Source organism: Primulina tabacum, chromosome 1, assembly GCF_025594145.1.
Source record: "Primulina tabacum isolate GXHZ01 chromosome 1, ASM2559414v2, whole genome shotgun sequence".
Taxonomy (NCBI): domain Eukaryota; kingdom Viridiplantae; phylum Streptophyta; class Magnoliopsida; order Lamiales; family Gesneriaceae; genus Primulina; species Primulina tabacum.
The window spans coordinates 34034153-34106241 of record NC_134550.1 but is presented as its reverse complement, the minus strand read 5'-3'; the positions used below and the strand labels follow the sequence as shown (position 1 = coordinate 34106241).

General features: G+C 36.1%; 1 non-coding gene across 1 annotated transcript; it reads right to left on the bottom strand.

Moving 5' to 3' along the window:
- Positions 1 to 37885: 37885 nt before the first annotated feature.
- Positions 37886 to 37991, bottom strand: LOC142521414 (small nucleolar RNA R71). The gene has a single exon (XR_012814169.1). It is a non-coding gene; the product is annotated as a small nucleolar RNA R71 (small nucleolar RNA).
- Between the last annotated feature and the right edge of the window lie 34098 nt (positions 37992 to 72089).

Here is a 72089-nt window from a genome sequence, read left to right as displayed (position 1 = left end):
AATTCTTTTGTAAAAGTATAATATATACTCACACATCTTTTGTGAGTGGGTGGTGAGAAATGAGAAAACAATTAATAAACTTTTATTGATTATTAAAAAATGGTTAATTACAAGAATATAACTTCCCTTAAAAAAAATATTTATTGAAAAAAAAAAGAAGTAAATATATAACGGACTTCAAAATACTTTATTCATTGTAATTTTTTTAGATTTGATTGATGTACTATCAATGTGTTCTAAAAACATCAATATTGTGTTAAAAAAAAAAAAAACAAAAAACAAAACAAAAAACAAACAAACAAACAAACAAAAAGATTTATTTGTGCTAGATAAGTTTCAAAGGTAGTCGGATGTATCCGTTATATAAATGTTTATATATATACATATATATATATATATTTATGGTAGAATGTTTGGATAAAAAATTTTATGTTATTGTAAAATTTTGCAGTCACGTTATTTAAAAAAAAACAATAAAAAAAAGAAAAAAATGGGGATTTTATTCTTTGTAAATTTTCCTATTTTGTTTTCAATATTAGTTTAATTAATTGTCTGCTTTAATACTTAGCCTTTTTCAATGAGAGTTAATATTCATTCCAACTCCATGAGTGAAAACTAGCTATTCCTTAAACATTTTGACCTGAAAGAATATATATGGAGTTGAGGCTTTTACAATAATATTCTTGATATTATACATGTTATGGTGGGTGGTGTGAATTATCTTTTTGACTATATTATTATAAAAAATTTAGAAATTAAAAAAAATTATATATATATATTGTTACTTTATATATTATGTGAAAATAAGAATAATAATAAAAACACATTTAATTATATATTATTATATTAAATGAAATATATATATATATATATAAATCGGTATATGATTTTGTTTTTAATAAATATGTTTGTATTTTAATATATAAAAGGAATAAAGAATTTATGTTGTTATTTTTTCGATAAAGTTTGTTACTAAGGGACTAGTAATAAGATAGTATGGGGATGTGATGAAACTTAAAATTAATAATTTATTATATGTTAAAACCTGTATTTTAAAATTTAAGTTTTATTAAAATTATAAAATTATGTTATTTTAGTATTGTTTGTTTATATTTAATTGTCTTACTAAATATGTTTTATTTTCAGGTTTTCTACGTGTTGGTAAAATAATGATAACTCAAACTAGAAAATTCATATGGAGGTGACTCAAACATGTTTGGAATCCTTGAGAAATTATCTATAACTTTGCAGAAGACATGATTGCCTAAAAAGTTCATTAAGATGATCAAATTGTGCAAATATCAAAAAGAGGACAAATTTACTTTTACTATGACCAGCATATAGTAAAAAAATCATAATTATTTCAATATTTAACCAAATGAGGTGAACCAAGTGGCCAAATTCATCTACAGACAATTCCCCGCATGTTTGCCGTTTTGAGCAGAGTCAAGTTCGGTGATTAAAGTTGTGGAACAAAGCATTGAAAGAAGGGACATGGAATTGAACTTGGAGGAGACAAAGAATACTATTGCAACTACATGACATTAATAAAAATTTTGACCATTTCTCTCATTTGGCCTATAAATAGAGGCCTTGTGCTAGCTTGAGAATCATTCTATCTCATTTTAAAATATAGTGTGAGTGTGTATCAAAGTTCTAAGTTCCAATATATTTTCTTTCATGTTCTCAACTATGAGTGATATTTTAGTGTTGATCAAAAGTAAGCTTATGGCAAGCAAAATCTATTATGTCAAGGTGAAGAGGATGCATTCTTGTTGAAGTAAGATTGTTTATATTTTGTATATTCTTTATTTATTTCTTTTCATTTAGCTAACTTATTTTTATTGTAGGTATAAAAATGAATTATTTGTTGTTATCAATTTACATCAAATGCTTGATACGATTAAAGTGGTTATCTTGATTTGTTGTTTAATTTTGATACAATAAATATTTCATCATTTATCATTATATATATATATAGATATATATATATATAATAATAATAATATCATAATATTTCATTTAGACGATAGCGTGGCTCTGCCGATTGTTCTAAATGAAATATTATGATTTAATACTAACATCTAACAATCTAACATTTACTTTATCGCAACTAACTTTTATTTTTCGCATCTAACTTTTACTTTCTCGTAACTAACTTTTACTTTTCCGCAACTAACATTTACTTTATCGCAACTAACTTTTACTTTACCGCAACTAACTTATTAAATCAATATATTTCATTTAGGCAATAGCGTGACTCTGCCGGTTGTTCAAAATGAAATATAATGATTTAATTTAACATTTATTTTATGCAATTATTTATTTATTTAGTTATAATTATAATCATAGGTACCATATATAAAATATCGGTTAATTCGGTATTTTCTATAGTGGGAACTATATTATAATATGTGTGTGTTTAATTTTCTTGGAACCATTATTTATGGTGGTTTCTTTTGTTTTACTTTTAGTTAAACAATATTACATAAACCAAGAATAAATCCTCAAGCCTTGACAAAATTTATAATTTGTAAACTTCATTCTTGCATTTGGTAATCTATAAATTAATAAATTTAAACTCAAAATAACCTCTCTGAGGATCGATCTCGTACTTACGAAATATATTACTTGCAGACAACCTATACTTGGGTGAATTATTATTTAAGTAGTAGCAATAATCAAGGTAAGAAAGCTTATTTACTTGGTTTAGTGATTGAAGGGAAAAAAATTTGTTGTTTGGTTTGAGTGTTGAGGTAAAGTTGTTAATATAATGATTGATGATGTTATTATTGTATGTATTGATATTTTGAAAAGAAATGGAATTGAAGGTAAGGGCAAAGTAAAAGAGCTAACTCTTTAGCACGCATGTCATTTGTTTGATAAAATGATTCAATAAATGTTTTTATGGCATATTACGGTTAAAAAATTTACGGATCTTGATTCGAAGCAGTATTGAATTAGTTATGAATTTTGAACATAAACTACTTTGTTTTGATAGATGATCAAAGTTCTTGACTTATAGTAGAATTCAAAGGTTCAAGACTTCTCACCTACACATTTTGATCTTCTTTTGGTAATATTTTAAAGGTATGTTACGGTCGGTAACATACGAGGTAAAAGTATTATTTTTATTTTAAATTGAAAACTCTATGGCTCGATGAACTATTTGTGATTTGATGATGATTGTTGTATTGAGATGAGTTGATTATGATATCGAAATGATGATATTGATTTGCATCATTACATTGCATATTGAGCCACTTTTTGATTCAGATTTGATATGGCTGAGGTCGCCTTGATTTATTGATTTGTTGGACGTATGGGGCTATAGTTGAGTTGGCAGAGTGTATGTGGAGGTCGCTGCTATGGCCTGAACACTCTCTATAGGCGCACCATAGTCCTGGGATTGTAGAACACAGCACCCCACCCCGAGCGGATGAGTCGGTGGATGTTGCTGGGTGATTCTATTCCCTTGGGTACCCTATGACCAGATGATTCACTTGATCTTGAGATTTATTGATAGCCCACAGTTTCTGATCATGCATTGCATTATATTTCATCTTTATGAATTTTATATGAGATATTTGAAATGTTAATTCTCATATGTTATTGGTTGTATCATACTGGGTTTATACTCACCGGCACGTCGGCTTACTCTTGTTTTCATGTGCTTGACGGTAGGTGAGGCGAGGTTTGGGATGCCAGAGTCCAGCTCCAGGCGAGGAGATACGAGTTAGAGTAGGATTCTCGGGTCTTCGGAGCTATGTGATGATGTTTGGATTTCTTTGGTTCACTACTTTTTGTTGGCATGTTGAAAATTATGTTTCAAACATTTGAGACCATTAAATTATTTTGACGATGTTTATGTGAATTTGTGAATCACAAATTATGTATTTACTAAATCATTTGGTTTGTTACAATTATAATTATTAATATTAGATATCAGACCCGGGGCCCCACATAAGATGATGATAAATCAAATCCAAAGGGTAAGGAAGTGGAACCCATAACTTGCGAAGAGGAGGATCAACAGACAGTGTCACCACCATTCCCTCATGCATTGAAAATACAAAAAATTCAAATTTGAATTCTGATATATATGATATTTTTAAACAAGTAAAAGTTAATATTCTTTTATTAGATGCAATAAAGCAGGTATCATCATATGCCAAATTTTTGAAAGACTTGTGCACTGTGAAAAGAAAATTGAATGGGAAAAAGAAAGCATTTTTAACCGAACAAGTAAGTGCAATCATTGAAAATAATAATACATTGAAATACAAAGACCCTGGTTGGCCTACTATTTAATGATTAAAAAAGCCTTGCTTGATCTTGGCGCTAGTGTGAATTTACTTCCATTTTCAATTTATCAAGAACTCAATCTAGGCGTGTTAAAACCTACTTCGGTAACACTTTTACTTGCCGATAAATATATTAAAGTGCCAAGAGGTTTGGTAGAAGACGTGTTGGTCCAAGTTGATAACTTTGTATATCCTGTAGATTTAATAGTTTTAGATACACAACTTATTGAAGCTTGTAATGCAATTCATGTAATTTTGGGTCATCCATTTTTAGAAACTTCTAATGCTCTAATAAATTGCAGGAATGTAATAATGAAGTTTTCATTTGGTAACATGACCTTGGAGCTTAATATTTTTAATATTTGTACGCAACCACATGACAAAGGAGATGAAAGTAAAGATGAAAATCTTATTGAAACTCTTGTGGAAGAAAACATTCAAGAATGGAGTACTCGTGACCAATTAGATATTTTTTCAATTGATACTGGTAAAGAAATATCAGGTTTCACTCGTTACTAGGATCGGAGAAAGAATTTGAGGCAAAATATGAGAACAAAGATGAACCACCCATATTGGATATGAAACCCTTGCCAGAAGAATTGAAGTATGCATTCCTCGGAGAAGATGAAACATATCCGGTGGTAATTTCTTCCAAACTTGCAAGTGATCAAGAAGGTAAATTAGTTGATATGTTTAAAAGACAAAAAAAATGAAATTGGTTGGACACTAAAAAATCTCAAGGGCATTAATCCACTAATTTGCACTCACAAAATTCATTTAGAAGAAAATGTTAAAATATCTCAACAACCACAAAGGAGATTAAATCCACACATGAAAGATGTTGTTAAAACTGAAGTTATCAAATTACTCGATGTTGGAATCATCTATCATTTTTCTGATAGTAAGTGGGTAAGCCCAACACAAGTAGTTCTTAAAAAATCTGGCATCACAGTGATAAAAAATGAAAAAGGTGAATTGTTAACAAGTCGAGTCCCATCTAGTTGGCAGATGTGTATTGATTATAGAAAATTAAATGACGCCACTAAAAAAGATCATTTTTCATTACCATTTTTGGATCAAATTTTATAAAGAGTAGCAGGTCATCCCTACAACTGTTTTCTTGATGAATATTCAGGCTATTATCAAATTCCCATTGTACTTGAAGATCAAGATAAAACTACATTCACATGTCCTTTTGGAACATTTACATTCAGAAGGATGCCAATTGGTTTATGCAATGCCCAGTAACATTTCAAAAATGCATGCTAAGCATTTTTAACGACATGGTTGAAAATGTTTAGAGATTTTCATGGATCATTTAACTGTTTTGGGAATACATTTGATAATTGTCTTGAAAATTTGGAAAAAATTTTAAAAATATGTGAGGAAAAAGGTCTTATTTTAAACTGGGAAACATGTAATTACATGATTACTTTTGAGATTGTTTTGGGACATGTTGTGTCATCATATCGAATTGAAGTTGATAAAGCAAAAGTTGATGTCATTGCCAATTTACCCCCTCCAAAAACCATTAAAAAATTCGCTCATTTTTTAGACATGCTGGATTTTATTGGAGGTTTATAAAGGACTTTAGTTTAATCACTAAACCCATTTGTAACCTCTTAACAAAAGACATTGCATTTGAGTATAGTCAAGAATGTCAAAATGCTTTTAATAAAATCATTCGACATTTAACATCAGCTCCTATCAGGCAACCTCCTGATTGGTCTTTACCATTTGAAATAATGTGTGATGCGAGTGATTATGCAGTCGGTGCAGTATTGGGTCAAAGAAGAAACGGTAAGCCTTATGTGATATATTATGCAAATAGAACTTTAAACAATGCTCAAATGAATTATTCCACAACTGAAAAAGAATTACTTGCTGTAATATTTGCATTAGATAAATTTCGTTGTTATTTGATTGGATCAACGACTATTGTGTTTACTGATCATTCTGCTATTAGAAATTTATTGACCAAATAAGATGCAAAGCCACGACTGATACGATGGATTTTGTTGCTCTAAGAATTTGACATTGTAATCAAAGATAAAAAAGGAACCGAGAATATCATAGCAGATCATTTATCAAGACTAGTAACAAGATCATCTTGTGAAATGGCACCAATTGATGATAATTTTCCCGATGAACATTTATTTTTAGTTAGTGCTATACCTTGGTTTGCTAACATAGTAAATTTTCTTGTGACAGGAAAAATGTCACTGCAATGGAGTTCCTAAGATAAAAGAAAATTTTTGAATGAGGTAAAAAACTTTTATTGGGATGATCCGTATCTGTTCAAGTATTGTCCAGATCAAAATTTTTGACATTGTATACCCGACAATGAGGTAAGTATTGTCATTAAATGTTGTCATTCACAAGCATGTGGACGATATTTTTCTTCAAAGAAAACGAATGCAAAAATCTTGCAGTATGGATTTTATTGGCCCACTTTATTTAAAGATACCCACGAAATATGCAAGATCTGTGAAAATTATAAAAAATTGGGTGCGATTCAAAAAAACACATGATGCCTTTGAATCCTATCATTGAAATTGAAATCTTTGACTGTTGAGGAATTGATTTTATGGGACATTTTCCACCGTCGTTTGGATACTTGTATATTTTCGTTGCAATTGATTATATTTTGAAATTGATAGAGGCAATTCCATGTCAAACAAATGATAATAAAATCGTCATCAAATTTTTTTAAAAAAAATATTTTTAGTAGATTTGGAATTACTCGAGCCATGATAAGTGATGGGGGAAGTTACTTTGTTAATAAACCATTTGCTTATTAATGAAAAATATGATATTACTCACAAAGTAACTACTCCTTATCATCCTCAAATAAATGGACAAGTTGAATTAGCTAATATGGAGATAATGCAAATTTTGGAAAAAAACTGTTAATCCAAATAGAAAAGATTGGTCTCTGCGACTTAATGATGCACTTTGGGCATATCGAACAACTTTTATAATATCATTGAATATGTCTCCCTATAGGTTGGTTTAAGAAAAACATTGTCATTTGCCTGTAGAATTGGAACATAAAACTTATTGGGCAATCAAAATTTTAAATTCATCCATGGATGATGCAACAAAATTGCGCAAATTGCAACTTAATGAACTTAGAAATGATGCGTATGAGAATTCAAGGATTTATAAAGCAAAAATCAAATCATTTCATGATAGAAAATTCTTAGAAAATTATTTGAGATTTGTAAAAAAGTTTTTCTTTATAATTCTCGACTTCACATATTCCCATGAAAATTACGATCAAGATAGACATGCCCATATGTTGTAAAATATGTGTATCCTTATGGAGCTGTGGACATTGAAAATCCTAAAAATTGTGATGTTTTAAAGTAAATGGACAAAGGCTAAATTTTTTTTTTGAAAATGAAATCTTTCAAGAAGAGTTTATTTCCCTTTCCGATCCTTGATTTTTTGTGTTGCATTTAGTTTTGTTGGTTTTTATTTGAGGTTTCCTTAATCTCTTTATTTTCTTAGTTAAATGACGGATGACGGTACTCCGTGATTCTCATAGTCGGTTAAATCAGTTTCTCACAATTGTTGATACAAAAAAATAATTAATTTCTTTTCTTTTCAAAATGGATGAAATTCTCTCAAAAATTTGTAAATATTTTCCCTCTGTTTCTAAAAATGTTCTAAGAAGCATTTATGCAGGTAGGTGTGAAAGACTGAGATTGCTAATGCGAAAAAAAATTCCAGAAGATATTCGTCTTGTAATAGAAGCTAATGTCCAATTAGGAGGAGAAGTTCCACTGTTATTGCTCATTCGGTATATGCCTGGATTAGGAAAAAAAATTTATGCAAAAGAACAAAGGGCCAAAAGGTTAGGGGTTTGTCATAAGTGTGTAAGATGGACTTGTAACAAACAATGCAGATCTTTGGGATGTGTTTCCAATAATATAGAAGAAAAAATTGGTTTCCTTAAGAATGGGCTGAGTATGGAGCCTTTAGATAACATCTTATTGACTCTTGAAACGCATTCTACTGGGCACGTCATATTGAACTTCTCCGTTTATGGAAACAATTCCAAGATGAGCGTCATCGTAATAGTCTTGGAATCAGACTAAAAAAGAACATGTTTGTTAATTTATAAGAAAATTGGATGGGAAGCATATCCTCGACTCATAGAAGGCGTTCAAGCCGTTTCTGGACGTAAAACCAGAGGAAAATTGTGAGCCACAATCACATTACAGTCTATATGCATGTGTGTCATTATAGTTTTTACTTTTTATTTTGCTTACAGCTGTGACCCATAGTTTTGTCATGATAACATATTAACCCTATAAAATCTCTCATCTTTCTTTCTATTTTCGCAGATGAAAAAGAAAGTTAAAACATGACTGGATCCTCTGCACAAAACATTGAAAATATTTTGTGTATTTTGTGGGTCGAGTCCTGGAAAAATGAAGTGTTTGAAGAAGCAGCGAATAATCTTGGAAAGATATTGGCTGAGATAAAAATTCACTTGGTATATAGGGGAGGTAATATTGGGTTAATGTGATATGTTTCAACATCTGCTCATCTTGGATGTAGTCATGTTTTCGGTATTATTCCAACAGCTTTAGCTGAAAGAAATATTACAGGTGTAACGATTGGGGATGAATTAAAAGTTTTTCTATGTAATGAAAGAATCACCAAAATGATTGAAAATTCTGATGTTTTTATCGCACTACCAGGTGGTTTGGTACATTATAAGAAATTTTTCACACTGTTTCTTGGAAACAACTTAATATCCATAATAAATCTGTGGGATTTTTAATATCAATAATTATTATGACAGTTTGTTGACATTTTTGATAAAGCTGTGGAACAGAATTTCATTTCAGGAAATTCACGACGGATGCTAATTTTTGCTTCGACGGCTGACCAATTAATTGATGATTTGAAAGCTTTTGTTCATAAGTCTGATCCAATGATAACAAAGATCAATTTGTCGCAATCAAGCAGTAAAAAAAAAAGTTGGATCATTGATTCAAAAGTCGTGAATTAGTCTCTGTTTGTTATCTTCAATAAAATTCCTGGTGATATCTCTTTCATTATGTACTCTTTATTAATAGTTATTTTGATATTAAGGACACTGTCATATTCTGATTGGGGGAGAATAAACTTATAAAAAAATACAATTAAAAAAACATTATATATATATAAAAAATAATTATTTTAAAATAAAACCATGTTTATTGTTTGTATTTTAGTAATTTTTGCAAAAATTTTACACATTAAATGTTTGAAATGTTTAAATTAAAAAATGTATTTATCTATCTAAGGATGTTTAAATTTTTATTTTAAAAAAAATCAATTTTAATATTCTGATCCTTATAAAAATATAATTTATGAAATCTTTTTGAGTGATTAATAATTATGATAAGATCAGTTATTAAAGTATGTGGCCCTAGTTATACCTGATAAGAGTGCCTAAAATTTTAGACTCAAACATACTTTGTGAGTGAGTGGAGATGATTGAGAAAACATCTTTGAGTCTTTATTGATCATGAGAGATGCTATCTATTGTTTAGATCTTGAGTTCCTATTTTGAAAAAAAAAAATAGATATTTCCTGATGAAAAAAGAGAAAAAAATGTTGAAGATCTATGTAATTTTAAAGTTATATGCTACGACCCAATTATCTCTCATAAAAAAAAAGAAAAAAATAGAAAGAAAAAAATAGAAAGAGAGAAATATATTGTACACATTAAATAAATATGTGGTCATGGAGCATATACTTAGTTTGATTCTATGGTGTTATTAAAAAAAAGATCAGGAAAAAAATATCTATATATAATAAGAATAACTATATTTTGAATCAGTGGATTTCCTATCTTTTGATTAATATGGCTCGTTTGTCTGTCTGCATTTTCTAATCCATTTTCCTAAACATTTATCTGTATTCCAAGTCAAGGAGAGAAATTGTTCCCATGAATTGAAAATTTTATTAACCTATGAGGATATGGAGTTGTGGCTCTTATTAGGAATTTCTGAAGGCCATGTACATTTAATTAACTGAAAATAAGCTTTGAATTGATTAGCTCGGATTATTTCATAAATTATAATTAAGATGATCTTGATATAACTTTGACAGTCTTCAACTTTAATTTAAACAATTGGATAGTTCCGATTACATTTCTATTTAAATTAATCAATATATTTTGTGTTGCTATTAACACTTAAATTGCTAGGGACTAGCAATAAGCTGGTTGGAGGTGTGATAAACATAAAAAATTGTATATTAATTAAATATATTATAATATAAATTTATAGTTTGTTTTATTAAATGTTTAAGTATTATATGTTTTATAATAAATTGTATAAAATATAAGTTATTGTGTAATTATAAGTTTTTACTATTTTTACAGGTTCGATAAAACAAGAATAACATTGCCGTTGCAAATGGGATTAAGATGATTCTTGAACCTGTAGAAAGTTGATGTTAATATCTACAATATTGGTGGCAAGCATGAAATAAAAATCCTCTTACAATTGGAATCAAATTAAGCAAATGAGATAAAAATCCTCTTATAAGGAGTGGCAGTTTTACCATGCTCTAGTATTTTGACCATATCTCTCAAATTACTTCGTCAAATGGTTAAAAAAAATACCACAATTCAAACAACTCAATTATTTACATGTTTTGTTTTATGAGGAAAAGAAAATTTGCATGGGAACATTTTCAAAAGTGATGTGTATGAATGACATAATTTCTTGGAACACCAATGAAGACTTATGTGTAAAAAAGTAATATTTTATTTGTGGTTGTCTCCAAAAATTTGGCTACAAATAGGGGTGCATTGTAATGTATTAAGATATCCGTCATTCTATGAACAAAACTTTGAGATCGTAATATTTCTCTCTTTATTTTCCTTTATTTTCTCTCTTAAATATAATTAGCATCTTAATTTCATATTCAAATTTTTATACTTTGAATAATTAGTAGCTAACTTTCCAAAGTTGAGATGAAATGGTGAAACTCTTGGTATGATAATAATGTTATTAAAAGGTAATAATCTATGTTTTAAATTATTTAATCATTATTTATTGTTTATGTTCTATTTATTTTTTTAAGCATTATTATACCCTACTTATAAGTGTGAATTTTGATTTATTGTTGCTACATGTTACACTGAATTCTTGGAAACATTTAAATATTAGTTTGGTATCATCAACCATTTAAAGTGGATGTCTTGATTTATTATATATGAATATATCATAATATTAATTTCTTAGTACCATTTAAATGTTAGTTTGATATTACCAATCATTCAAATTGAGAACCTCGATATATATATATAGCACAATAAATACTTGAAAACATTTATAAGTTTTGGTAAATATTATATGCTTATAAGATAATAATATATAATATAATATAAAAATGATTATTTAATATATTGGAACCATTTTATTAAGTGAATTTCAATGATGTTCATTAATCCTTTAATCTCAAATACTTAAATTAAATTTTGAACAATTAAAAATTACCAATTAAAGATTCAAACAATTAAAAAAGAAAAAAAACAAAACAAAATGACATTGTAGTAGATTTGTAATTACCTTAGCTTCCCTGTGAATACGATATTCGGATTCACCGAATTATACTACTTGTGGATAACCTACTCTTGGGAGTGCAACAATCAAAGTCGCATCAATCTTTGATCTGGTTAACATAAACTGAAGGTGAGAGAGACTGACGTGCATAAGACAGCCTTCTGGACGCGTTACGGGCACTATGAGTTTATGGTGATGCCCTTCGGTCTGACGAACGTGCCAGCGATCTTCATGGATCTCATGAATCGCGTGTTTCAGCCATATTTGGAAAAGTTCGTCATAGTTTTCATTGACGATATCCTGATCTATTCGAAGAGTAGGGAGGAGCATAGTCAGCACATGAGGACAATGTTACGTACTCTACAGGACAAACAAATGTATGTCAAGTTCAGCAAATGAAGTTCTGGCTTGACAGGGTGTCATTCTTTGGCCACATTGTATCTCTGGATGGCATAGAGGTCGACCCCAGCAAAGTGGAAGCAGTCAGAGATTGGCCAGTTCCTAAGAGCGTGACAGAGATCCGTAGTTTCTTGGGATTGGCAGACTATTACAAGAAGTTCATCCAAGGCTTCTCTTCTATTGTGGTGCCTATGACCGCCTTGACGAAGAAGAATGCCAAGTTTATCTGGGGATCTGAGTGACTGGAGAGCTTTGACAGACTGAAGCATGCTTTGACCACTGCACAAGTTCTAGCTATGCCATCAGGGAAAGGAGAGTTTGTGCTATATACAAATGCATCAAAGCTAGGTTTGGGCTCGGTTCTGATGCAGCAGGACATAGTGATAGTCTACGCGTCCAGACAGGTGAAGGTCCATGAGAAGAATTATCCGACTCATGACCTCGAGCTAGCAGCAGTGGTATTTGCCCTGAAAATCTTGAGACACTATCTGTATGGGGAGAAGTGCAGGATTTTCACAGATCATAAGAGCATGAAGTACTTTTTCACACTAAAAGAGCTGAATATGCGAAAGAGGAGGTGACTTGAGCAAGTGAAGGATTATGATTGTGATATTAGCTACCATCCGGGTAAGGCTAATGTGGTAGCGGACGTTTTGAGCAGGAAGCATGCAGTGATTGGCCATTTGTCAGTTCAGAGACCACTACAAGCTGAGATTCAGAGATTTAAGCTTGTAGTCTTAGCTAGGGGTGAGGCCTCGAATCTTGCTACTCTGACAGTACATCGGACTTTGAGAGACAAAATTCGAGAAGGGCAGATTTCTTACGAGCAGTTATAGAACTGGAGACAGAGGGACGAGGCTAAGGGCCAGAGACTGTATACAGTCGTAGATGGCATAGTCAGATATAGGGACCACCATCTATGGGTTCCTGACAGTGATTCCCTTCGAGCAGATAACTTGAGTGAGGCCCACACCACCCCGTATTCCATCCATCCAGGGAGTACGAAGATGTATAAGGATCTACAAACTCTTTATTGATGGTCAGGCATGAAGCGAGATATTTTGCGTTTCATCTCCGAGGGTTTGACCTGCCAGCAGGTCAAGGCAGAGCATCAGAGATCTGCAGGGAAGCTGAGACCACTACATATTCCCGAGTGGAAATGGGAGAATATCACCATGGATTTTGTTACATGGTTTCTGAGGACTACTATGGGATTCAATGCCATCTGGGTGATTGTTGACCGACACACTAAATCAGCTCATTTCTTACCGATCAGGAAGACTTTAACCATGACTCAGTACGCAGAGCTGTACATCAGAGAGATAGTCAGACTTCATGGGAATCCACTGTCCATCGTTTCAGAGAGAGATCCGAGGTTCACGTCTGAATTCTGGAAGAGTCTTCATCAGGCGTTGGGTATGAATCTACTGTTCAGTACTGCTTTCCATCCTCAGACAGACGATCAGTCGGAGAGGGTGATTCAGATTCTGGAGGACCTACTCCGAGCTTGCATGATCGACTTTCAGGGCAGCTGGGAGCCGAAGTTACATCTTGTGGAATTCACATACAACAATAGTTTTTAAGCATCGATAGGTGTGACTCCATAGGAAGCACGGTACGGGAGTGAGTGTAGGTCGCCAGTTTATTGGGACGAGGTAGAAGAGCGAGCCGAGTTGGGTCCGGATATTGTCAGACAGACAACAGAGTTAGCGGCCAGGATCCGGGATAGGATGAAGACTGCACAGAGCCGCTAGAAAAGTTATGTAGATTAGAGGCGACGATATCTTGAGTTCGCAGTAGGGGATCATGTCTTCGTGAAGGTCGCACCGATGAAGGGTGTGATGATGTTTGGGAAGAAGGGCAAGCTCAGCCCTAGATTCATCGGACCATTCGAGATCCTAGAGAGAGTTGGGACACTTTCGTACAGAGTTGCATTACCCGAATCTAGCGGGAGTTCATAATGTGTTCCACATATCCATGCTGTTGAAGTACATGTCGAATCCTTCGCATGTTCTTCATATGAGCCACTTAAGCTGACACCACACCTATCAATCGAGGAGAAACCCACTCAGATATTGGATATGCAGGAGAAGAGGCTCCGGAATAAGGTGATCCAGATAGTCAAGCTCAAGTGGTTGAATAATTCTGAGGAGGAGGCTACTTGGGAGACTGAGACCGATATGAGGAGTCGCTACCCGGAATTATTCGGTACGTTCTAAATTTCGAGGACGAAATTTTTATTTAAGGGGAGGAGAGTTGTAAAGTCCAGGAATTTAATTCGCGTAACCTGAATTCATGTAATCTATGATTTTATTTAAATTATGTCTTTAATTATTTTTATGCATTTTATGCATAATTATTTCATGATAGAATTTATTTCATGAAATTTTAAAGGTTCATGCATTAAAGATTTTTAAGTTGCATTTCGTATTCGAACAAGGAACGGAGGCCGGAGAATTATCAAGAAAATTATTTTTATTACATGATTATTTTTTATTAATTATTATGATTTTTTAAATTTGTTTTTCAAGAAATGAGCTTTTTTGGATATTTTTACCCGTCATGACATATTTTTCAGCGGTACGTAAATTGTATTGAATTAGGGGACTTTTTGAGGGTTCGACTAATATTTTCAAAACTTACCAAAATGAAATATTTCTCGGGAGTATGTTTGGACTTAATGGGCATACTTTCAAATTTATTGGGCTTGAAACTCTTTGTAAACATTTTAAACATTAATTAATGGCCCATTAGAGCTTAATATATTATTTAATTATTCCCCTAAACTCCAATAAACCTAATATCATTTTACATCAGCCGCCCACCTTCCTTCTCCCTCAGCATTTCACATAAATTTCAGCAATAAGGGCAGTAAGCTTTCGGGGATGACTCTCCCTTCAAGAAAACTTCTCCCCGCCTCCCCGTTTCACGTCCCACGCGCGTTCCTTAAAGATTTTGGTCATAAACTCGATAAGTCACGCTTGTATTTTAATTTTCTCATCTCACACACCATATATATGCTGATTTTAATGTATTTGTATGAGAATGATATGATCTACATCATGCTTGCACTTATAATTGAGTTTGACATAAAAACCTTGTCTTGTTTTAACTCCATCTCAAGTTTTCTTGTATGATTGTAAGGGTCTGCTATTCTTGGACGATCTAAGGGTTTTTCATGACGCTTAGATTGTGTCTTATGGTTTGTGTTGAGTTTCGGTGTAGGAGACTAAGTGGCCGTGTGCTTTTGGTTGGGATAGGATCGGTCTTGGAGTAGTTGGTGGGTTAGAGTGAGGGCGGTGCTGTGTTGAGCCATCCCAAGCCGTGGACATGGCCGAGGGTAGTCGAACGCCGCTGGTTCCAGGCTTAATCGTTGGTTGGAGGCACTAAATCATACGGGCAACGTGAGGGCTTCGTTGGGGTCCTAGCGATCGTGTCCATTGTGTTGGCTGCATGGGGCTGGGGCCGTGGGCTTAAGGGGTCCAAAGGGTCCTAGGGTGGTCTAAGTAAGGCTGAGTCGTGGCTGGTCCCATCGGTTGTAAGCGAGAGTCGCAATTATGGAAGGTGGCAAAGTAGGGTTCGTAAGGAATGGAAGGTGATGAATTGTCCAGCAGCTTGTGAGGGTTGTTCATAGGGTTTAGGGGTCTGGATTTAAGATCTTTAGGATTTTCTGGAGGTCTATAAGGTGGTAAAAATTTTGTAGAAATTTGGTTAAGTTTCGAGTCGATTCGGGTTAAAACAGGGACGCGGGTCCAAGTTTTAAAACAAATCGGTTAAGTTGTTAAATGGGCTCGAGTTTACATCTAAGAATGCTTTCAAATAAGTTTTGGGACATTTTAAGGAGTTTGGTAAGCTTCGGGTCAAATTTTAGAGGTCCAATGGTAAAATGGTAAATTTTGGGTTTCGAGGGGCAAAATGGTCAGTTTGCACCCGGGGTGAGATTTTGGTCTTGGCAGCGCCTTAGCACGTTTTATAATGTTTTTAAAAGTTTATGCATCATGATCACAATTTTTATGAATTTGTTAAAAATACGGTGCATATTTGGCTTCAAGAAAAATTTACGTATATGCATGTTTTTATTAAGTGATGAATATGATGACACGTTTTGAAGGATGTGATTTGGTTGTGACTAACACGATTATATGAGATATTATGAGCTGAGTCCAAGCTCAATGGACGGGTAATACTGTCGCTAATGTCCCCGCCGCCGGGTATCACGGTTTATAGATGGATCCATCGAATAGAGCTGATACGGTAGAGCTGATACGAAAGTCACAACTAATGAAATGAATTCAATTAAAATAAAATGTATACGTATATGATGATATGTCAAGACATGCTTTGACACGTTATGATGTTCTTTGACACGTTTTCATGCTTTTAAGTTCATTATATATATGATGAGCATGGTATTTTTCATTGTTGTGTGCTATGGATATGTATTTGCTATTAACGGTGCTTTTTTGTTGAGTCTTTAGACTCATTAGGCGTGTTTGATGCAGGTAAGCACTTAGATGAAGAGACCGGAGGTGCCGAACTCTGAGTTGGCAGGGAAAAATGTGCGAGCACGACCCGGGGATCCCATTTTTTTGCACATCACGATTTTATAAGCTTCGAGGGGATATGAACAGCTTCACACATTTTCATGATACTCTGATGATTTTTTACGATTTTATGTGTTTATTTGATTTATGCATAATTGTGGGCCGAGTTGGCAATATTTTTCAAATGCAACATTTAATTTGTTGAGTGTTTAAGATTATTTTTAAATGACATATTTTCAATTATGTTCCACACATGCAAACTATTCAAAAGTTTAATTTCGAAAATGTGAACTTTAAAAAATAAAAATTTAGCAACATTTTAAATAAACAGAAGTTTCAAGATATGGCTGAGGAATTTAAGCAGTCCATTGAAGCTGCCTAAAAGCTGAAGATAGAAGACCTTGTCTTCGAGAAGACTTTGCCAACCTGGTCAAAAATCCAGGAGCTGAAGTCCTCCTGAGAGGAAGAACTGAAGGTTACCAGAAGACGAGCGGCAACTGAAGCTACATTATATTAGTCGACTTGGTGTTGCTCAAGCTTCAGAAATTTTTACAGATGAAGGTACCCTTCATCTTATGCTACTCAAAAAACAAAAGGTTTTGAAAGAGATTGCTCATTCAGATGAGTTTACGAAATCTTCCACGGGAAAATTGTACGTCGGGATGAACTTTTGGTTGAAGGGAGTAGAAATATAACTAACCAATGTAATAGTTTAATCATTTTAATCAATGAAAAGTTCATTTCAGTTAATGTTTGTCTACTTTTTATTATTTCTGCACACTAACTGATACTAATCTTAAAAGATAGTCAATGACAGTTAAACCACCTACTAACTGATATTTCAAACTGATATAACAAAGCAACTAATATGAATATAAATCAATTAAACCAAGAATATTTTGAAAGTAAGAAAACTTAGTCTCGGGTAATGGCTTTGTGAAGATGTCAGCTGCTTGTTGTTCAGTTGAAACGTATTCCATCCTGATTGCCTTCTTTAGAGCACGATCTTTGATGAAGTGATGTCTAACATCAATGTGCTTAGTCCTGGAGTGAAGAACTGGATTATAGGTAATCGCGATCGTGCTTGAATTATCACATAAAATTGGTGATTCTTCTGAAATGACTCCATAGTCTTTTAGTTTTTGCTGAATCCAGAGCAATTGAGCACAACAACTTCCAGCACCTAGATATTCTGCTTTAGTTGTGGACGTTGCTATAAATATTTGCTTTTGCTGAACCATGGAATCAGTCTGTCTCCTAGAAACTGACATGATCCACTGGTGCTTTTACGATCTAGCTTACACCCTACATAATCTGCATCTGAATATCAAACTAAATTGAAAGAGGAGTCCTTAGCATACCATATGCCCACATTTTGTGTGTCTTTAAGATATTTAAATATGCGTTTAGTAGCTGAAAAATGCGATTGCTTAGGATCCGCATGAAATCTAGCAAACATACAAACAACAAATACAATATCAGGACGACTAGCAGTTATGTATAATAAATAACCTATTAAACCCCTATAGAGTGTCGTTTCAACTTATATTCCCTCTTCATCTTTATCTAATTTAATTGATGAACTCATAGGAGTACTTGCAGCTGAACATGTCTCCATGCCAAATTTCTTAAGCATTTCCTTTGTGTATTTGGTTTGACTGATAAAAGTACCAGTTTCCAATTGCTTCACTTGCAGACCGAGAAAGAACGTCAGTTCACCCATCATACACATCTCAAATTTTTCTTACATTAACTTGGAAAATTTCTCGCATAATTTGGGGTTAGTTGAGCCAAAAATAATATCATCAAAATATATTTGCATAAATAAAATATGATCGTTTTTTGAAATTTTGAACAGAGTCTTGTCAACTGATCCCACTATAAAGTCATGATCAGTTAGAAATTTTGAAAACGTTTCATACCAAGCTCTTGGAGCTTGTTTAAGAGCGTAAAGAGCTTTGTTCAAATGATAAACATGATTAGGAAGAGGGTGATTAATAAAACCTGGTAATTGTTCCACATATACATCTTCCTGCAACTGACCATTTAGGAATGCACTCTTGACATCCATTTGTTAGACTATAAAATTCTTGAATGAAGCATAAGAAAGGAATATCCTGATTGCTTCCAGTTGTGCAACTGGTGCATATGTCTCGTCGTAATCTATCCCTTATTCTTGTCTATATCCTTGTGCTACAAGCCTCGCTTTGTTGCGCACAACTGAACCTTCTTCTTTCAGTTTGTTTCTGTAAACCCACTTTTTTACCTATAATCGTTTTAGAAATTGATCTTGGAACTAAGTTCCAAACATTGTAAGGGTAAACTGATTTAGCTCTTCTTGCATAGCATTTATCCAGTTAGGATCAGCAAGCTCTTCATCAGTTTTCTTTGGTTCCAGTTGTGAAACAAAAGCCGAATGAATAAATAAATTAATCATTTTATTCCGAGTTCTTACCAGATCAGATGGAGTACCTATTACAAATTCTGGTGGGTGTGATTTCTTCCATCTATATTCAGCATTGGTTGGATCGATATCAGCAATTGGTTTAGTTGGTAACTGAACATTTTCTTTAGTTTCAGTTGTTGCTGCTTCAGTTGGTATTTAAATCTCATCATTTTGCTCCACCAACTGATAATCAGGAACAATTTATTGTTCAACTGATTGATCCAATATTTTTGATTCAGGTGTTTGAAGGAGATTTCGATTGATATGAGCTTCTTTTTCACTATCATCCTCCAAACTCCTGTCTGTAAAGCGATCAACGAGCTCAACTAGATCAGTTGGCTTATCAGTTAGTGTAGATTCATCAAATACAACATGAATTGATTCCTCTACATTTAAAGTACATTTGTTAAAAACTCTGTAAGATTTACTAACTGATGAATAACCCAGAAATATTTCTTCTGCAGACTCTGCATCAAATGCTTTTAAATGATTTTTGCCATTATCGTGAATAAAACATCTGCAGCCGAATATTCTGAAATAAGATACCACACTTTTATGTCCATGCTAGATCTCATATGGCGTTTTAAATGATTTTTGTTAATCATTGATCTATTCTGAGTGTAACAAGCAGTGTTTACTACTTCTGCCCAAAACCTCTCTGAAATAGCATAATCAGCAAGCATTGTTCTAGCAGCTTCTCTAAGTGTTCGATTTCTTCTCTAAGGTACACCATTTTGCTGAGGAGTTCTTGCTGCTGAGAGCTCATGCTTGATCCAAGTATTTTCTAAAAATTATGAAAGATTTTTATTAATGAATCAGTCCCTCGATCAGACCTTATTGTCAATACCAACTAATTTTTCATTTAATAATCTTTTGAAAAGTTTAATCAGTTATGCAGCAGTTTGGTCTTTTGATAAAAATATAACCCAAGTAAATCTTGAAAAATCATCAACAATTACCAAGGTGTATTTCATCCCCCTAAACTCAATGCTAGTATTGTACCGAAGAGATCCATATGCAGCAATTCTAAGCATCTGGAGAAAGATTTACTACCCTTGTTTTTAAATGAAGATCTTACTTGTTTACCAAACTGACATGCTGAGCAAATTTTGTCTTTTGAAAATTCGATCTTATGCAGACCAGTTACCAGATTATGGTTACTCAGATATGCAATAGAATTAAAATTTAAGTGCTTCAACTTTTTATGCCACAACCGGTTTTTAGAATGTTTTGAAGCTTTAAAACAAACTGGTGCATTAGGTTGATCAGTCCAACTTACTTTGTAAGTATTCTCACAACGATTGTAAGTTAAAATGATCTCATTAGTTGAGTTTCTAACTGTACACGTGTGTCTGTCGAACTGAACTGAGAAATTGTTATCGCATAACTTACTAATGCTAATCAAGCTTACTTCAAATTCTCAACTAGTAAAACATATTTAATAATAAAGTTACCATGGATAAGATTACCCTTACCCACAGTTCTACCTTTCGAGTTGTCTCCAAAAATGATGTTTGGACCAGTGTATTTGATCGATCAAGATAGAAAATTTGCATCCCTTGTCATGTGACGTGAGCATCCACTATCTAAGTACCAGATTGATTCTTTTGTTGTACCTGTCACCTGCAATCACACACAATATATAATTTTTGGAAGCCACATCTATTTGGGTCCTAAACTGATTATTCTTTTACGAACCCAGACTTGGATCAGTATAACTGACTTTCTAGTTGCTGTGTTCCAAATAACTTTTGCATGTTTGGGTGTGTTAAGTGTATGATATGCGGATGAAGCAAAATGATTGTGAACCTTTTTCAACCGTTTTTTTTCGATATCTCATTTGAGTTGTCTTACAGTTATAGTAATTGTAATAGCCATCCTTAGAGTTTTGATTTTTGTAACTGAACTTCTTGAATGTCCAGCTTCTTGAATCAATATTTGAACTCTTCGGGCTATACCCAATTCCAAACCGCTTTGCTTGGTTCTTAGGTTCAATCGGTTGGACATTTGGTTTACTTGGTTTAAATAATTTTTGTACCAATGTTTATTTCACAAAGTTAATGAATTTATCTTTGTGTTCTTTCAACTTGGGCATGGTATCAATTACAGAGTTTTTCTCAAAGAAATTGAAGCCTAAACCAGTTCTATCAGTAACTGATTTTTGTAGACTCTGCATTTTAGTCAGCGAGACTGATAACTTATTCCAAGCTTGAATCAAGTCAGTTTCTTTGAAATTTCAATTTTTAACTGACGAATCAAAGATTGGCTCTTTCTCATTTCAACTTTTTGTTCAGCAATCTCCCTTTTTAGACTCAACATTTCAATTGACTCGTCGGTTTCAATTTTATTGTCTATGGGATCAGTTTGCTCTGTTTTAGCTTTTTCAAAGGAGCGATCAAGTTTTTGATACTCATTCACCATGTCTTGAAAAGTGTCTATGAGTTTTTCTCTTGCAAAGTCAGTAGAGCTGAAATCAAATACATGTTCGATTTAACTGACTGAGCTTTCAGAATCTGACTTTTCACTGTCAGTTTCTGCCCATTTGAATTTTATATCTTCAGCAGGCAGAACTTCATGCTTCTTCTTGAATGATCTCTTATCATTCCAGTCTCTTCTCTTGTACTCAACTGATTTATTTCCTTTATTAGTTGAATGTCTGTTGTCCTTCCTTGGTTATGGACACTATAAGTTTCCGCCCATTTGGATTTGCTCTCTTCAGCAAGCAGAACTCCATGCTTCTTCTTGAATGATCTCTTATCATTTCAGTCTCTTCTCTTGTACTCAACTGATTTCTTTCCTTTATCAGTTTAATGTCTGCTGTCATTCTTTGGTTTTGGGCAGTCAACAATACAATGACCTTGCTTCCCACAGTTGTCGCAAGAGTTTGGTTCTTCCTTGAAATTGCTCTTTTGATAGTTTTGTTGGTAAGAGTTCTGATTTTTCCTCATGAATTTTCCAAATTTTCTTATAAATAATGACATTGCTTCATTACATAGCTGATCATCAGATTTTTCAACTGAACCTGTTGGTTCCAGTTTGTGAGCACTTAGAGCAGTAGTAGCTGCTGGTGTAGAAGGTTCACCTTCTTTTGTTTGCAGCTCAAACTCGTAGGCTTTTAGATCAATAAATAAGTCATGAAGTTCGACCTTATTTAGTTTTTTTTATTCTCGCATGGCCATGGTTTTAACATCCCATTCCTTGGGAAGACCTCGAACCACTTTCAGCGCTATTTCTTTATTTGAAAACACCTTTCCAAATGCATTCAATTAGTTATTATGCCGATGATTCTCTCATCATATTCGTGCATAGACTCGCCATTATTCATTTTGATGTTATCAAACTTCTAAACAGCAACATAGAGTTTGTTTTCTTTAGTCTGCTCGTTTCCCTCGCACAGCTGGATTAATTTCTCCCAAATTTTCTTTGCTGTCTTGCAGAGCTTGATCTTACTGAATGTCACCTCATCCAAGGTTTTATACAGAATATCTTTAGCCACATTGTCTAGATTGGCTTTCCTCGTATCTTCTGCAGTCCATTCTTCTCTTGCTTTTCAATACGATGAAGTGCTCCATCAGTTATTGCCACTGCCATATTTGCTTTCATTATTTTTACAGGTCCGTCAGTGATAACGTACCACATGTCATCATCTTGTGCAGCTAGATGAGCCCATATTCTAATCTTCAAGTCGTCAAACTCTTCTCTCGAAAACATTGGAATTTTGTTAAAGGAAGACTTCGTAATCAGATTTAGTAGGTAAGAAATTTTCAGAAACAAGATTCAACTGCTCTGATACCACTTGTTAGGATCGGTTGAGAGTGAAAAAGTGTTTATAGGGGGTTTGAATAAACACTTGACAAATTTCCCAAACTCTTCACTTAAGAATCAATTTGGTGAAAAATTGAATTCTGGAATCTTGCTCGTCAATGTCAATCAGTTAACTGATGAAAGTGCGGAAATAAACTAACTGAAATATAGAGTAAAAACTAAAAATAAAGAAGCACAAGATTTATGGATGTTCGAATATTTCAAACACTCCTGTGTCACCCCTTCTAACTCGAAGGTATGATATCTACTAAAAGACTATGATCTATGCAATGATTTGTACAAACTCACTTCATTTTTTGGACTTAACAATGCCAAAAATGAAACTCTTAATTTCAATGCAATTATCAGTACTGAACTGATACGTAACTACTCAGAACAAATGATCTACACAAGATCGAATAATACAGTAGTAAGTTTGTGCTTTAAAGCTCGAAATATAGCCTTGAATGCTATGAATATATATATATTAAGCGTGAGCTTTTGAGAGATATAGAATACTGGGTTTTGCTTGAAAACTGATTGCTTGATTTCTGGATTACAGATTTTTCTCAACTGTCGATCATATATCCTTTTATTAGCTGATCTTCTCTGGTATTTATAGGATTGCTTCCAACGGTAGCAATAAATCCATTTGAAACTTTATATTTATTTTATAGCCATGTCAACATTCTTCTGAAAATCGTACACTGTAGTTTTTCTGAAATCCGGAGTTCCCACTTATTCTTTGCAGTATGCTCTTGCACAATTGTCGGTTGATAGCTACGTTCCATTATTGATGACGTGTCAAACTGATTTATCAGTTGACAAAGCCGATAGGATATAGTTAAACTAATCAGTTTCCAACTGATTATCCAGTTGACTATGTAGTTCAGTTAGCTTGATTTAGTTGCCTTCATTACGCACTGATCTTCAGTTCGGGCAACTGTCAGTTTACGATTTCTTTTACTCTGCTTGATCAGTTGTTCATCCTTTTTACGCTCAGTTTGTCAAACTCGAAATTAAGTTACCAACAACATGGACCTTCGAATTTTCGGGACGTTACAGATTTTGTGTGCCTTTCGGGTATTTCAATATGCGTTTAGCAGCTAAGAAATGCAACTGTTTAAAATTAGCTTGAAATCTAGCACATAAACATACAACAAACATAATATCAGGATAACTAGGAGTTAGGTTGTAATATCCAAGCTTGGTGAACGGTACGGTTTAAGATTTCTTATGTTTATGGACTATTGATTAAGTTTAAGTATAGTTTAGATGTTAAGAATTTCGATTTATGATTTATAGTATTGTGGTATATAGATGGTGTGTAATCATAATGTAGCGTCGTTACGATTTAATTCATGATAATTTGTATGTTGAGCCAATTGGTATGAGGCCAATTGTAGTGGTTAGATAAGACATAGTGGTGCAATTTTCATGTTGAGAGTGTTGCCGAATTATGAGGAGAAGCGACGTTGCGATTCGATTTTAGTTGCAAAGATTATATTGTTGGCTACAGAGGAGAGTGCACCCGCGGTCCATTATGCAGTGCACCCGCTGTGTTTGGGCAAAACCTCCAGCGCACCCGTGGTAGGAAGAACAGCGCACCTGCGGTCGTTCCTTTGGATTTTCGGAAGTGGTACAGTATGTGTAGCGCACCCGCTGTCCAAGGGCTAGCGCACCTGCGGTCGGTGAATAGTAAAGTCGTGTTTTGTAGTTTTAAGTGATATAATACGAGAGTTTCCCTCATTTCTCTCATTCTTTCCTCACTTCTATCGGTTCTTCAGCTCAAGGAGACTTAGGGTTCTCATTTACTTCTCTTGTTTCTTTGATTCAAGCTCCTAGTTGGGTTATTGAATTGAGAACAATATCATTTTGGGTTCAAGGAGCTAAGGTAATCTTGTGGCTTTAGTTATTTCTTGGATTATGGTGTTGTGGGAAATCATTGAATGTGTGATTGTGTTGGTTTTATGGGTTTTATGGTATGGGTTTGTGATTATTAAGTTGTTGATGATCAATTCATGGTTTATTGTTGTAGGATTTGTACCAAGAGATTAGAATCAAGGTTTCCATTGGTTGTAAGTGGAATTCATTTCTTGTGCTCACATGAATTATATGTATTGTATTTCAATGGTTTTAATATGCTATTCCCTTCCACTTGATTCATGTTATGTATGGATGCACTTTGTTGTATATTAGAAGCTTTTATATGTCTCAATTGTATAAAAGGGAATGTAAGAGAATAGAGTATTCAAAGTGTTTGATTTAATGCCAAAGAGAGAATTCAAATGATTTATTGGATTGATAAAGAGATAGTCAGAGATTGCATGCAATTAGTTGATCAACGACCATAGGCTTATATCCCAACAGAGTAATCGATTTATATCGATGGGATATAGGTACAGAGACAGAGATATTATTGAAATATCAATCCACCAGAGAAAAGAGTAATACCATCGTTATGTTCATGTTCTACTATATTATTCATGTTTAAGAGTTAGATGGTATTTAATGATTTCAGAGTCATATTTTACAGAGTATGATATGTACAGATTGTTATGTAAGAGTTTCACTTGCTGAGTTTTATACTCATTCCAGTTATTTCATGTGATGCAGATAAGAGTGACGAGCCAGGACGTTGATTGGAGCCGAGGTCATATGCATACAAAGATGGAAGGAAGAAAAATATTTTGCTAGCATTTTGACATGAACAAAAATGATATTTTGTATTTTTTATTCAACACTGTAGATCCCATATATACTTTTGATTGTGTAAATATATTGGGATTATATTCATGTTAAGAGAATTTAAATCCTTCTTTCCTCTAAGTAAATTATTTCAATTTCCGCTGTTATTTTATGAAATCAGTCAAGGGCGTTACATTTAGTGGTATCAGAGCAACGTTATTCGGATCAATGCATATGACTTCGTCTACTTTCAACAGTCCGGGTATGTCTTTCTCTACATCTATTTATTGTTATTGGTTGATATGTATTATGTGAGCACATTGTATGATTTAATGCCACCTAAGAGAAAATCTTCAGAGGGTGAGGATAGTTCCTCATCGAGAGTTGTCGACGAGTTCGGCAAATTACTGAAAGAGCAAGCTAAGGTTCACAGTGAGCAAATTCAGCAGTTGCTCCGTTTGCAAGGTTCAGGTCAAGGTAGAGGCCAAGGGAGAGGCCAAGTGGTTCAAGCAGTTGGGACTGATGGGATCTTTACTACTTTTAAGAGGATGGATCCGCCTTAGTTTGCAGGAAGCACTGATCCATTGGTGGTTGTAGAGTGGATTAAAGCACTTAAGGCGATATTTGATCATCTCAAGTCTGAAGACAAGGACAGAGTTTGTTGTGCAGTATTCATGCTAGTCAAAGCTGCACGCATTTGGTGGAATGCCACCAACGTAAGTGTTGATGTTCCGGCATTGAAGTGGCAAGATTTCACGGATCTTTTCTACGACAAGTATTTCCCGGATGCACTTCGAGCTCGGAAGGTGACTGAGTTTTTAGAGCTTCGTCAGGGAGGTATGAATGTTGACAAGTACATTTTGAAGTTTGAGGAGGGCTGTCTGTTTGCTCCATATATTTCCTCCAATGACAAAGACAAGGGTGCTCATTTCATTAGAGGACTTCGAGCAGATATCAGGAGGGACATCAATATGTCTAAGGTGGTGACATTTAAAGAGATTGTGGCTAAGGCATTGCTAGCCGAGCAAGACGAGAAAGATATGGCTAGAGAGAGACAGGCGAGGCAGCAGGCTATTGCTCAAAGAGGTCAAGGTTCAAGCCAAAGAGGGAAATGCAGTTTCAAGGGGAAAGGCAAGATAGAGCCGAGTTCTAAAGCTCCGACAGTCCCATTTGATCCAGAGAAGCCGTTGTGTCCCAAGTGCAGTAGGCATCATAGGGGTGAGTGCAGGTTTGGTACTCATACATGCTACCGATGTGGTACTACAGACCATATCGCCAAGGACTGTCCGAGAGGCTCGAGTAAAGAGAAGGTGCAGGGTCGCATCTTCACCATGACGAAGGAAGTGATTGATTGCGTTGCCAAGACAGTGAAATTTGCAGATGATGGAAATAAGGAAGGTATGCTCGCCAGTGCAGGTACTTCGCTGGTCTTTCCTTTTATTTCATGTCTTGAGGCTAAAAAGTTGTTGTGTAGAGGTTGTGATGGGTTTTTGGCTTCGATTGTGGATATGGATAGAATTGCAAAGTTGAATATTGATGATATTAATGTTGTGAGAGAGTTCCCTGATGTATTTAAGGATGATGTGCCGGGTTTACCACCGGACAGAGATGTAGAGTTTGTGATCGATTTAGTCCCCGGGACGGTTCCTATTTCTAAGGCTCTGTACAGAATGACCTCGACAGAGATGAAAGAATTGAAGACACAGTTGCAGGATCTATTAGATAAGGGTTTTATACGGCCGAGTTCTTCGCCTTGGGGAGCTCCGGTTCTTTTCGTCAAGAAGAAAGACGGGTCTTTGTGGCTGTGCATTGATTACAGGGAAATCAACAAAGTGACGATTAAGAATAAATATTCGTTGCCACAAATAGACGATCTTTTTGATCAACTGCAGGGAGCTACAGTGTTTTTGAAGATTGATATGCGATCTGGCTATTACCAGTTGAAAGTTAGGGAGTCTGATATCCCTAAGACGGCTTTTCGGACCAGGTATGGTCATTACGAATTTCTTGTTATGTCGTTCGGTCTGACTAATGCTCCTTCAGTCTTCATGGATCTTATGAACCGGGTGTTCAAGTCGTATTTGGATAGCTTTGTCATTGTTTTCATCGATGATATATTGATTTATTACAAGACCAGAGAACTTCACACAGAGCACCTCAGAGTTGTTCTTCAGTTGTTGAGAGAAAAAAGGCTGTATGCTAAGTTGAAGAAATGTGAGTTCTGGTTGGAGCAGATTTCTTTATTAGGTCATGTTGTCTCGAAAGATGGTTTAGTTGTTGATCCAGCAAAAATAGAGGCGATACAGAAGTGGCCTATCCCTACCACTGTATCAGAGGTACGCAGTTTTCTTGGTTTGGCGGGTTATTATCGTCGTTTTATTTCAGACTTTTCCAAAATTGCCCTGCCGTTAACCAATCTGATGAGGAAGACTATGAAGTTTGAGTGGTCCAATGAATGCCAAAGTGGATTCCAAGAGTTGAAAGATAGGTTGACGACAACTCCGGTAGTTGCAGTGCCTAGTGGTACGGAAGACTTTGTTGTTTATACCGATGCGTCGAAGAAGGGCCTGGGTGCAGTGCTGATGCAACGTGGAAAGGTTATAGCTTATGCTTCTCCTCAGTTGAAAGATTATATGAAAAATTATCCTACGCATGATCTGGAACTGGCAGCTGTGGTATTCGCCATGAAAATTTGAAGACACTATTTATATGGCGAAAAGTGTGAAATTTTCACGGACCACAAGAGTTTAAGGTATTTGTTTTCTCAGAAAGAACTCAATATGCGACAGAGACAGTGGTTAGAGCTTGTCAAAGATTATGATGTAACGATTAGTTACCACCCTGGGAAGGCGAATGTTGTAGCGGATGCATTGAGCCGTAATTCGAATTCTTCTTTGAGTTCTATGATCCAGAGACCGTTGTTGTTAGACTTGCAACGAGAAGAGATAGCTTTGGTAGTACCGGGAACCATTGCTCGTTTTTCAGCGTTTGTCATTCAGGCTAAATTGACGGATAGAATCCGTAGAGAGCAGGCCAATGATGTTCAATTGACAGAGATGAGAGCCAGAGCAGAAGATCGAGGTAATTCAGAGTTTGGGATGAATAAAGATGGTTTGGTGACATTTAGAGGCCGTATATGCATTCCTACTGGTGATGATATTCGGCGAGACGTCTTGACAGAGGCACATACCACGCCATACTCGATACATTCAGGTAGTACCAAGATGTATCAGGATCTTCGTAGACTCTATTGGTGGCCAGGTATGAAGAAGGATATTGCTATGTTTATTTCTCAGTGTCTAACTTGTCAGCAGGTGAATATCGAACATCAGAAACCTGCTGGGACATTGCTGCCATTGCCGATTCCTCAATGGAAATGGGAGCACATTACAATGGACTTCGTGATTGGTCTTTCCAGAACGCAGAAAGGTTATAACTCTATTGGGTTATCGTTGATCGATTGACCAAGTCAGCACATTTTTTCCCAGTCAAGACAATGTATTCCATGAACCAGTATGCCGAAGAGTACATAGCAGAGATTGTCAGACTTCATGGTGTTCCTGTGTCGATCGTGTCTGATCGTGACCATAGATTTACTTCAGTGTTTTGGAAGAGTTTACACAGAGCCTTGGGTACACTGTTAGCATTCAGTACAACATATCATCCCCAGAGAGACGGTCAATCAGAGAGAGTTATTCAGATTTTGGAGGATATGCTCAGAGCTTGTACTATCGACTATCCTGGTAGTTGGGATTCCAAATTGCCTCTTGTTGAGTTCACGTACAATAACAGTTACCAAGCAACGATTGGCATGGCACCGTATGAAGCACTTTATGGCAGAAAATGTAGATCCCCCCTTATATTGGGATGAGATTGGTGAGAGAAAGATGTTGGGTCCAGAGTTGGTCCAACAGACAGCTGATGTTGTTGCTGTTATTCGAGAAATGATGAAGAGACAGCACAGTCAAGACAGAAAAGTTATGCTGATGTATGGCGAAGCCTGTTGCAGTTTGAGGTTGGTGATCACGTGTTCTTGAAGATTGCACATCTTAAATCTGTGATGCGATTTGGCAAAAAGGGAAAATTGAGTCCAAGGTTTATTGGCCCATTTGAGATATTGGACAGAGTCGGTGATCGAACTTATAGGTTAACCTTACCACCAGATCTTGATAGAGTTCATAATGTTTTTCATGTCTCCATGCTCAGGAAGTATATTGCGAATCCTTCCCATGTTCTTCGTTACGAGCCATTGGATTTGACGCCGAATTTGACGTAACAAGAGATTCCAGCCCAGATTCTGGATCGCAAAGTTAAAGTATTGAGAAACAAAGAGATCGGCATTGTTAAAGTCCTTTGGAGGAATCAATTGATTGAAAAAGCCACGTGGGAACCAGAGGATGTGATGAAAGGAAAGTATCCTGAGTTGTTTGCGCAGTGACGTCAATTTCGGGGACGAAATTTCTTTAAGAAGGGGAGATTGTAATATCCAAGCTTGGTGAACGGTACGGTTTAAGATTTCTTATGTTTATGTACTATTTGGTTAAGTTTAAGTATAGTTTAGATGTTAAGAATTTTGATTTATGATTTATAGTATTGTGGTATATAGATGGTGTGTAATCATAGTGTAGCGTCGTTACGATTTAATTCATGGTAATTTGTATGTTGAGCCAATTGGTATGAGGCCAATTGTAGTGGTTAGATAAGACATAGTGGTGCAATTTTCATGTTGAGAGTGTTGCCGAATTATGAGGAGAAGCGACGTTGCGATTCGATTTTAGTTGCAAAGAGTATATTGTTGGCTACAGAGGAGAGTGCACCCGCGGTCCATTATGCAGTGCACCCGCGGTGTTTGGGCAGAACCTCCAGTGCACCCGCGGTAGTAAGAGCAGCGCACCTGCGGTCGTTCCTTTGGATTTTCGGAAGTGGTACAGTATGTGTAGCGCACCCGCAGTCCAAGGGCTAGCGCACCCGCGGTTGGTAAATAGTAAAGTCGTGTTTTGGAGTTTTAAGTGATATAATACAAGAGTTTCCATCATTTCTCTCATTCTTTCCTCACTCCTATCGGTTCTTCAGCTCAAGGAGACCTAGGGTTCTCATTTCCTTCTCTTGTTTCTTTGATTCAAGCTCCTAGTTGGGTTATTGAAGTGAGAACAAGATCATTTTTGGTTCAAGGAGCTAAGGTAATCTTGTGGCTTTAGTTATTTCTTGGATTATGGTGTTGGGGGAAATCATGGAATGTGTGATTGTGTTGGTTTTATGGGTTTTATGGTATGGGTTTGTGATTATTAAGTTGTTGATGATTCAATTCATGGTTTATTGTTGTAGGATTTGTACCAAGAGATTATAATCAAGGTTTCCATTGGTTGTAAGTGGAATTCATTTCTTGTGCTCACATGAATTATATGTATTGTATTTCAATGGTTTTAATATGCTATTCCCTTCCACTTGATTCATGTTATGTATGGATACACTTTGTTGTATATTAGAGGCTTTTATATGTCTCAATTGTATAAAAGGGAATGCAAGAAAATAGAGTATTCAAAGTGTTTGATTTAATGCCAAAGAGAGAATTCAAATGATTTATTGGATTGATAAAGAGATAGTTAGAGATTGCATGCAATTAGTTGATCAACGACTATAGGCTTATATCCCAACAGAGTAATCGATTTATATCGATGGGATATAGGTACAGAGACAGAGATACTATTGAAATATCAATCCACCAGAGAAAAGAGGAATACCATCGTTATGTTCATGTTCTACTATATTATTCATGTTTAAGAGTTAGATGGTATTTATTGATTTCAAAGTCATGTTTTACAGAGTATGATATGTACAGATTGTTATGTAAGAGTTTCACTTGCCGAGTTTTATACTCATTCCAGTTATTTCATGTGATGCAGATAAGCGTGACGAGCCAGGACGTTGATTGGAACCGAGATCATATGCATACAAAGATGGAAGGAAGAAAAATATTTTGTTAGCATTTTGACATGATCAAAAATGATATTTTGTATTTTGAGTCAACACTTTGTGGCTCCCATATATACTTTTGATTGTGTAAATATATTGGGATTATATTCATGTCAAGAGAAATTAAATCATTCTTTCCTCTGAGTAAATTATTTCAATTTCCGCTGTTATTTTATGAAATCAGTCAAGGGCGTTACATAGGTACAAAAATGAACCTATTAAACCTCTGAAGAGTGTCATCTCAACTGATATTCCTCCTTCATCTTTATCTATTTTAATTGATGAACTCATGGGAGTAGATGCAGCTGAACATGTTTCTGTACCAAAATTTTTTATCTATTCCTTCTTATATTTAGTCTGACTGATATTTATACCATTTTCCAGTTGCTTCAATTGCAGACCGAGAAAGAATTTCAATTCACCATCATGCTCATCTCAAATTTGTCATGCATTAATTTAGAAATCTTTTCGCATAATCTAAAGCTAGTTGTCCCAAAAATAATGTCATCAACATAGATTTGAACAAGTAAAGTGTTCTTTGAGAATTTGAATAGTGTCTTGTCAGCTGTTCCTTCATTGAAATCAAGATTGGATAGAAATTTTGATAAGGACTTATACCAGGCTCTGGGAGCTTGTTTAAGACCATATAGTGCTTTGTTTAGATAAAAAGATGGTCAAGGAATAGATGATTTACAAAACCTTATGGTTGTTCTAGGTAAACAACTGCCTGTAACCGACCGTTTAAAATGTGTTTTTCACGTTCATTTGATATACTTTGAAGATTTGAAAGGATGCTTAGGCAAGCAATACTCTGATTGCTTCCAGTCGAGCTACTGGAGCATATGTTTCATGATAGTCTATTTCTTCTTTTTGCCTATAGCCTTGTGCGACTATCCTTGCTTTGTTACACACAACTGAACCATCTTCGTTCAGTTTGTTCCTGCACACCAATTTTTTACCTATAATAGACTTTGAAAGCGGTCTTGAAACTAAAGTCCAGACATTGTTATGGGTAAACTGATTTAGCTCTTGTTGCATAGCAATTACCCAGTTGGGATCTGCTAGAGCTTCATCAGTTTTCTTTTTTTCTAATTGAGATATAAAGGTGTAAGGTCCAAAAGGCGATAACGTAATCCAAGTGCATGTAAATCTAGGAAAAATGAAAAATACCTAATTAAATTATTTTAATTGCATTCATTGAATGCAGTAGGCATGTGTACATATTTAAAATAGGGTTTTACAATAGAATGCATAAAATTGTGTTTTAAAGGTTATTTGAGACGTGATCGAGGAACGGAGACCGGGGACCATAAAGGGAATTTATTAAATGATTGTTTTTAATTATTTAATATATGGTATATTTTAAATGGAATTTTTTAAATGATGTCTTTTGAGATGTTTTTACGTGTCGAGTCGTATTTTAAACCGATAATCGATTTTAGAAGAAAATATGGACTTTTTGGGGATTAGGATAATATTTTTAAAAGCTTCCCTAAACGAAATAATTTTCCTACATTCTAATTGGCCTAATGGGCCTATTATACCTATTTTATTGGGCCTAGCTTACTACACCGTTATTTATATCAAACTTTGATCTCCTAAACCCTAATTTCCAAGCCAAACTCATGCACACAACATCACAAGGAACTAGGACTGTATCCAAAAGCAGTAACACGCACAAACACACCACATTTTGGAAGCTTTTAACTTCTGTTTTGAGGCTTAAAATCGTAGCAAGCTTCCTCCCCCATCTCTCCGACAACGTCCCTGGCGTCAAGGATTGTTATTCGTTGTGAAACACGAAAAGGCACGCCTTAATTTTTCTTAACTCGTCGTTCATGCCATATTATGTGTATTTACCATGATTGCATGAAAAATATGATACACTTTCTTATATTTTCGTTTTTATGGCAGAACATGATAAAAACTTGAGTTTGCATGCTTTTAAATTAATGTTTATGTTGCACAAAGGGGCCGCCATGATAAGGCTACGGGAAGGGACGGTATTCAGCATGATTAAGGGTCCATAGTGGCTTGGATAAGGGCTGGACAAGCAAGGAAATAAGCTGAACAAAAATTTGGGTTTTAACAAGCTAGGGTTTTTAGTTTGAGGGCTAGAAAGGAGCAGGCCATGTGCTGCTGATGGGTCACGTCCAGGGGTCCTAATGGGTTCTAGCCATGGTCCTAGATGGCTTGAGGGAAGGCTGGTGCAAGGAGGAGGCCGTAGGTTGAAGCTTGGGTCGCGCAAGGCTTGAAGTCGATGAGTTGAGGGCTGTGGTCGTGCGTGGGCTATAGGGATGGTCCAGTAGGGTCTAAGGAGTTTGACTAGGGTCCCAGCTTTGCCGTCTAGGGTCTGGTTGGGTCGGTTAAAGGCTAGGAATGAAGGAGGTTAGGGTTTGTTTAAGTTCGGATTTTCGGAACTAGGGCAGAAAATTCAGTAGCCTTCTAGGTGGTCTCTATGGGTTTAAGTTAGCTTGATTTGGGTTGTATAGGGTATGGTTTGGTGTTAATTAGCTATGGTTCAATTTTGGGAAAGTTTGGTTAAGTTTCGAGTTTATTCGGGTTAAAACTGGGATGTAGGTTAAAGTTTTAAAACAAATTGAAAAATTAGTTGAGGAGCTTAAGTTTATGTCTAAGAAGTGCTTATGGGTGTATTTTAAGGTATTATGATAAGTTTGTATGGATTCAGGTCGTCGTTTAAATTCCAAGTGGAAATTGAGAAAGTTAGAGTTTCAGGGGAAAAACAGTAATTTTACACCTGAAAATTGTTAGATGTCCTTGTAGTGCCCTGAATGTTGTAATGAATGTTAAATTTTTTTTAAAGTCTATGGAATTTTATTGTGAAAAACGATAAACGCAAAAAGACGTGTTGCATACTTGGTTTAAAGAAAAATGATATTATTGCTTGTATTTTTATAAAGTGATAGAAACAAGGAAGAATGTGTGGAAGGAAGTAATTTAATTGTGACGGTTAGGAAATTAGGATTCGTGAGGGATAAGCCTCGGTGGAACCCGTTTATGGGACAAAGCCGGGAAGCCAACCCAACGACCGAATTTCCATTGAAAGAATATGATGATATGTAAGGCCAAGGCTCAGTTTACGGGTGAGAGTGTCGCTGATGTCCCCTCCGAATATAGGCCAAGGCATATAACGAAAAAGTGGTTAATGTTTCCTCACCGCCTGCTACCATGGTTACAGCAAGATTTATAAGTCGACTGAATGATGAAAGGATGGTCACAACTAATGAATGGAATTCACCTTAAAGGACATGTCTATGTATATGTTTGCGATGAAAGGAAAAAGGATACGATGGAAGGAAAAAAGGTTTAAATTTTAGGCATGTTCATGAAAAGCTATTTTATTTAATATATTTTCATTGTTGCATGTGAATGTATAAGCATTACTTGTTATCATAGTTAAAGTTAGCCGAGTCATTAGACTCACTAGGTGTGATCGATGCAGGTGAGCATGATTTTGATGATGTTGGAGGATTTGATTGTTGAACTAGCTGGACTGAGAGTGCATATAACCCGAGGACCTTTGCTAGTTTTCCGCATTAGTATGATTTTAAAGATTTCGATAGCTTTTATGAGTTTTATTCTTTTGGAGTGGTTTTTGAGAGGATTTAAGAGTTTATGTTATTTTGAAGAAACGCTAGTTTTATGTTTAGTTTAACGGTTTACGATTTTTCTTTTTACACTGCGTACTTTTGGATTTTCAAATAATAGGTTGGTTGCTATTTTAAATGATGCAAATATATATATATTTGATATTGGTAGATTTTACTTGTTTTTCATATCGTATTATATCCCGTTGTGTTGCATTTATCATTTAGATTACATGCATTTTGTATTATTTTAACATAATTTATGTTTTCTTGTTGCTCATGCGTTTAGTTCGTGAAAATGCAGATGAGTCGTGCATAAACTAAAAATTAAAGGAAAAATTTGAAAGCCATTCGCCCGGGCGCACATTCACATCCGTTTGGGCGCGTCAGAGAGAAATTGAAAGCCAAGATCTGCGAAAGCCATCCGCCCGGGCGGAAACTTATGTCCGCCCGGGCGCGCTTGAAATTTTGGAAAGATTTCTTGGCCGATTCCTTACCTTATTTTCTGGATATGGATGATATGGGAGGATTTTGGACGAGATTCATCATTCATTCTGCAGCCACCACAAGCCTTGGAGAGGATTTCGCGCTTGGATTGAAGATTCGAATATTTCCGGGCATCGTCTTTGCGTTTTTCGTCAAATCTAGTAATTTTAACTTAGTTTTTATCTTTTAAACATTGTTGTGTTTATTTTTATTATGAATTTGAGTAGCTAAACCAAAATATTTGTTGGGACTTAAGAGGATCCTACCCCGAACTCTGATTTAGTTAATTCATATTTCAGTTGTTGGTTTATTTTTGATTGTGTTACTTTTTTTCATAGTGTTGTTAAAACGTAGCTAACTTTAACAAAATTTTATATTGCGAGTGAGTTCGAGAGAATAGCTTGTGATAGGAACGAGTAGCATAGTTCATGGATCTACAATTCACATAGACATATGAAATTGTATACGCGTCGATAGTCATAGTCCAGTGGGGCGAAAACTAGGGGATTTCATAGACCGATAAGCGATTCACTCTTGATAAATAATTAAAGATATTTAATTACTTCACTAATTAGAATTAGTTTGGCATAGCTCGAGTGTGTGTGTTCAATTGAATGGGAAATCCTGTCAAAAGCGTAAATCACTATCGAATGAATTAATTAATTAAAAATGGATAGGTGAACCGATATTCCCAACAAATTCATTTCTCATTGAATTTTAATCAACCATTTTAGACATTAAATCTCATTATTTATGTAAGGCCCGGGGCCGAAGAGGACGGGGGGTGATCGCCGGTGCCATGAGGTTGTACGGACAATGAGCGGCTCCTGGCAGGCTTCTAGGTGGAGGGAACATGAATGAACCGATTCCACACGGGAATGAGAGGGATTCCGAGACTGTTCAATGTAATGGACTGTACAGTTGAAGAAGGCTTAAAAAGATTTGATTGGTACTACTCATATCATGAAGGTACATCTTCTTTTCGGTAGCTCATCAAATAAGAACTCCAAAATTAAGCGTGCTTGACTTGGGGCAATTTTTGGATGGGTGACCTCCTGGAAAGTTTCCCAGGGTACGTGTGAGTGAGGACATAAGCACGCTGGAAAGACTCTTCTTGATACAGTGAGAACAGTCGTCAAATCTGGGGCGTTACAATTTAAGTCTTAAATCTTTTTAATCGAATATTTATTTAATGTGAGTAGTAATAATCAATCAATCAAATTTTCGTTGCTAAAGATTTTTTAACTAGAAATAATAATTGTCAAATATAGTCTTCAGTGGAACGATACTCGTACTCACGTACATTATACTATTACTTCACATCGTGCACTTGCGATTAATTTGAGCATACAAAACCATATTTTTATTAAGGATTCCACAGTGCAAATTTTTCTCGATCAAGTTTTTGGCACCGTTGCCAGGGACTGTTAATTCACAATTTTATTTTTAGTTATTTTCTTTAGCATTGTTTCATTTTTATTAAATTAACACTCCATATTCTATTACAGATATCTCTTCCAGTGCATGCCAAAGTCACTTGATGTGGAGCTTGAGCAGCTTGACCCTGAAATTGAAAGAAATTTTCGCAGGAGAAGACAGCAGCAGAGACTGAAGGATCTGATGGAGAGACACGAGCACGAGCATGAGGAGGAACATCACGAAGATAGACATGTTGAGATGCCACGCCGCATACCAATGCTAGAGTATGACCAGCCTTCTTTGGATGGTTCACGCCCCAATATTGTGAGGCCTATTGTGCGAGCAAATCACTTCGAAATCAAGCCAGCTATAATTCAGATGATTCAGAATACAGTCCAGCTTGGAGGATCTGCAGTAGCTGACCCAAACACGCACATCGCAGATTTTCTTGAAATTTGCGATACTTTTTAATTTAATGGAGTTTCTGATGATGCTGTTAGGTTGCGTTTATTTCCTTTCTCCTTACGTGATAAAGCTAAAACATGGTTAAATTGTTTACCTGTAGGTGAGATCACCAAATGGGAGGATATGGCGAAGGCGTTTCTCATCAAATACTTTCCTCCATCTAAGACCATGAAGCTGCGGGCAGACATCACCACATTTGCTCAATTTGAGCAGGAGTCTTTATATGAGGCATGGGAGCGTTTCAAAGCCCTATTACGAAGATGTCCTCATCACGAACTGCCACTTGGGTTAGTCGTTCAAACCTTTTACTACGGCCTGCTTACTCCTAGTCGTATTATGATAGATGTTGCTGCTTGTGGGAACTTGTTGCGAAAAACTGCTGAGGAAGGATATGAGTTGTTGGAGGAGATGGCTGCTAGCAGCTATCATCCTCAATCTGAAAGGAACAACCAGCGAAGAAGTGCAGGAATCCACAAGGTAACTGACCTTTCTACTATCACTGTACAGCTTGATGTTTTGAACAGGAAGTTGGACGGGTTGAATATGGGTGGAACAACTATGCGTCTTCAAGAGATATTTTGTGAAAAATGCGGAGGAGAACACTATGTTAAGGACTGTCAAGATGGAAATCCCTTTTATGTGCAAGAAGGGGCACTAGTGAATCAAGTGGGAGTCGAGAACCGTCCAAGGAATGACCCTTATTCGAACACATACAATCCTGGATGGAGGCAACATCCCAACTTCTCATGGGGTGGTCAAAATAGTCAGAATCGACCACAAAGAGGACAACAATATGGGAAACAACCAATGTACAGATTTGACCCTCCTAGAGAAGAAAAGTCCAATTTGGAGCATATGATGTCTAAGTTCATCTCATCTACCGAAACTAGACTCCAACACAAAGATGCATCGATAAAGGGGCTAGAAGATCAAATTGGACAGTTAGCAAAGATGATAGCAAGTAGAGAGCCGGGCACCTTGCCAAGTAACACAGAGACCAATCCAAAAGAGCAAGTGAAGGCCATCGAATTGAAGAGTGGAAAGATCTTAGAGGCTAGAGGGATAGAAAAAACTAAAGTACATGATGAACAGACTGAGTCATCAAAAGGTAAGTCTTACAACTCAACACCAGCACCCACTGCACAATCTAAAATTGTTATCCCTCCAACTTTTCCTGCATCATTAAGAAAGGCAAAATTAGATGCACAATTAGGTAAGTTTCTTGAGGTATTTAAAAAATTGCATATCAATATTCCTTTTGCCGATGCTTTGATGCAAATGCCTAGTTATGCCAAATTTCTGAAGGACATCTTAGCAAACAAGAGAAAATTGGAGGATCACATGACGGTTAATCTGACTGAGAACTGCTCTGCATTGGTACAAAACAAGATCCCACCGAAACTGAAGGACCCAGGGAGTTTTTCTATTCCTTGCGTGATTGTTGATATTGTACTTCATAAAGCTTTGTGTGATCTTGGTTCGAGTATAAATCTTATGCAGTTATCTGTATTCAGGGAACTCGGATTAGGAGAAGCTAAGCCAACAAGGATGTCCTTGCAACTAGCAGACAGATCTGTCAAATACCTGCGAGGAGTCATAGAGGAGGTCTTGGTAAAGGTGGACAAATTCATATTTCCTACAGATTTTGTGGTACTCGAGATGGAGGAAGACGTGGAGATGCCCTTAATTCTAGGGAGACCATTCTTTGCGACTGACAAGGCCCTAATTGATGTTCAATAAGGGAGTTGAGATTGCGAGTGGGCGAGGAAGAAATTACTTTTGACGTCTTTAATGCTCTTAAGCATACACTGCACCCTGATAACTGTTTTAGAATTGATGCTATTGATTCACCAAAACCTTAAGAGAGGCCACTGTGCACTTTGCCAAGTGCATGTGGGGAACGTAAAAGTGCTTCATATGCAAAGAGGAAGGACATAAGGCCATGACTTGCCCAAAGAAGAAAGGACCAACTGTTGGCATAGCTTAAGTTGTGCATGTTAAGGAAGCTGAGGAAGAGCCAGAAACGACTTTGATCACTGGTAAACTAGTTGTTTAACATTTTTATATTTCTTTTGTTGCATTAAATATTAAATTGGTTATTATAATTGATTGGGATAATAAGAACCTAGAAAGAAATAGCTTGCATGCTATACCTTAGTTGGATTTAAGGGATGATATTAAGAATTATAGAAATTGAGCATAAAATATAAGCCTTAATCATGCCAAGGAGTGAATTAAATCAAAACAAGAATTTTAAGACATACAATTGGAAGAAATAAAAAATTGGGACAATTATTTCATAAATTTGAAAATTCTATGGGCCAAAGTGCAAAAAGCGAGAATTTAAGTGCTTAATTGCACTAGGACGAGAACTCAAGGAGAAAACTGAGATTTTTTAAGTAGTCCACGGACTGAAATTGAGAGGATCGAAAATTCTAAGGTGAAATCTGAAATTTTCAAAAATTCAAGGACTAAATTGCAAAGTTATGGAAGTTCATGGGTTATTTTGCGAATTACAGATAAATAGGGGCTGTTTTTGCAATTTTTGGAATTCTAGGGATCAAAAAAGTCAATTTCTAGATTGATTGAATTTGAAATTAGATGGGGTTAGGATGCAAATTTTCGATAATTTAGGACCAAAATGAAGGAAATTAAAAATTTTAAGGGTTTGAAATTCTAATTTTCGAAAATTATTTGGGCGAAATTGTGTATTTTAAAAATTTTATGGTAATTATTGATAGAAATTATTTAATTTTAAACATGATTTGATTTAATGGTATATTTGTCGCAGGAAGGATATTCATTTTAGGTGTAGCTACCTATGCATTGCTGGATTATGGAGTTACACACTCATTTATATCCGAGACGTTCGTCAAGCGACTAAAGATTATACCCGAGGATTTGGAATCGGCCTTTAAAGTTTTCATTCCTTCTAATGATGAAATTGTTACTACGAGCATTGTGAAGAATTTGGAGCTTCGTTTACAAAAATATGTTGTTCGGGCAGATCTTATCGTACTTCCGATGCCTGAATTCGACATCATTCTTGGCATGGATTGGCTATCTATGAATGGAGCTTCGATAGATTTTTGACAGAGGTCATTATCAATTCGACCGCTCAACAGGAAATCTTTTGCCTTTGAGGCAACAAGGAACAAGAAAATGCGGCATATTATCTCTTGGATTTCTGCGAGAAAACTTATAAAGCGAGGCTGCCAAGATTTTCTAGCATGTGTTACTTCAACACCTGTTCCTTTCAGTCATAAGCCAGAGGATGTTGAGGTTTTTAGAGACTTTCCTAGTTTTTTTCCAGAGGATGTTTCTGGCATTCCACCGGACCAAGAGGTGGAATTTTCTATTGAGTTGTTGCCGAGTACTGTGCCAATTTCTAAGGCACACTATCGTCTAGCACCTGCCTAAATGAAAGAGTTGAAAGATCAAATTCAAGAGTTGCTAGACAAAGGTTTTATTCGTCTGGGTTGTTCTCCGTGGGGTGCACCGATATTATTTGTGAGAAAAAGGATGGTAGTATGCGACTCTGCATTAATTATAGAGAGCTGAACTGAGTCATCATCAAGAACAAGTATCCCTTACCTAGAATCAAAGATTTCCAGATCGAAAAAATTGGGTGCTATCATTGTGATCAATTGCAAGGAGCATCGATTTTCTCGAAGATAGATCTTCGTTCGGGATACCATCAGCTGAAGGTGAAGGAGTACGATGTTCATATGACGGTTTTTAGGACTCGATATGCGCACTACGATTTTATGGTGATGCCATTCGAGTTGACCAATGTGACAACGATTTTCATGGATCTCATGAATCGCATATTTTAGCCTTATCTAGATCAGTTTATCATAATCTTCATAGATGATATTTAGATTTACTCGAGGAGCAAAGAAAAGCATAGTTAGCACTTAATAACGGAAATCCAAATACTGAAAGATAGGAAATTATTCGCTATGTTCAGCAAGTGCAAGTTTTGGCTCGAGAAAATGACATTCTTAGGCCACATCATTTCTAGAGATGGAGTTGAGTTTGATCCAAGTAAGGTCGAGGCAGTTAGAGAATGGCCATTACCAAATAGCGTAACCGAGATCCGTAGCTTCTTTGGTCTAGCAGGCTACTACCAGAAGTTCATTCAAGGATACTCTTCCATTGCGGTACCCTTGAGCGCCTTGACGAAGAAAAATGCAAAGTTTATTTGGGGATCCAACTGTCAAGAGAGTTTTGAGAAGCTGAAGCAATCTTTGACTTCAACATCAGTTTTATCAATGCCATTAGGGCAAGGAGAGTATGTTCTTCATACGGACGCTTCGAAGCTTGGTTTAGGCACAATACTTATGCAGAATGATCGAGTGATAGCTTATGCGTCTAGACAATTGAAGTTTCATGAGAAGAATTACCCAACTCATGACCTCGAGCTTCCAGCGATAGTACTTGCATTGAAGATTTGGAGACATTACTTACATGCAAAGAAGTGCAACATTTTCCCTTAACATAAAAGCTTGAAGTACTTCTTCATCTAAAAAGAGTTGAATATGAGGCAACAAAGATGATTAGAATTGGTGAAGGACTGCGACTGTGATATTAACTACCATCTGGGAAAAGCTAATATAGTTGCAGATGCTTTGAGTAGAAAGGCAATTGTTATCGCTCAATTGACAGTTCAAAGATCATTGCAAGCAGATATATAACTATTCAAGCTTGCATTGTATGCTAAGAGTGAGGCACCTAATATTTCTACTACGAAAATTCAGTTGACTCTGAGAGATAGAATCCGCGAAGCCAGTCTTCTAATGGGTAGTTGCAAAAATGGAGACTGAGAGATGAGTCTAAAGGTTAGAAGCTGTACTCCGAGGAGGATGGCATAGTTCGATACCAAGATCTACTATGGGTTCCTAGTGGCAATTCACTGAGAGAGGTTATTTTGAAATAAGTTCATAGTACTCCGTACTCCATTCATCCTGGAAGTACGAAGATGTATGAGGATTTGTAGTCATTGTCTTGGTGGCCGGGAATGAAGCGAGACATCTTGCGTTTTGCGTCCGAGTGTTTGACATGCCAGCAAGTTAAGGCAGAGCATTAGAGTTTTGCAAGGAAGCTTAAGCAACTTCCTATTTTTTGAGTGGAAATGAGAAAATATATCGATGCATTTTGTAGTGGGATTGCCAAGGACTATCAGAGGATTCAATGTCATTTGGGTGATAGTTGATCGTCTTACAAAATCAGCACACTTTTTACCTATTAAGACGACATTCACCATGACACAATACACAGAGCTATATATCTGAGAGATAGTTCGATTGCACGGAATTCCAGTGTCTATTTTTATTCACTGAGATCTGAGGTTCACATTATCCTTCTAAAAGAGTCTGCATTCAGTGATGGGAACGAATCTGTTGTTCAGTACATCGTTTCAACCTCAAATTGATGGTCGGCTGGAAAGGATGATTCAAATTTTGGAGGATCTACTCCGAGTTTTGTTTGATCGAACTCCAAAGAAGTTGAGAACTGAAGTTACCTCTAGTAGAGTTCACCTATAACAATAGCAACCAGTGGGTGGCCACGTATTCATGAAAGTAGTACCTTTGAAGGGAGTGATGACATTTGGTAAGAAAGTAAAACTCAATTCGAGGTTCATAGGACCGTTTGAGAGTTTTATACAAGATTGGAACATTATCTTATAGAGTGGCGTTGCCACCGACGCTAGCTAGAGTGCATAACGTGTTCCATATCTCGATGCTACGAAAATATATGTCGTATCCTTCACATGTATAGAATTATGAACCTCTGCAATTGAATTCTAATATATCATACGAGGAAATGCCTATACAAATTCTGGATAGGCAAGAGAGAAGGCTCCAAAATAAGGTTATACAAATAGTTAAAGTCAAGTGGCTAAATCATTCGAAAAAGGAAGCTACTTGAGAAACCGAGATGCATATGAGGATTCGCTACCCGGAGTTATTCGGTAAGTTTTAATTTCGAGGACGAAATTTCATTAAAAGGAAGGAGGAATTGTAAGGTCCAAAATGGGAAAACGTAATCCAACTGCATATAAATCTTGAAAAAATGAAAAATGCCTAATCAAATTATTTTAATGGCATCTATTGAATGTGGTAGACTTGTGTACATGTTTAAAATAAGGTTTTACATTAGAATACATAAAATTGTGTTCTAAAAGTTATTCGAGACGCGATCGAGGACCGGAGACCGGAGATTGAAGACCATAAAGAGAAAATATTTTTATTAAATGATTATTTTTAATTATTTAATATATGGTATATCTTAAATGACATTTTCAAAATGGTGCTTTTTTAGATGTTTTTACGCGCCAAGTCGTATTTTAAACCGGTAATCGATTTTTGACGAAAATAGAGACTTTTTGGGGACTCGGCTAATATTTTCAAAAACTTCCCTAAACTAAATAATTTTTCATATTTATAATTGTCATATTATACCTAGGTTATTTGGCCTAGCTTAATACACCATTATTGATATCAAATTTTGATCGCCTAAACCCTAATTTCCAAGCCAAACTCATGCACACTACATCATAAGGAATTAGGACTCTCTCCAACAGCAGCAACACGCAAACATACCACGTTTTGGAAGCTTTTCACGTCGGTTTTGAGGCACAAAAACACAACAAGCTTTCTCCCCCGTCTCTCCGCCAACGTCCCTCGCGTCAAAGATTGTTTTTCGTTCGTGAAACATGCAAATGAACACCTTAATCTTTCTTCACTCATCGTTCATACCATAGTATGTGTATTTAACATGATTGCATGAAATATATTATACACTTTTGAAAGGGTATCGATTACGGGTGCCCGGATGCGTAATGGAAGTTTCAAAAATCATATTTTCAGTAGCAAAAACGATCACCCCATTAGATGTGCAGCAAATAACAAACACAAAATCATACATATTGTGTTTAGGGCTTTATGTATCAATCACAAGGATTGATTATTTGCTCCAACTAAGTTGTAAACAACTTAGCTCTTGAAGGTTGATCCAATCTACAAGATTCCAAGAGCACACCTTGCTCAAGATGATTCTTTCCTTCAAATTAGTTTCACCACTAACTTCAAAGATCCACTCTACAATTGCACTAGAAAAAGTAGGATATTTTCTTTGAGAAGTTTATGCTATCATCATCAAAATGAAGAAGAAAAAAATTGAGAAATTTTTGAGGAGAAATCTCGGCCATTAGCTTGGAGGAGAGAAAGGAGAAATTTTCTAGGTGCTTGAAAAAGTTAAAGTGCATGTGAGAGACATGCCTTGTTATTGAAAAAGTTAGTCTCCCAACTATTCACCTTCTCATGCATGTGTTTAGGTCAAAAACATGCACAAGGCCCATGGACTAATATTTTAATATCTCAAACACATTTGAGATCAATTAAATCTACTTGAATTTATTCAAGTCCACTAGTTAAATATTTATTTTCATTTGGGCTATACAAGACCAAGTGCTATTTAAATAATTCAACACTTAAATTTATTATTTGGAATTTACTAGGTCCACTAGTGTTTAATTAATTCAAATCTTGAATTAATTTAATTAAGTACATAACAATGTTTATGAAAATCACAATTTCCAAATACATTTATTTGGGCCAACTTTTAATTTAAGAACACTTCCACAAATTAAAAGTATCATTCCTCATAATACTCTTATAGAAGTCATACCTCTTTTTTCTTTGCGCTTATAAACAACTTTATAAGCCCTTCAATACATTGAACTATTTTTCTTCCCAACGAGATCTAGAAATCTAGCACTTGTGACCCTCAATGGTTCAATGATACAACTAGCAGTAGGTTCCAATCTCTATGTGATTTGGGACTAAAAATGTCCTTATAAGAGCATACCCCAGTTTCTCCATTCTTACTTATCAACTCCATGATAATAAGAACGTCAGAACTCAAGTCTGATATTACCTTACCAATCATGTTAAATGCCTAGCAGCATCGCTTACATGATTCCCTAGGTCTCAAATGATAGTGCCTGCAAGAACCATTCCATTATAGTTAGCATACATTACGGTCCTTTCATCTCATATATCCTGACCGATTTGACAACTATTGGTATATCGAGAGTTGTCAAAGAATCGATATTATGTGTCATGTCATAGCTGCATCATTGGTGTAATATAAGAAACCCCTTTCTTAATTACCACCAACACTCTGATCAGAGATTTCACACTATATACACACGAGATCACATAGGATATCCATACCAGAAGGTAAGCGGTGAATCCCCGACTTCAATAATGCATAGGCTCTTATATGTTTCAACAAAACACTCGACCTTGCCACCTGATGACCCCATATGAGTCAGTAAACAAGTCAAAGTACAATGCTAGCATTTAAATTACAATGTTGTCCCGTGTCATAAGGACTAATGGTGTACAACCATAAACTAGTACGTTTTCACTGGATAAGTGAGAACCACTTGGAAAGTTCTTTATGGAGGGTTGTTCAGTGCACTCTACAAGGAGCACCTATCTGCATGCTCGGACATCACAATGTCCCCTACCAATGAAACATGATACTCACACCGCAGATTCTAGTCTCAAACTCGAGCGGCCTTTATCCTTCTTAGCGGCGGCTGAATAGACTAGGAACTGTTTAGAATATACAGTATTCCAAATATGAGATTCATGATACTCATCATATGAGCATCTCATATTCTTTCTACTATTTGTATATTCAAGGACTTTATCTATGCAACAAGTATGGGTATAAAGATAAAGATTTGACAAAACAATAATTTCAAATACATAGAGTTTCAATGTGAACTCTCGACCAACACTTGGCTCGACGGGCACCTACTCTAACAATCTCCCATTTGCACTTCAGCCAACTACCCATATGCTTCAAAACCATCGACTCGCGATGCTTCTCGAATAATAGTCCAGGTAAAGGCTTAGTTAGTGGATCGGCAACATTATCTACAGAGCAGACTTTGTCAATCGACACTTCTCCTCTTTCCACAATCTCTCGGATGATGTGGTACTTTCTCAATACATGTTTGGATTTCTGATGAGACCTTGGCTCCTTTGCTTGAGAAACGGCTCCCGTGTTGTCACAAAACACCGGGACTGGAGCAACTCCATTTAGGAATCATGCCCAACTCTTGGAAAAAATTCCTTAACCAAACAGCCTCCTTTACTGCAGCTGATGCAGCAATATATTCGGCCTCACTGGTGGAATCTGCGGTACTGTCTTTTTTGGAACTCTTCCAAGAGACAACAACACCATTGAGCATGAATACGAACCCAGAGGTTGAATTTGAGTCATCGATATTGCTTCGGAAGCTCGAGTCGGTATAGCCTTCCAATTTCAGTTCTCCATCCCCATAGACCAAGAACAACTTATTGGTCGTTCTCAAATACTTGAGGATGTCTTTCACAGCTTTCCAGTGTGGAAGACCAGGGTTCGATTGATATATACTCACTACACTTACTGAAAAATCCATGTCAAGACGTGTAGAAATCATCCCATACATGATACTACTAATTTTATATGCATATGGAATGCTTGTCATCGCCGCTATCTCTAACATCAGTCTTGAGAGACATAGACTTGGATAGGGACACGCCATGACACATTGGTATATGTCCTCTCTTGGACTCGTTCATCGAGAACTGCTTAACGATGATATCAATGTATGTGGACTGGGTGAGACCAAGCAATCTTCTTGATCTATCTCTATAAATCTGTATCTCCAATACAAAAGATTCTTTACCCAAGTCATGTATCAAGAACTTACCTTCTAATCATATCTTAGTTGATTGCAACATCCCTATATTATTCCCAATGAGTAGAATGTCATCAACATAAAGTACCGGGAATGTCACAGCACTCCCACTAACCTTCTTTTACACACAGGGTTACTCAAGGTTCTTAGTAAAACCAAAATCTTTGATCTTCCATCGAATATGAGGTTCCATCTCCTAGATGCCTGCTTTATACCATAAATAGATCTCCAAAGTTTGCATACCATATGCTCACTTCCGATAGATGTAAACCTTTCAAGTTGAGACATGTAAATCTCTTCCTTAATATCCCCAATAAGAAAGGCTGTCTTTACGTCCATCTATCATATCTCATAGTCATACCATACAGCTATGACTAGCAATATCCTTATAGACTTGAACATTGCAACTGGAGAAAAGGTTTCCTCAAAGTCAACTCCTTGCCTTTGAGTATAGCATTTTGCTAAAAATTGCGCCTTGAAAGTCAATACCTTCCCATCCGCCCCAAGTTTCTTCTTGTAAATCCATTTACACCCTATGGGAACAGTTCCCTCATGTGGATCCACAAGATTCCACAATTGGTTCGAATACATGGAATTCATCTCAAATTCCATAGCTTCAAGCCACTTGAATGAATCGACATCAGATAACGCTTCCTTGAAGGTCATTGGATCACATCCATGGTTAGGCTCATCATGGCCCTCTTCAAGAAGTAGACCATACCTCATAGGTGGTCTCAAGACTCTCTCGGATCTTCTAGGAGCTTGTATCTCTTCTCTTGTCTTTTTGGGTGTCGGTTCTACAAACGTGGGTGTCTCTCAAACCTCTTCGAGTTCTATCATCTCCCTTTTTCTATCCAATAGAAATTCTTTTTCCAAAAAGGTTGCATTCCTAGAAACAAACACCTTTGTTTCTTGGGGATGATAGAAATACTATCCAACTTAATTCCTTGGATATCCCACAAAGTAACATAAAATGGATCGACTATCCAATTTATCTCCCACTACCTGCTTCACATAAGCAGGGCATCCCCATATTTTAAAATAAGAATATTTGGGAGGTTATCCATCCATATCTCATATGGTGTCTTATCAATTGTTATTGAATGGACATTGTTCAACAACAGTGCCGTTGTGTCAAGCGCATATCCCCAAAAGGATGGCGGCAACTCCGTGAACCCCATCATAGACCGAACCATGTCCATCAAAGTCCGGTTACGACGCTCTAAAACACCATTCAACTACGGTGTAGTAGGTGGAGTCCACTGCGAGAGAATCTCATTATCCATAAGATACTCTTGGAACTCGGCACTCTAATACTCACCATCTCGATCCGATCGAAGTGACTTGATGCTTCGTCATAATTGTTTCTCCACTTCATTTCTGAATTCTTTGAACCTTTCAAAGGCTTCATATTTGTATTTCATCAAATACACATACCCATACCTAGAAAAATCATCGGTAAAGGTGATGAAGTAGGCATGTCCATGCTTAGTGGTGATGCTAAGTGGACCGCACGCATTGGTATGGATAAAATCCAATAATCCTTTGGCTCGCTCCACATAGCCCTGAAAGGGAATTTTGGTCATCTTTCCTTTTAGACAGGATTCACAAGTTGTGAGAGAGTTAATATCAGACATATCAAACATGCCTACTCCCAGTAGCTTGTTCATCCTTCTTAGGAAAATATGTCCTAACCGAGCATGCCATAATTGTGTCGAATTTAGAGTATCTTGTTTTCGTTTGTTTGTTGTTGTTATTGCTTGCACATTTTTTAGTGGAATATATTTCAATTTTAAGTTATAGAGATCGTTTTCAAGTTCTCTCATACCAACCAAACATTCATTTTTGTAAATGTTGCAAACACCTTTTCTAAATAAACAAGAATATCCATCTTTATCAAGCATAGAAATGGAAACAATGTTTTTCACCAAATCAGGTACAAAAAAAACATCTCTTAAAATCAACTTAAAATCATTGTTCAACGATAAGTAAACATCTCCTACGGCTTTGGCAGCAACTCTTGCTCCATTGCCCATCCTCAAGAAGTTCGCACCTTGCCTATGTCTTCTACTTCTTCCCATCACCTGTAAATCATTACAAAGATGTGAGCCACAGCCGGTATCTAATACCCAAGAAGTAGAGTTAATTGAAATGTTTACTTCAATGTAGAACATACCATTTCCAGAACCTTTCTGGGCAAGATATTTTCTGCAGTTACGCCTCCAATGTCCAGGCTTCTTGCAGTGATGACAGATATCAACAGTCTTGTCAGCCTTAACTGATATGGCTGCCACAATGGGACTCGGAGCTTGCCTCTTCAAGGGCACGTTCTTCTTGGGATGTTGGAAAGAACGCTTCTTTTCCTTCCCATGTGGACCTTTATTCGTGACAGATAAAGAACCCACATAAAGATCCGACTTCTCCTTCTTTATGGTGGACTCAAACTTAACAAGCATATTCACCAACTCCTCAAGGGTCGGCTCTACCTTGTTCATGTTGAAATTCACAATAAAAGGATCAAATGAGCTAGGCAATGACAAGAGAAACACGTCAATGGTCAACTCCGATGGCAACACAAGATCCATGCCAATGAGCTTGTCCACAAGCCCAATCATCTTTAGGTCATGCTCATGGACCGAAGCCCCATCTCGCATACGTAAAGTGATTAGCTCCTTGACGGTCGCATGCCTAAGAGGTCGTGTTTACTCACCAAAGAGCTCTTTGAGATTCTTATGAATGTCAGCAGCATTCTTTGCATCCTCAAAATGCCTCTGCAGCTCATCATTCGTAGAAGCCTTCATATAACACTTGGCTCGTAAGTCATGGTCACACCAATCCTTGTAAGTCTGCAATTCCTCAGGAGTGCAGCTAGTCGGAGTCTCAACAGGGGGCGAATCAGTAAGTGTATATGCTATTTTTTCCGAATTAATGACTATTTTCAGGTTTCTTAGCCAATTGAGGTAATTTGGTCCGGGTAAAATGTGTTTGTCTAGTATTGCAGTTAACGTGTTGCAAATCAAAGACATTGTCAAATTTGTATTGAAACGTAAGAACAGATAAATGTTAATGAGTATTTTAAAATATTTAGTAAGATATAAAGTAAGGACTTTTACTTCATAAATTTTCACTCCCACTGTTTTTACATTTTTCTCTACCCTCTAGTGAAAACGGGAAACTCCTTTCCTCAGTAGGTATGTAAGGTCCAATTAGAAAATTATGATCCCGAATAATATCAGCCAATCATAATTTCTAAAAGGTAGTTTCCAATTGCATCTCCATGCAACCTCTACATAAAATTTTGTCTCACGTTTGATTAGGACCCAATAATATCAGCCAATCATAATTTCTAAAAGGTAGTTTCCAATTGCATCTCCATGCAACCTCTACATAAAATTTTGTCTCACGTTTGATTAGGACCCAATAATATGACGCTATTCATCTTTATGTGTCAAGCCTTACTCATCGATGTTGAACCTTAATGGACAGTCGCCATGAGTTCTCTAAATAATATGAGCCAAAATCATGGAACTTCCACGTAGTTCACATCACCATGTCAATGAATGTCACAGCTTTCCGGCGTCCAAGGGTTCCCCAATATATGAGCCGAGCACTGAGCAAGAGTAACGTTCATCATGCACCCATTGTCGATGGAAGACATGGAAATTATAAACACCTTTATAATTTCCCTTTTCGGGCTTGATATGAATTTTGAATCTTATTCAAAATGAGGGTTTGTAATTTTGAAAAGGTCTCATCATTAATTTTATTTAAAAATTCGCCATGTTTGATCGTATGTTTGCTGGATTCATGCAACTTTGTTAATAAAATAATAATAACGCACATACTCATTATTTATAATATATCATGCATATATTATAAACAGTAAACTAACAAGGATGATCAATCGCCCCAACACTAATGGCCCGTGTGAGCCAAACACGGGCCTAGGTCAAATATAGGGAATGCATGGAATGCAAATGCATAATTACATAAGCTCCCAATATTTACATGTCTTCGATCTTCATAATCATCAAGGCCCACCATATTCCAATATTGATCATCCACTATACTAATATTTAAAAAGAAATATCCAAGGCAAATAGGGATAAATGTCATGGGGTGGGAACGTGCTATAAACCAAGTCCACTTATAAATTGATATTTATTACAATCATTCAACACAAAATATTCTAGCATACACCTAGCAAATTGGGCTTGGGCTTTTGATCATCCTTCATGCATAATATCAAATATCATACACCATCAATTAATTATCACAATAATAAATTTATCCAATATTATATATGGAACGTCTGCTTAAACGTTTTCTTAAAATATACTAGAAATTTTTTTTTTCTTTTTAAAACCTCACATAGCATCGGTCGAATTGCATACACAAGTATAAAATATTTTTGACATCATTTTAAAATAAATCAACCAACTAACATTTGAAAAGTATAGCCCATACTATAACCTCTCAAAAACCACTCATAAATAAAACGTCGTAAAAATATCTTTAACATAATTTAAAAATCATAAATCATAACTAATGCGGAAAACTAGCTTCGGTCCTCGGGTTATGTGCACCTCCAGTCCAGTCAGATCAACCATCAAGACCTCCAAAAACATTAACATCAAAATCACCTGCATCAATCACACCTAGTAAGTCTAAAGACTCAACACATCATATTCTTGATAACAAGTAATACATAATACAGTTACTATATAACAGTGAAAAATACTTGTACTTAAGATATCATTTTCATGAAGATGCATAAACTTAAACATTTTCGTAAATATTTTCATGATGCATAAAACCTTAAATAAAAACATTTTAAAAAGACATAAACATATCACTTAAATATATTCATATTCATATCCATATTCGTGTCCATATTCATATTCATGTTCATGTTCGTGTTTGTTGAATTCAGATCGTGATTGTGACTCGTATTCTTGATCGTATGGGGCGATGGATCCATCTAAAGAAACCACAGTACTGGGCGGCGGGGACACCAGCAAAACTCTTACCGGTCAACTGGGCCTTGGCCAACGTATTAACATATTCGTATTCGTATTTGTATCCGTATCCAAGGAAACACGATCGTCGGGCTCCCACTGGGACCATAACCCTCACGATATTTCCAACATGAAATAGTCACAATCCCTTCACGTCCTTCAACATGTTATCATCACTTAATAAAAACATGCATAATAACATTTTTATTTTGAAACCAAGCATGCAACATATCTTTTAAATATCCACTCTAACCCTTAATAATCCATGACATTTAAAAATCATATTTCCACGTATAAAAATTCATAAACATGTTACATAATCATATTAGCATATAAAACAGCAAATAGGGCACTGCCATGACGTCTACTAATCCGTAGGTGTAAAAAAAACGTTTTATCCCTAGACATAAAATTTCATGTTTTTGACTTTTTCTTAATTCCATTGACTCTAACATGTCCCAAATAATTATTTAAGCCTACATGAATTTTCTCATATTTTTATTTAGCATAAATAGAGGACTTTTAAATTAATCTTTAAATGTGACATATTAATGCGTTTTAATTTCGAATTAAACCAAACCTTAATATAAAATTCCCAAATTGAAAACTTAGACTTTTAATAATTATTTAGCTTAAACCCAATTTTTCATAATTTTATAAAGCCTAAAACTAGGGTTTTCAATTAACTCGTTAATTAGCATTTCGTGCGACGATTAAATCACGAATAAATCCAAAACTCATTATTTTGATCCCAAATTTTAAATATAGCCTTTTTATGATTTATTCTACCCTTTTAAGTCATGATCCACACCTGTGGACCCATGACTCAATCTTTCCTTCTTTAATTTTTGTTTTTGGCAAACTAACGAACCCACCGAGCCATCTCCCAATTTACTCGAGCCACACCCAAGCCACCTTGAGCCAAAACCTAGCCAACTCATCTATGAACCCTACTGAGCAAGCCCAGCCCATAAAACCTTCCCTGGACCGCTCAAAAACTTTCTGGAAGTCGACCTAAAATTCTGCACGTGTGTGTTTGCTTCCTTGTATGTCCAGGACTCCTAACTCAACTAGGACTCTCCCAGCCGAGCCACCACCGAGCCCACCTGTCCCTAACCTTTCCTGGACCACACCCAGCCCAAACCCAGACCAGCCCAGACCTTAGAACCCAGCAGCAAAGCCACCAGAATTCGGAAGCGCAACCTGCGCGTTCTTGCTTATCCATGCTTCGTCATGTTCCTACTCGACCAACAACCAACCAGGCCGCACCAGCCCCTGCCCAGACCCTTGTGCACCATCTTAGGACCCTAAAGAGTCGACCTAGGCTAGCCCAGAACCCCCAGGCCAAGCCTCTTCTTCCTCGCACCAGCTGCTGTACCTGCGCAGCTTTCATTGAGCTTCACGGGTTGGAGTCCTAGCTTGCTAGGACTCCTTCCCAGCCTCTTGTCTCGAGTCCTAGAGTGGCTAGGACTCTTCCCCTGACCAACACGTGACCCTAGCCCAGCCATGGTCCAGCCAAAGCCAAGCCATGCTTCCAACTTCCCCCTTAACCGAACACCTATGACACAACAATCCAATTTCTGTTTCAGCATGTTTCCAAATCGTGTGCAGCTTGTTCCGTGCGTGCCCTTGGACTTTAAACTCGTGTAAAACAACCCTTAATCCATACCCTAGTCATGGCAGCCCCTTAACACATATTAAACATGATTTTTGAACAAAAACCCCAGAGTTTAACACATGATCATGCATAGTTATGAAAATATAAGAAGTGTGGCTTATTTTTCCATGCAATTCATGATCATACAAATACTATGGTGTGATAGATGTTTGAAGGAAAGAAATATGGCGTGCCTTTGCGTAATTTACGCACGAAAAACCGTTGACGATGACGAAGAACGGAGCAAAACCTTGGCTTGAATTCTCTTTGAAGCTTCCACCGATTTTTCTTTCAAAATTCTTGTGTGTGTGCCGTGTTCTTTGGTGAAGAAATTTCAGAATTGTAGGCGTGACTTGGTATGTATTTTCAGAAAAAGTGGCGTGTAGTTTTGTAGGGAATTAGGAGACATAACATATAATATATGCTAATTAATCACTAACAAGGCTTTAGGCCTAATAAACTAACAATTTAGGCCCATTAGTCTTAGTTAGGATTTAATTAGAATATTAAAATAGTTTTGGTAAAAATAGTTTGTAAATTAAATAGCCGGTTTGCTAAAAAGTTCATATTTTTGTTGAAAATCCAACACCGATAAAAATTACGTCCCGACGTATAAAATCAACTCAAAACCCTTATTTTCAAAAATAATAAAAAGCATCACCATTATTTTAAATAATTGAAAACAATTAACCAATAATAACATTTTCTATTTTTTTAGCCCCCGGTATCCGTTCCTCGATCGCAACTCGAATAACCTTTTAAAAATACATTTTAATGCAACCATGTAGAAAAATATATTTTAAACATGCAAATATGCACAAAATAATTAATTTAATCCAATTAAAACAATTAATTAAAATACAAGAGAATTTAATAAATCGTATGCATGTGGTTCGCGTGGACCTTTAAATTTTCGGGCGTTACAATCTCCCCCCGTTAAATTGAATTTCATCCTCGAAATTCGATTATCCTTAATAACCCAAATTTTAGACTTAGTTCTAGTATCCCAAAAATCCACGCTTCGGCTGCGCTACTCTGATAAAACTTAAATTCTAGAATGTCCTTACGTCTACTAAATCCCAATTAATTTTTCTTTCTAAATCTTCATTTTCAAATCGCAACTTAAAAAGACCCAAATGACATAGTGCTATTATTATTATAACCTCGAATTTCAATTTTTCTTACAATTCCCAATATTAAAAAAATGGATGACCATACATATCGTATATTACTTTCCTTATCTTATACCCAAAATATTTATCAACTTATCATATTTAAACCTTAAAATCCCAAATGCATCCGCTAACGCTTAGATTTTTCAAGCTTAGTATTGATTCATCCTTAAAAACACATGATCAACATTCCTTATAACGTTTTAACCTAAGATATCTCAAGGTTCCAAATATTCTTAAAGGTCTAAATCCTCGAAAAACCTTATTAATTAACCCATTCAATTCTCACTTATTGTTAGACTAGTTCTCAAATTCCGTAATAATTGCAAAATTAATTCTTAATTTCCTCAAAAATTATCTTAATTGGTCCTTAATTTCGAAAATCCTATGATTAACCCATAAGTTCTTGGCATTCTTAATTTCCTTCTACTGGTTTCCCATAGCATGATTGTAGAACCCGTAAATCAGTAGACGTATAAGCCATGCATAATTCTAGGTTTTCTTAAATTTAATTGACTTCATTGCATGAGCATTTATTTGAAGTTAATTATTTATTATTTCAGTTCAGTAGATTGATTTTTAGCATTTCAGTATTTTCAGTGAGGCCGGACCGGAGTTGGAGTTTTGAGATAGAATTTAAGATTTCGAGAAATATTTCCAGAAGTTAATTTAGCTAGCAACCAAGTTCATTTAAGTTAGAAAGGGAGGTTTGAGGATTTAATTTAATTATTTGAGGTGATTAAGAAATGAACTCATTTAAGTTATTTAATTAAGGGGTTAGCTCACTAAATTATTTAAAGGATTAGTAAGGCTTTCAAGGATTATTAGTTGACTAGATAATCAACATTTCCCTTTATTTTATCATGCATTTTTCGGCCACCTTTAGTGCTTAAATAGAGGACTTTTAAATTAATCTTTAAATGTGACATATTAATGCGTTTTAATTTCGAATTAAACCAAACCTTAATATAAAATTCCCAAATTGAAAACTTAGACTTTTAATAATTATTTAAGCTTAAACCCAATTTTTCATAATTTTATAAAGCCTAAAACTAGGGTTTTCAATTAACTCGTTAATTAGCATTTCGTGCGACGATTAAATCACGAATAAATCCAAAACTCATTATTTTGATCCCAAATTTTAAATATAGCCTTTTTATGATTTATTCTACCCTTTTAAGTCATGATCCACACCTGTGGACCCATGACTCAATCTTTCCTTCTTTAATTTTCGTTTTTGACAAACTAACGAACCCACCGAGCCATCTCCCATTTTACTCGAGCCACACCCAAGCCACCTTGAGCCAAAACCTAGCCAACTCATCTATGAACCCTACTGAGCAAGCCCAGCCCATAAAACCATCCCTGGACCGCTCAAAAACTTGCTGGAAGTCGACCTAAAATTCTGCACGTGTGTGTTTGCTTCCTTGTATGTCCAGGACTCCTAACTCAACTAGGACTCTCCCAGCCGAGCCACCACCGAGCCCACCTGTCCCTAACCTTTCCTGGACCACGCCCAGCCCAAACCCAGACCAGCCCAGACCTTAGAACCCAGCAGCAAAGCCACCAGAATTCGGAAGCGCAACCTGCGCGTTCTTGCTTATCCATGCTTCGTCATGTTCCTACTCGACCAACAACCAACCAGGCCGCACCAGCCCCTGCCCAGACCCTTGTGCACCATCTTAGGACCATAAAGAGTCGACCTAGGCTAGCCCAGAACCCCCAGGCCAAGCCTCTTCTTCCTCGCACCAGCTGCTGTACCTGCGCAGCTTTCATTAAGCTTCACGGCTAGGACTCCTTCCCAGCCTCTTGTCTCGAGTCCTAGAGTGGCTAGGACTCTTCCCATGACCAACACGTGACCCTAGCCCAGCCTTGGTCCAGCCAAAGCCAAGCCATGCTTCCAACTTCCCCCTTAACCGAACACCTATGACACAACAATCCAATTTCTGTTCCAGCATGTTTCCAAATCGTGTGCAGCTTGTTCCGTGCGTGCCCTTGGACTTTAAACTCGTGTAAAACAACCCTTAATCCATACCCTAGTCATGGCAGCCCCTTAACACATATTAAACATGATTTTTGAACAAAAACCCAAGAGTTTAACACATGATCATGCATAGTTACGAAAATATAAGAAGTGTGGCTTATTTTTCCATGCAATTCATGATCATACAAATACTATGGTGTGATAGATGTTTGAAGGAAAGAAATATGGCGTGCCTTTGCGTAATTTACGCACGAAAAACCGTTGACGATGACGAAGAACGGAGCAAAACCTTGGCTTGAATTCTCTTTGAAGCTTCCACCGATTTTTCTTTCAAAATTCTTGTGTGTGTGCCGTGTTCTTTGGTGAAGAAATTTCAGAATTGTAGGCGTGACTTGGTATGTATTTTCAGAAAAAGTGGCGTGTAGTTTTGTAGGGAATTAGGAGACATAACATATAATATATGCTAATTAATCACTAACAAGGCTTTAGGCCTAATAAACTAACAATTTAGGCCCATTAGTCTTAGTTAGGATTTAATTAGAATATTAAAATAGTTTTGGTAAAAATAGTTTGTAAATTAAATAGCCGGTTTGCTAAAAAGTTCATATTTTTGTTGAAAATCAAACACCGATAAAAATTACGTCCCGACGTATAAAATCAACTCAAAACCCTTATTTTCAAAAATAATAAAAAGCATCACCATTATTTTAAATAATTGAAAACAATTAACCAATAATAAAATTTTCTATTTTTTTAGCCCCCGGTATCCGTTCCTCGATCGCAACTCGAATAACCTTTTAAAAATACATTTTAATGCAACCATGTAGAAAAATATATTTTAAACATGCAAATATGCACAACATAATTAATTTAATCCAATTAAAACAATTAATTAAAATACAAGAGAATTTAATAAATCGTATGCATGTGGTTCGCGTGGACCTTTAAATTTTCGGGCGTTACAATCTCCCCCCGTTAAATTGAATTTCATCCTCGAAATTCGATTATCCTTAATAACCCAAATTTTAGACTTAGTTCTAGTATCCCAAAAATCCACGCTTCGGCTGCGCTACTCTGATAAAACTTAAATTCTAGAATGTCCTTACGTCTACTAAATCCCAATTAATTTTTCTTTCTAAATCTTCATTTTCAAATCGCAACTTAAAAAGACCCAAATGACATAGTGCTATTATTATTATAACCTCGAATTTCAATTTTTCTTACAATTCCAAATATTAAAAAAATGGATGACCATACTTATCGTATATTACTTTCCTTATCTTATACCCAAAATATTTATCAACTTATCATATTTAAACCTTAAAATCCCAAATGCTTCCGCTAACGCTTAGATTTTTCAAGCTTAGTATTGATTCATCCTTAAAAACACATGATCAACATTCCTTATAACGTTTTAACCTAAGATATCTCAAGGTTCCAAATATTCTTAAAGGTCTAAAGCCTCGAAAAACCTTATCAATTAACCCATTCAATTCTCACTTATTGTTAGACTAGTTCTCAAATTCCGTAATAATTGCAAAATTAATTCCTAATTTCCTCAAAAATTATCTTAATTGGTCCTTAATTTCGAAAATCCTATGATTAACCCATAAGTTCTTGGCATTCTTAATTTCCTTCTACTGGTTTCCCATAGCATGATTGTAGAACCCGTAAATCAGTAGACGTATAAGCCATGCATAATTCTAGGTTTTCTTAAATTTAATTTACTTCATTGCATGATGCATTTATTTGAAGTTAATTATTTATTATTTCAGTTCAGTAGATTGATTTTTAGCATTTCAGTATTTTCAGTGAGGCCGGACCGGAGTTGGAGTTTTGAGATAGAATTTAAGATTTCGAGAAATATTTCCAGAAGTTAATTTAGCTAGCAACCAAGTTCATTTAAGTTAGAAAGGGAGGTTTGAGGATTTAATTTAATTATTTGAGGTGATTAAGAAATGAACTCATTTAAGTTATTTAATTAAGGGGTTAGCTCACTAAATTATTTAAAGGATTAGTAAGGCTTTCAAGGATTATTAGTTGACTAGATAATCAACATTTCCCTTTATTTTATCATGCATTTTTCGGCCACCTTTAGTGCTAGAAGATTCATTTTCCAACTCATCAACTTTGACCAATTCTTTGCATGTAATTAGTAGGATAATTCTAGGATTTTTTGGGAGCACAATTTAATTAATTAATGGACATATCCTAGACTAGAAAATAAGCAAAATTTCGGCCACTACCTCCTAGAAGCATCCACCAACTCATTTGATATCAATTCAAAATTTAAAATTCAAATGCATGAAGACTTGGTCTTGATATGATCCTTATATCTTGCACCATCCTCCTCACCCCTCATAACCACTCCATCACACTCCCTCCCCACCGAAATCAGACCCATTTTCAGTAGAAAAAACGTGAATAATAGCTAGGGAGAAAGGGAGAAAAAATCGAGAGGAAGAAAGGTAGACAAGAAGCGCTCCACCTCCTCCGTGCCGCGTCGTCGTTGTTTCGTTCGTTTTCTTTCGAAACGAAACCAGGCATGTCTAGTTTTCTTTCAAACCTCAATCAAGTCATATTATCATTTATTTTTCAGTACATGATCATGTTTATTCAAGTAAAAATCGAGATCCATGTCAAAATATTTTAAAACTACACATCCAGAATTTTCGAATTCCTTGGCAAGCTTCACGATTTCTTTTGGTTTGTGAGTTTCAGGTATTGGATCGACTCCAGGCTCCCAAGGCGGCTTGTATACATGTAGTAGGATGCATTAGGACCATTTTGGTCCATTCAAACCAGCCCCATGCTTGCTGGAAATTCAGAATGACAGCAACCTCCCCATAGGTGCAGAAATGTTGTTCGAAAAATTCAGTTTCTTGTCATGGAGGAAGGATCTGATCTTGGCTGCCCCAAGGGCCTATAGCCATGGTTGGATCACTTCCCTAGCATGTCTAAGATGTGACTAAGTTGCCCTTTTGGTGGCTTGGTCCATGGCTCATCGGTTTTTAAATAATCAAAAAGAACAGCCCCTTTCCCCATTCGGCCCCTTCCATTTTTCAGCATATGATTTCGTTTCTTTTGTTGCTTGGTATGGATCTTGGTTGGCCTATGGCCCTTAGCCACGGTTAATATCATGCTCCTAGATGTCTAGATCGTGCCATGGTCAATCAAATGGCCATTGGAATGACACGAGACATCGATCATAGCATAAACACTACACACGCATGCACGTTGCTCTCGGTTGGACCCTTCGGTTGAGTTTTGGTATGATGCGGATTGTGGCTGGCCTAGGGCCCTTAGCCATGGTTCAAATCATTCCTTGGGATGTTGGTAAGAGTCTCTGGTCGGTGGTTCACGCCCCTAATGGCCTATAGTCTCGAAACCAACGCAAGTCTTGTAGTTGCGCAGCTGCTGGAAATTACAGCAAGTTGCTGTGTTGTTTAGATGGCTCGTTCGAGTTCTTGGTTGGCTTTTAGCCCATGGCCTTGCACTGGACAGTGCCTCATTGAGTTAGAAAGGTCATGTTTTTGACCGTTTGTCATTTGGATCATTTTTGAGGTCGTACGAGAATTTACGGTGCAATGTGCCAAATTGACTCTCGAAAGAGCGTTTCGTGTTTTGGCCTCCATTCCACCTAGATTTCGACCCTATCATTTTAGGAACATTATTTTATGATTTTTCAGCGTATTTTAATCATGACTATACGTCGGTTCAGTGTCGGTTCAGGTTGGCTCGGAGTCATGATTAAATGCGAAGTCATTAGGCGTCATAGTCGCATCTTTTGAACGTAAATTGCATAGTTGGTCATGTTTAAGCTATTGCATATTTTTCATGGCACAGTTAGGTTGCAGCGAGCCTGGGAACGATCCAATCCAATCCAGTTGGTAAAATTACAGGAATTTTCATTATGCCAGTTAATTATTTTACGTGCATTAAATAGAAAATGATTATTTTTGAGATTTATGCGATATGGCTTGTGGTTCATTCACTATGTGGGAGTGTTATTTTATACGGTCGCCAGTGACCGATCAGTTCAGTATGGTACCACCCGGTCGCCAGTGACCGGCCAGCTCAGTTCAGTTTCAGCCTCCCCGATAACCAGTTACCGATCAGTTCAGCTTAGTGCAGTGGCCACAGGCGTAAAACATAATCTCAACAGAAAATTTTATCAGTTATTTCAGTACAGGCTCCAAGGAGCAGACATTTTTACTGTGATTATCAGTTCAGTTATGCACGTATTATAATTGCTCAATACAGATTATTTTCAGTATGCCTCAGGACAGGATATGTTAACTCATGCATATTTTAAATTCAGATTTTTCTCGTTACCTGCGATATATGCATGCTGAGTCTTTAGGCTCACCAGACTTGATTGTTGTAGGTACTGATGAGGCAAGGACCGAGGGCGGGGACCAGTGAGCCAGCTTGGGTCGGCAATAGTGGCACCCGAGGACCTCAGTGCAGCAGTTGTTATTTTATTCCGCAAACAATTTTATCAGTCGTTGGATATTTTTAAATCGTTGTTGTTGGCAAAACTTTAATTTTCTTCCGCTGCAATATTTTGAAATATTGAACTTGATTCCCCAGTGATTTTATGAATGAGGCCATTTAAGTTCTTTTAAAAAGAAAAATTTTTAATTTTCCGCAAATTTTCAAGAAATGAGTTTTAGGCCCTTCACAATAATTTCAAAAATTTACACTTATTTACCTAAAATCAATTCTTCTAACCAATATTACACTTCCATCAAAACTTAAAATCTCAAATCACACATTTTCTTACTTCCCAAGATAATCGTATTCTTCGAATCATTATTACTTATGAGTAATTCCCGAAAATTAAATCAACTATTTACCATGAATCATCAGTATTTTCTTAGAAAATCTATGTAAGAACCGGATTTTTCCATCTTGTAATTAAATAATTGTAAGGAAATTTGTTTAGCATAAGACTTTATTAATAAATAGGATATGATTATGGGGAAATTAATTGTTGGAAATCTTGATTACCAAGTCAAAAATACCTACAATAAGGCTAGCATATTCTCGAAAATATGCAAAGGGATATACTATATTGGGTAGAGACCATCCAAGACTAGAGGAATCAAGGCATGGACCTAGCAATTTTCGAAATTATCACATACAAGAATAAATCATAAGGAAATTGGAAACAAATCCCATAAATTAGCCATCATATTTTTCGAGAATGGCAAGGAAATTTGGAGCCAATGTTAGGGGATTTGATATGATTTTTGGTATGATTTTTAGTGCCAAATTTAGCTCCACCCTCCTCCCCTATAAATAGTGCATCAACCCCACTCATTCAACACATATAATTTCGAAATCCTAGAGCTGAAAAACTCGAAAATTCAGCAACTCTCCCTAGCCAAAATACTGCACAAAAATCGTCCCGAAAATCGTCAAAGAAATCGAGCCGGAGCCTACCCGGACGAGGAGCGCGAAATGATCCAAACCAAGCCGTTCACTCCACGTTTTTTTAAGTACATCCAAACACTATAAGTGGGCTGTTTTAAATTTTGTTTTATGCACATGAAAATTTCGGTTTTGTGGTTTAAAAATACGGTTGAGTACCGTCGTTTTGTCTATACGTTTTTACGAAATTTATTACGTTTATGTTTGACACTGTGAGAATTCCCTGAAAATGGGTGGAATTCCAACATATGGCCCTTAACAGTGGGATAGAACTGTTTTATGGCCTCGCCCCCTTAGAGGATTAAAACTTAGGGACTAACGTCAGTAAACCGTTAAAAGGTGAAAAATCGTAGTGTTATTATGTTATGAAATTTACGTTAAGTTTATGAAAAGCATGATGTACGTTTATGATATGTTTTGAAAATGTTATTAAATTGGTTACGTTGTGTTCAAAGTCCCCCATTTACTGAGTATTTCCAAAATACTCACCCCCCTTACAACCCTTCCCAGATAAGTCCGAAGAACAGGTTGAAGAAGAAGAGTCCGAACAGTTCTGGGGATGGTGATTCACGAGACCAGTAGTAGTTATGTTCGAATTTACGATTTAATAATTGTAAGACGCTTCCGCATTATTTACTATTTCGTTGGATTTCGTTATTGTTAAACAACGCCGGTGTCAATCCCGAGTTTCAGGGCGTGAAAATCTACGTGTCCCAAAAGCATTCATAATATTCAAGATTAACTTATCGCCCAAAATGTAGAACGTCAATACTAAAACCCAAAAATCAACATAGTCCAATTCCACCACAAAGCCAACATGCGTTGAAATCAAATAATTTCTTATTTTACATCACAACACATATAAAAATTCTAAAGCATATAAATCATATATTATCATAAAGCTATTAAACATGTGACGTGATCATATAATTCATGTACTTATGCAGGTAACATCATAAAATCATATAAAGCATGTAAACTTACAAGTTTGAGGCTTGACGACTGAGCTCCCCGGCACTGATGGTGGCACAACCCTTTACAGGACGTTTGCTCTGATACCAACTGTAACGCCCCAGATTTGACGACTGTCCTCACTGTACCAAGACGAGTCTTTCCAGCGTGCTTATGTCCTCACTCACACGCATCCCAGAAAACTTCCCAGGAGGTCATCACCCCCTGCCCTCTTCGGCCCCGGGCTTCACATGCCCACCAGCTTCTGCATGGTTCGTCCCCGAACCACACCGTACTAAGAGAGGTCGGCTCTGATACCAACTGAAACGTCTGCTTAAACGTTTTCTTAAAATGTCCTATAAATTTTTTTTCCTTTTTAAAACCTCACATAGCATCGGCCGAATTGCATACACAAGTATAAAATATTTTTGACATCATTTTAATATAAATCAACCAACTAACATTTGAAAAGTATAGCCCATACTATAACCTCTCAAAAACCACTCATAAATAAAACGTCGTAAAAATATCTTTAACATAACTTAAAAATCATAAATCATAACTAGTGCAGAAAACTAGCTTCGGTTCTCGGGTTATGTGCACCTCCAGTCAAGTCAGATCAACCATCAAGACCTCCAAAAACATTAACATCAAAATCACCTGCATCAATCACACCTAGTGAGTCCAAAGACTCAACACATCATATTCTTGATAACAAGTAATACATAATACAGTTAACATATAACAGTGAAAAATACTTATACTTAAGATATCATTTTCATGAAGATGCATAAACTTAAACATTTTCGTAAATATTTTCATGATACATAAAAACTTCAATAAAAACATTTTCAAAAAACATAAACATATCACTTAAAAATATTCATATTCATATCCATATTCGTGTCCATATTCATATTCATATCCATGTTCATGTTTGTGTTTGTTGAATTCAGATCGTGATTGTGACTCTTATTCTTGATCGTATTGGGCGATGGATCCATCTAAAGAAACCACAGTACTAGGCGGCGAGGACACCAGCAACACTCTCATCGGTCAACTGGGCCTTGGCCAATGTATTAACATATTCGTATTCGTATTCGTATCCGTAGCCAAGGAAACACGATCGTCGGGCTCCTACTGGGACCATAACCCTCACAATATTTCCAACATGTAGTAGTCACAATCCCTTCACGTCCTTCAACATGTTATCATCACCTAATAAAAACATGCATAATAACATTTTTATTTTGAAACCAAGCATGCAACATATCTTTTAAATGTCCACTTTAACCTATAATAATCCATGACATTTAAAAATCATATTTACACGTATAAAAATTCATAAACATGTTACATAATCATATTAGCATATAAAACAGCAAATAGGGCACTGCCATGACGTTTACTAATTCCTAGGTGTAAAAAAAACGTTTTATCCCTAGACGTAAAATTTCATGTTTTTGACTTTTTCTTAATTTCATTGACTCTAACATGTCCCAAATATTTATTTAAGCTTACACGAATTTCCTCATATTTTTATTTATCTTAAATCGAGGACTTTTAAACTAATATTTAAATGTGACATATTAATGCGTTTTAATTTCGAATTAAACCAAACCTTAATATGAAATTCCCAAATTGAAAACATAGACTTTTAATAATTATTTAAGCTTAAACCGAATTTTTCATAATTTTATAAAGCTTAAACTAGGTTTTTCAATTAACTCGTTAATTAGCGTTTCGTGCGACGATTAAATCCCGAATAAATCCAAAACTCATTATTTTGATCCCAAATTTTAAACATAGCCTTTTTATGATTTATTCCACCCTTTTAAGTCATGAGCCACACCCTTGGACCCATGGCTCAATCTTTCCTTCTTTAATTTTTGTTTTTGGCATACTAACAAACCCACCGAGCCATCTCCCAATTTACACGAGCCACGCCCCAGCCACCTTGAGCCAAAACCTAGCCAACTCATCTATGAACCCTACTGAGCAAGCCCATCCCATAAAACCATCCCTGGCCCGTTCAAAAACTTGTTGGAAGTCGACCTAAAATTCTGCACGTGTGTGTGTTTGCTTCCTTGTATGTCCAGGACTCCTAACCCAACTTGGACTCTCCAAGCAAAGCCACCACCGAGCCCACCTGTCCCTAACCTTCCCTGGACCACGCCCAGCCCAAACCCAGACCATCCCAGACCTTAGAACCCAGCAGCGAAGCCACCAGAATTCGGAAGCGCAACCTGCGCGTTCATGCTTATCCATGCTTCGTCATGTTCCTACTCAACCAGCAACCAACCAGGCCGCACCAGCTCCTTCCCAGACCCTTGTGCACCATCTTAGGACCCTAAAGAAATGACCTAGCCCAGCCCAGAACCCCCAGGCCAAGCCCCTTCTTCCCTGCACCAGCTGCTAAACCTGTGCAGCTTTCATGGAGCTTCACTCGAGTCCTAGCATGGCTAGGACTCTTCACTCGTCTCACATGTGACCCTATCCCAGCCCTGGTCCAGCCAAAGCCAAGCCATGCATCCAACTTCCCCTTAACCGAACACCTATGACACAACAACCCAATTTCTGTTCCAGCATGTTTCTAAATCGTGTGCAGCTTGTTTCGTGCATGCCCTTGGACTCTAACTCCTACCCTAGTCATGGCAGCCCCTTAACACATATTAAACATGATTTTTGAACAAAAACCCAAGAGTTTAACACATGCTCATGCATAGTTACGAAAATATAAGAAGTGTGGCTTGTTTTTCCATGCAATTCATGATCATACAAATACTATGGTGTGATAGATGTTTGAAGGAAAGAAATATGGCGTGCCTTTGCGCAATTTACGCACGAAAAACCGTTGACGATGACGAAGAACGGAGCAAAACCTTGGCTTGAATTCTCTTTGAAGCTTCCACCGATTTTTCTTTCAAAATTCTTGTGTGTGTGCCGTGTTCTTTGGTGAAGAAATTTCAGAATTGTAGGCGTGACTTGGTATGTATTTTCAGAAAAAGTGGCGTGTAGTTTTGTAGGGAATTAGGAGACATAACATATAATATATGCTAATTAATCACTAACAAGGCTTTAGGCCTAATAAACCAACAATTTAGGCCCATTAGTCTTAGTTAGGATTTAATTAGAATATTAAAATAGTTTTGGTAAAAATAGTTTGTAAATTAAATAGCCGGTTTGCTAAAAAGTTCATATTTTGGTTGAAAATCCAACACCGATAAAAATTACGTCCCGGCGTATAAAATCAACTCAAAACCATTATTTTCAAAAATAATAAAAAGCATCACCCTTATTTTAAATAATAAAAACAATTAACCATTAAAAACATTTTCTATTTTTTTTTAGCCCTCGGTCTCCGTTTCTCGATCGCAACTCGAATAACCTTTTAAAAATACATTTTAATGCAACCATGTAGAAAAATATATTTTAAACATGCAAATATGCACAACATAATTAATTTAATCCAATTAATTAAAATACAAGAGAATTTAATAAATCGTATGCATGTGGTTCGCGTGGACCTTTAAATTTTCGGGGCTTTACAATATAATTTTATACAATCACTAACCGACACGATTATAAATTAAATCAATAAAGTAAACAAACTCCTTTGTTAACTTTCTAATTAATTTATTTATAACGAATTTCTTGTAAATCACAATTTACTATAAATAATTAAAGTTCAACTTCAATTATTTATTTTATGAGAAAATATGTAAACATTTTTTTAGATTTAAACTTAAGGGCCCAAAAAGACATTTTTCACTCAAAAATATTTGGCTCATTTAAATTTCATAAAATATGTCAACCATCTTATGGTCCAACAACTTAAGACCCATAACACTTTGATGTTCCAAAACACTTTTGAAAACCCTAGTCGTCATCGTCGTTGTCGGAGCTCCGTCGCCGGATTCCGGCCAATAAATTTTTATATTTTTAATAAAATAGAGGAGGGTTTCGGGCAGGGCTGCCCATTTCATGTGCCCCAAAAAAGCCCCTCGATTGGCCCTCGATTCGTTGTGTCGATTTCTCATGCGGTTAGAAATAGGTTCTCAATATAATATCATGTATTTGCTACACAAAAGTAACCTTAGCTCTGATATCACTTGAAAAAGGATCGGTTATGGGTGCCCAGATGCGCAACAAAAGTTTCAAAAATCATATTTTCAATAGCAAAAACGAGCACCCCGCTAGATGTGTAGCAAATAACAAACACAAAAATCATACATAGTGTGTTTAGGGTTTTATCTATTAATCACAAGGATTGATTATTGGCTCCAACTAAGTTGTAAACAACTTAGCTCTTCAAGGTTGACCCAATCTACAAGCTTCCAAGAGCACACCTTGCTCAAATGGATTCTTTCCTTCAAATTAGGTCCACCACTATCTTCAAAGATCCACTCTACAATTGCACTAGAAAAAGTATGGTATTTTTTTTTTTGAGATGTTTATGCTCTCATCAACAAAATGAAGAAGCAAAAATTGAGAGAATTTTGAGGAGAAATTACGGCCATTAGCTTGGAGAAGAGAAGGGGAGAAATTTTCAAGGTGCTTGAAAAAGTTAAAGTGCATGTGAGAGACATGCCTTTATTATTGAAAAAGTTGTCTCCCAACTCTTCACCTTCACATGCATGTGTTTAGGTCAAAAACATGCACAAGGTCCATGGACTAATATTTTAATATTTCAAACACATTTGAGATCAATTAAATCTTACTTGAATTTATTCAAGCTCACTAGTTAAATAATTATTTTCATTTAAGCTTTACAAGACCCAATGTTATTTAATTAATTCAACACTTGAATTAATTTAATTATTTGGACTCTACTAGGTTCACTAGTGTTTAATTAATTCAACTTTTGAATTAATTTAATTAAGTCCATAACAATGTTTTTGAAAATTAAAATTTCCAAATACATTATTAATTTGGGTCAACTTTTAATTTAGGAACACTTCAACAAATTAAAAGTTACATTCCCCATAATCCTCTTATAGAAGTCATACTCTTATTTTTATTTACGCTTATAAACTCCTTTATAATCCGTTCAACACATTGATCTATTTTTCTTCTCAACGGGATCTGAAAAGCTAGCACTTGTGTGACCCTCAATGGTTCAATGATATATCTAGCAGTGAGTTCACATCTCTATGTGATTCGGGACTAAACATGTCCTTATATGAGCATAGCAGCATATCTTACATGATTCCCTAGGTATCAAATGATAGTACCTACAAGAACCATTCCATTATGGTTAGAGTACAGTTCGGTCCCTTAATCTCGTATATCCCGATGAATTCGACAAATATTGGTATATCGAGAGTTTTCAAAGAATCGATTCTGTGTGTCCTGTTATAGTTGCATCGTTGGTGTAATCTAAGAAACCTCTTTCTAAATTACCACCAACAATCTGATAAGAGATTTCAAACTATATACACATGAGATCACATAGGATATCCATACACGAAAATAAGCGCTGAATCCTCGACTACAATGCATAGACTCCTACATGTTTTGACAAAACACCCAACATTGTCACCTGATGACCCCATATGAGTCGGAAAACAAGTCAAAGTGCAATACTAACATATAAAGACACAATGTTGTCCCAGGTCATAAGGACTAATGGTGTACAACCTTAAACTAGGATGTTTCAACTCGATAAGTGAGAACCACTTGGAAAGTCCTTTATGGACGTTTGTTCAGTGCACTCTACAAGGAGCACCTATCTGCATGCTCGGACATCACAGTCCCCTACCAATGAAACATGGTACTCACATCGCATATTCTAGTTTCAAACTCGAGCGGCCTTTATCTTTCTTAGCAGCGGTTGAATCAACTAGGAACTGTTTAGAATATACAGTATTCCAAATATGAGTTTCATGATACTCATCATATGAGAATCTCATATTCTTTCTACTATTTGTATATTCAAGGACTTTATATATGCAACAAACATGAGTATAAAGATAAATGTGTCTCAAAACAATAATTTAAAATATTATTAAAATAAATATTGTTTATACATAGAGTTTCAATGTGAACCCTAGGCCAACACTTTGCTCGACGGGCACCTACTCTAACAACTTTCTTATATTTTCACTTTTATGGCAATATTTGATCAAAATTTGAGTTTTCATGCTTTTAAATCCATGTTTATGTTACACAAAGGGGCTGCCATGATAGGGATATGGGAAGGGACAATTTTCATCATGATTAAGGGTCCATAGAGGCTTGGATAAGGGCTGGACAAGCAAGGAAATAAGCTAATGAAAATTTTGGTTTTAACAAGCTAGGGTTTTGGTTTTGAGGGCTAGGAAGGAGCAAGTCGTGAGTTATTGTTGGTTCACGTCCAGGGGTCCTAAAGGGGTCTATTCAGGGTCATAGATGGCTTGAGGGAAGGCTGGTGCAAGGAGAAAGGCCGTAGGTTGAAGCTTGGGTCGCGCAAGGCTTGAAGTGGACGGGTTAAGGGCTGTGGTCGTGTTTTGGTTGTAGGACATGTCAAATAGGGTCTAAGGGGTTCGATTAGGGTCCCAGCAGGGCCATCTAGGGTCTCGTTGGGTCGGTTAAAGGCTACTAACGAAGGAGGTTAGGGTTTGTTCAAGTTAGGGTTTTCGAAACTAGGACAGAAATTTCAGTAGCCTTCTAGGTAGTTTCTATGGGTTTTAATTTGCTTTATTTGGGTTTCATAGGGTATGGTTAGGTGTTAATAAGCTATGATTCAAGTTCGGGAAAGTTTCGAGTTGATTCAGTTTAAAACTGGGACGTAGGTTAAAGTTTTAAAACGAAAAGGTTCGGGTTATTTTCTTCCCTTTCATCGAATTAAATTAACCTTAAGGTAAGGTTAATAAAGAACTAAGTTTATTTCTAAGAAATGCTTATGAGTGTAATTTAAGGTATTATGATAAGTTTTGATGGATTCGGGTCGTCGTTTTGAGGTCCAAGGGTAAATTGGGGAAGTTAGGGTTTCATGAGAAAAACAGTTATTTTACACCTAAAAAATGTTAGATGTCCTGGCATTGCCTCGAATGCTGTAATGCATGTTAAAAAGATTATTTTGAAAGTTTATGGAATTTTATGGTGAAAAACGATAAATGCTAAAAGACATATTGCATGCTTGGTTTAAAGGAAAATAATATTATTGCTTGTATTTTTATAAAGTGATGGAAACGAGGAAGAATGTTAGGAAGGAAGTAATTTAATTGTGACGGTAAGGAAATGAGGATTCGTAAGGGACAAAGCCCTAGTGGAACCTGTTTATGGGACAAAGCCCCGTGGGAACCCAACAACCAAATTTCCATCGAAAGGATATGATGATAAGTAAGGCCAATGCTCAGTTGACGGGTGAGAGTGTCTTTGATGTCCCCGCCGAATATAGGCCAAGGCACATAACGAAAAAGTGGTTAATGTTGCCTTGCCTCCTTGTACCATGGTTACTGCTGAGATTGATCAGTCGACCGAATGATGAAAGGATAATAATAATTAATGAATGAAATTCACCTCAAAGGACATGTATATGTATTTCTGATGAAAGGAAAAAGGATACGATGAAAGGAAAAATATTTAAGTTTATGTAAATGAAAAGCTATTTTATTAAAAGTTTTTTCATTGTTGTATGTGACTGTATATGTGTTACTTGCTATCATGGTTAATGTTTGATGTGTCATTAGACTCACTAGGTGTGATCGATGTAGGTGAGCATGATTTTTATGATGTTGGAGGACTTCATGGTTGAGCTAGCTGGACTGATGGTGCACATAACCCGAGGACATTTGCTCATTTTCTACATTAGTATGATTTTAAAGATTTTGATTACTTTTTTTTATGACTATTATGCTTTTGAGTGGTTTTTTAGAGGATTTAAGAGTTTATGATATTTTGAAGAAATGTTAGTTTAGGGTTTGGTTTAATGGTTTGCGATTTTTCGTTTTGCACTGTGTTCTTTTGGATTTTAAAATAATAAGTTGGTTGATTATTTAAATGGTTCAAATATATATTTTTATGTAGTTGTGTAATTCGGCCCAAATCAAGTTTGAAAAAAAATGTAGTATATTTAAAAAAACGAGTAGTAAACGTTTCAAAATGTATAATGTATGAATAAATTAAGCATTTGATTTCTTGTCTTTATCTGATCATATGGTTTGCCCATTACCAAATTATGAGGATGATTTTTGCTCCATCTGTAGTTTGAATCTGTTGAACTTCTTTGCGTAACTGGTTCAGTTTGTAAGTCACAATTTCTTCTACTTCAGTTGAAATGACTTCAGTTTGTGCTTGAATATGTTCTTGGCATATTCCAAACTGATCATTAGGAATTGCATCAGGTTCATCTAGTTTTTCTACCACCTCGGGTTCCGTTATTTGAAGGAAATTTTCGACAGCACGATCTTCA